This window comes from Somniosus microcephalus, unplaced genomic scaffold (assembly GCF_052327205.1).
Source record: "Somniosus microcephalus isolate GS21.2 unplaced genomic scaffold, FLI_Smic_1.0 unresolved_chr3, whole genome shotgun sequence".
Taxonomy (NCBI): Eukaryota; Metazoa; Chordata; class Chondrichthyes; order Squaliformes; family Somniosidae; genus Somniosus; species Somniosus microcephalus.
In genome coordinates, this window is record NW_028225181.1 from 18,490,018 (window position 1) to 18,560,837 (window position 70,820).

At 47.5% G+C, this 70,820-nt stretch overlaps 1 protein-coding gene across 1 annotated transcript; it reads right to left on the reverse strand.

The window, feature by feature from the left end:
- Positions 1 to 26,692: 26,692 nt before the first annotated feature.
- On the reverse strand, positions 26,693 to 52,496 carry LOC147091268 (putative G protein-coupled receptor 139). Its single transcript, XM_085976495.1, has 2 exons — positions 52,316 to 52,496; positions 26,693 to 27,594 (listed from the first exon to the last, which is right to left on the reverse strand). The coding sequence occupies exon 2, from the start codon at positions 27,515 to 27,517 to the stop codon at positions 26,693 to 26,695; it is 825 nt and encodes a 274-aa protein (XP_085832621.1). The 5' UTR covers positions 27,518 to 27,594; positions 52,316 to 52,496.
- Between the last annotated feature and the right edge of the window lie 18,324 nt (positions 52,497 to 70,820).

Consider the following 70,820-nt stretch of genomic DNA (forward strand, 5'->3'; position numbering starts at 1 on the left):
AACAGCAGCTGAGAGCGAAGCCAGAAACTCTTTTTGCTGACTGGTACAAAAAAGGGAACATGAGTAATCTCATTTTTCACTCAGGTCCGTCAGCGGCTTGGCTCAAAGCAATCACCATTCACTTTCCCAGTGTTAAGCATGAAAAAAACGCTAATGGGTCCAAACTGAAAATAAGGAAATCAGGGGACCCTGATAGTGAAACGACGACTGTCAACATGTACAGAAACGGGACAATAATGGTGCAAGGCAACCTCAAAGACTTTGAAAGGGCCTTCCAGACACTGAGAGGAATAGTTGAGAGGGGAAGGACCAGCCCCAGGGTAGCTACCAGCGAAAAAGGCACACACACTCCCCCCACCACTTACAGCTCACCAGGAGCAAATCAGCCTAGCCAGGTGGTGAGCGAGCCCCACAGTTCTGACCAGGCACACACCCTGGGGCCCCACAGCCCCATGTATCAACTGACCAGCCCCAGAGTAACTACCAGGGAGAAAGCCACACACACTCCCCCTACCACTTCCAGCTCTCCAGGAGTAAAGCAGCCTAGCCAGGAAGTGAGCGAGCCCTCCAGCTCCGACCAGGCACACACCCTGGGGTCCCACAGCCCGGTACAACTAGAGGAGAAGTTTAACCAGCTGGAGATAGAACTGGTTAAACTTATAGAGGAGGTCCTTCAACTGAAAACCGACCAAGAAAGCAGCATTTCAGCAATGAAACAAGAACTAAACCAAGAGAGGGAGAGATACAGGAGAGAGCTGAATTTACTTGGGAAGCAGGTGAAAGAGCTGCAGAAAGACAGGGAGAGCCACAGGGGAGAGATAGCGGCATTAGCCCAGCAGCCAGAGATAAGACAGTGCAGAGCCCAACTGAGCAGCTGCACTCTCCCACAGAACAACAGCAGCAGACCCACAATACAGGGGGTGCCACACTGACCGACTAGCACACTGAAGCCCAGTCTGCCCCCACCACTTTGGAACCACAGCCGAGCCGCTCACAAGAGGGGCGCACACATCAGACACGACCCCCCCAGTCCAACACACAACCTCTGAGACAGACAGCGAGAGAGAGACAGACAGCGAGAGAGAGACAGACAGCGAGAGAGAGAGACAGACAGCGAGAGAGAGAGACAGACAGCGAGAGAGGGACAGAGAGTGAGAGAGAGACAGACAGCGAGAGAGAGACAGACAGCGAGAGACAGACAGACAGTGAGAGCGAGACAGACAGCGAGAGAGAGACAGACAGCGAGAGAGACAGACAAGAGAGACAGCGAGAGAGACAGACAGCGAGAGAGAGACAGACAGACAGAGAGAGAGAGACAGAGAGACAGCAAGAGAGAGAGACAGCGAGAGCGAGACAGCAAGAGAGAAAGCGAGAGACAGCGAGAGAGAGAGACAGCGAGAGAGAGAGACAGCGAGAGAGAGACAGCGAGAGAGAGAGACAGCGAGAGAGAGAGACAGCGAGAGAGAGAGACAGTGAGAGAGAGACAGACAGCGAGAGAGAGAGACAGCGGGAGAGAGAGACAGCGAGAGAGAGAGACAGCGAGAGAGAGAGACAGCGAGAGAGAGAGACAGCGAGAGAGAGAGACAGCGAGAGAGACAGCGAGAGAGACAGCGAGAGAGAGAGACAGCGAGAGAGACAGCGAGAGAGAGAGACAGCGAGAGAGAGAGACAGCGAGAGAGACAGCGAGAGAGAGAGACAGTGAGAGAGAGAGACAGCGAGAGTGAGAGGCAGTGCGAGAGAGAGACAGCGAAAGAGAGAGACAGCGAGAGAGAGACAGACAGCGAGAGAGACAGACAGCGAGAGAGACAGACAGCGAGAGAGACAGACAGCGAGATAGACAGACAGCGAGAGAGACAGACAGCGAGAGAGACAAGACAGCGAGAGAGAGACAGACAGCGAGAGAGAGACAGACAGCGAGAGAGAGACAGACAGCGAGAGAGACAGACAACGAGAGAGACAGACAGCGAGAGAGAGACAGACAGCGAGAGAGAGGAAGACAGCGAGAGAGAGACAGACAGCGAGAGAGAGACATACAGCGAGAGAGAGACAGACAGCGAGGGAGAGACAGACAGCGAGAGAGAGAGACAGACAGCGAGAGAGAGAGACAGACAGCGAGAGAGAGAGATAGACAGCGAGAGAGAGAGAGACAGCGAGAGAGAGAGAGACAGCGAGAGAGAGACAGACAGGCAGCGAGAGAGAAACAGACTGCGAGAGAGAGACAGACAGCGAGAGAAAGACAGACAGCGAGAGAGACAGACAGCGAGAGAGACAGACAGCGAGAGAGACAGATAGTGAGAGAGACAGACAGCGAGAGAGACAGACAGCGAGAGTTTGAGACAGACAGCGAGAATGAGACAGACAGCGAGAGAGAGACAGACAGCGAGAGACAGACAGCGAGAGACAGAAGAGAGAGAGACAGCGAGAGACAGACAGCGAGAGAGACAGACAGCGAGAGAGACAGACAGTGAGAGCGACAGACAGCGAGAGACAGACAGCAAGAGACAGACAGAGAGAGAGACAGAGAGAGAGAGAGCCGGCAAGAGAGAGCCAGCGAGGGAGAGAGAGCCAGCGAGAGCGAACAAGCGAGAGAAACAGCGAGAGAGACACAGCGAGAGAGAGAAACAGCGAGAGAGAGCAAAACAGGAACATCACTGATCAATATTCTAGTCATTTGCAATGGAATATCACTGATCAATATTTGCAATGGAATATCAGTGATCAATATTCTAGTCATTTGCAATGGAATATCACTGATCAATATTCTAGTCATTTGCAATGGAATATCACTGATCAATATTCTAGTCATTGCAATTTAATGGAACATTGCGATGAAATATCACTGATCAATATTCTAGTCATTTGCAATGGAATATCACTGATCAATATTCTAGTCATTTGCAAAATAATGGAACATTACGATGGAATATCACTGATCAATATTCTAGTCATTTGCAATGTAATGGAACATTACGATGGAATATCACTGATCAATTTTCGAGTCATTTGCAATGGTATATCACTGATCAATATTCTAGTCATTTGCAATTTAATGGAACATTGCAATTGAATATCACTGATCAATATTCTAATCATTTGCAATGTAAAGGTCTTCACAAATGGTTTTGACCTGAAAAGTTGACTATTATTTCTCTCCACGGATGTTGCCGGGCCTGCTGAGTTTTTCCAGCTTTTCCTGTTGTTATTTCCCTTGCTAGAGCCCTGCCCTGGGCTATCCATGGATTAGCATGTCAAAGGACAGACCCCCTAGGAAGCAAAGCCAACATGTCAATGGCTCAGGTGGTGGACTCTGCAATCTGCTGACCTGGGGGTGGGAGAGTCCCAGTCTTGGGGGGCGGGGGGAGGGGCACCCAGTCCTGCGGGTGGGCGGGTCCCAGTCCCAATCCCTCCTCCTTCCAGAAGGGCCATTTCTCTCAATCTGCTGTGTGTGCTGTGTGCTGTGTGCAAATTCTCTCTGTCTCCATCTTTAACTCTTTAGATCCTCTGGTTTCTAATGTAATGTAATTGTTTGTAATGGGATGTTGTTGGGAGATTGTCTGTGTAACAGAGAGGGAGCCCTGTGTTCTTGCTGTGCTTTTTTTTCTTTGCTTTGATTCTTAATAAATCTCATTTCTCTCTTCTCCCAAGGACATTTATTATATTTGCAAAGCTGTAACAAGATGGAGAGAGAGCGAGCGCGCTTTGGGACGCGCAATACCTGGGACAAAAGCTTCCTCCGCAGTGGACAATCAGAGGCCTTCGCCAGAGGCTGCACCCACTGGGCCCACGTGAGTTTGTGTCTGTTTATTACCCCGGGCTTTAATTTCCTCTGGGGGAGCCTGGGATTCTGGGGCCTCGGGTTAACCTGTTCCTGTTGGATTGTGGGCCTTGAGTTTTCAACAGGTTTAAAGCAGCCCTGGCCTTGGAATGTGGCACAAACACGTTAACCCCTGGTGCGGGACAAAGAGGCATCCCAAGAGGAAATCAAAGTCCACAACGCAGACCCGTGTTATAATTCCACAATAATGCTGGTGGTTTGGGCAGTGCGGTTAATTTGAGGGCTCAATCAGATGCGCGGTAGCCATTTTAATTCATGTTACTGTGGTTCTGATTGTTGATTTATTAGTGTCTATTTCACTCCAGCTTTCTCTGTCTCTCTCGTGATCTTTCTCTGTCTCTCTCTCTCCATCTTTCTCTGTGTCTCTCTCTATCGCCATCTTTCTCTTATGTGGCTCGATGTCAAATTTTGTTTGAGAACACTCCTGTGCCGCTCCCTGGGAGGTTTAACTACATTAAAGGCACTATACAAATATCATTTGTTGTTATTTCTCTCTAACTTTCTCTCGCTTGCTCTCTCTTTTTGCAAAGCAACCAAATTTTTCTCCCTTAACATAAGAAATGCAATTGGATTTGTCATTATTTTAAATGATGAGACAGCAACAATTCAGAGTACATTTGAATCAAGATTAAAGATGAGATAGAGGGAAAGAATCAGAGAGCATTTGAGTGAAAGAAAAAGAGGGAGAGAGATGGGGAGCGAGATAGGAACAGAGAGAGGGGGAGAGAGAACAGAGAGAGAGGGACAAAGAGAGGGACGCAGATGGAGGTGATTGTTAAAAGCCAGAAGTGGGAGATGCTATTTTAGATCATGTATAATGAGACAGGATTAATTAATGATCTCATAGTAAACGATCCCCTAGGAAAGAGTGATCATAGCATGGTAGAATTTCAAATTCATTTTGAGAGTGAGGAACTTGGGTCTGAAGCTAGTGTCCTGAACTGAAATAACGGCAATTACAAGGGTATGTGGACAGAGTTGGCTAAAGTGGACTGGGAAAATAGATTAAAGGGTAAGACGCTAGCTCAGCAGTGGCAGACATTTAAGGAGATATTTTATAAATCTCAGCAAAGGTGTATTCCAGTGAGAAAGAAAGGCTCTACAAGAAGGATGCACCATCCATGGCTAACCACGGGAGTTAAAGAGGGGATCAAATTGAAAGAAAAGGCAGACAATGTTGTGAAGATTAGTGATAGGCCAGATTGGGAAAGTTTTAGAAACCAGTAAAGGATGACAAATCAGCAAAGAAAAAACTCAATTTCCTTGGTCAGAGCGGTGTAGTTTTTTTAATTCATTGCGTGCTTTGTTTGAATCAATTTTCATTTCTCTCTCTCCAGAAGGTGCAACGTGACGATGCAGAATGTTGTTTGGGAGGTGGAATCCTTGGAGAAGAGCTTCCTTCAGAGGGAGGGGAGTGACTGAGGCCCTTCAGCACAGGCTGCCTGCCCCCGATATGTCTGTTTAACACCCCACGATTCATTGCCATCGCTTGCTCCCCCCCAATGTAACTTGTACATCTTTCTGCACCACCCGCTCTCTCTACCTGTGTAGAAAAGGCACTGAAGGTGGCAGACTAGATACTTTCATTTATTCGCTATGAGGAAAGACTGGATAGGCTGGGTTGGTTTTCTTTGGAATGGAGGAGGCTGAGGGAGATTAAACGGAGGTGTATACAATGATGAGGGGCCTAGATCGAGTGGACGGGAAGGGCCGATTTCCCTCAGCAGAGAAGTCAATAACCAGGGGCCATATATGCACGAGAAGTGCCGTAACCTATAAGGCAACAGATCCAGAGCAGGGACGTGGGATTAGGCTGGATAGCTTTATAAATCGGCCGGAACAGACACGAGGGGCCGAATGGCCTCCATCTGTGCCGTAAACTTGTACGATTCCCTCTCTCTCTACATATTTCCCCATCTCTCTGTCCCTTGCAGCCTGGGACCAGTGACAGAGACACACACAGGCCGTACAGTCAGAGACAGCTGTCCCCGTAGACACATCGGGGGCTTGAATTTCCACTGGAGTTAGTTCTCCAGGTGGCCCAATGTAAGCTGTATATTCCACTCTCCAACTCCCTCCCTCTCTAGTCACAGCTCTGTATCTGCACATCTTTCTTTATATCTTTATCTCTATGTCGGCATCTCTCTCGCCATTGTTCTTTATCTCTTCCTGCAACTTTAATCTTTGCATCCCTTCATCTCCCTCTCTAATCTTCTCTGTATCTACATCTTTCTTGATATCTCTGCCTCTACAACTCTTTCTCTGCATCACTCTTTTTGTCTTTCTCTATCTCCAGCTCTATTTCTGCATCTCTCCCCCTAACTCTTTCTCTCTGCAACTCTTTGTCCATCTGCCTTTCCTACCCTTCTTTCTATTTTGAATCTCTCCGTTTCTCTGCCTTCTGCTCTCCGCTCCTCTCAGTGGTTTTGGCTCCCTGTCTGTCTCTCTTATTCCCAATCTCGCTCCCTCTCACACTCAGTTCTGCCCCTTTGTCCTTCTCTCTTTCCATATCTCTGCTTCCTGCTCCTCAGCCCCTCTCACTTCGTCAGATGTTGACTCGGTGCCACAGTGTGAACCCGCTGACAATGAACCGGGATCCTGTGTCACATCTCTCCCGAGGTCTATTCAATGTTAAAATAGGGAGAGATGTGAAACGGGAGGCTGATATACAATCACCCGGTTTGTTCTATAGCACCAAGTCAAAACCTACCCCAGTGTTATTTCCCTCTCTACGTCTCTGCCTCTCTCCTGTGGGTAAATGGAGTCGTGGTGCAGATCAGCCACAATCTAATGTTGGGACAGGCGCGAAGGGCTGAATGACCAACGTCAACCGATGTCTGTATGTCTTTTCTCTGTTCAGGTGTCAGGGACACCCAACGCAGGTTTTGTTTCCCAGTACACTGATGGGGGTTGGTGGTGGGAACACCTTGCTGCAGTGAGGCATACGGCTGGAGCTGGGATCGTACTGTGCGTAAAGGTTGGGGAATGGCAGTCAGCCTCTGCATGTCTCCATCTCTTGCTCCATGTCTGCCCCTCTGATCTCTAATGCCCCCCATCTCACTCTCTCACCCTCCTGTATTCCCAGGCTTCGCAATCCCTCTCCAACGAGGTTGCAGACATTCATTATACAGCCACCGACTGAGGGAGCGGCGACAGCCGTTTTGTGCTTGGTGCGGGGAGGCAGCCATTTTGTGCTTGGTCCGGGGGGGGTGCGGAGGAAGTGTTTTACAGTGTTTGTGTTTGTTTGGACGTGAATTAAAGCAAATAAAAGAGTGTCGTGAATTGGAGCCACACCAGGTAAGTGAGTCACACAAGGGGCTGTGGAGTTTCACCCGCAGTGGGGAGGGAGATTGACGGGGCAGGCGGGGGTTTATACATGGATGGAGATATATGGGGGTCTTATACGGGGGGGGGGCTGTGGAGTTTCACCAAGGGGGAGGAGGGAAGGGGTTTCACAGAGGGAGAGAGATACAGGGGGGGAAGTGTACAGGGAGATGGGGTGAATTTTAGAGTGAGGGGGATTCATTGTACAGGAGTGGCATACGGGTGGATTATACAGCGGGGGGGGGTGGAGAGGAGATTCGGGGGGGAGAGTTGATTCTACAGGGGCTTCGATGGGGAATTATACGTGGGTGGATTAGATAAGCGGGGTGGAATTAAATGGGGTTTCATAGTGGGGGAAATTATTCACGGAGATTAAAAGGGGAATTGCAGTGGGGAATTATACAGGGGGAGCTTCACAAGGGGCTGTAGTATACAGGGGTAGTATATGGGGGTGTGGGGGGGTTTAATGGGGTGTAGTTTACCAGGGGGCAGGGGTGGAAGATTCGCAGGAGTATAGTATAGAGCAGGGGGGGTTCCCCACAGAGGGCAGATTCACCAGGACAATTATACGGTGGATGGGGGCGAGAGAGAGAGGTTGACGAGGGGGCAATTATATACAGGGGGAGGAGTTTCACGGGGGGATTATACAGGTGGCACGATATGGGGGGATGGAGATATATGGGGGGTGGTGGGGAATTAGACAGTGTAGGGGAGGAATTAACAGGGGCAATAAAAAGATCAGTTTACAGGGCTGGAGTTAGGAAGAAATAAACGTTTGGTGGTGCGGGGCCTCCATTTTGGGCATGGTGGCAGCCATTTTGTGCTCGGAGCAGGGCAGCCATTTTGTGAACGGTGGAGGGGCTGCCATTTTATGCATGGTGCGGGGGGGGGTGGTGGAAAGAGTGTTTTACAGAGTTTGTGTTTGTCTGGGCATGAATTAAATTAAAGAGAGTCATGTTTTGGAGCCACACCAAGTAAGTGAGTCACACACGGGGCAAAATAGAGTTTCACCAGCGGTGGGGAGGGAGATTGACAGGGCGGGCGGGGTGGGGCCAATTACACATGGATGGAGATATATGGGGGTCTTATACGGGGGGGGGCTGTGGAGTTTCACCAAGGGGGAGGAGGGAAGGAGTTTCACAGAGGGAGAGAGATACAGGGGGAAGTGTACAGGGAGATGGGATGAATTATACAGGGGGAGTTATTGTACAGGAGAGGCATACTGGTGAATTATACAGCGCGGGGGGCAGGAGAAAAGCGAGGGGCATTATACAAGTGGGGGGAATTCACAGGGGGATTAAACGGGGCATTTTAAAACGGGGGAAAATTATAGGTGGAGAGTTTCAAAGTGGGGGAGCTTCATGAGGGTATAGTATGCAAGGGCACATTATGGGGTGTATTATAGGGGGGATGTCACGGAGCTATGGTTAAAGGGGTATTAAACAGGGAAGAGAGTATTGCAGGGGTATTAAACAGGAGGGGGATGGAGATAACTGGTGCAATGAAACGCAGGGGTGGTGGAGTTTCGCAGGGGGGGACTTTCGCGGGGGGGAGTTTCACAGGGGGGGAGTTTCGCGGGGGGGAGTTTCGCGGGGGGGTAGATTCGCAGGGGGGTGAGTTTCGCAGGGGGGGAGTTTCGCAGGGGGGGAGTTTCGCAGGGGGGGTAGTTTCGCAGGGGGGTAGTTTCGCAGGGGGGTAGTTTCGCAGGGGGGGAGTTTCGCAGGGGGGGAGTTTCGCAGGGGGGTAGTTTCGCAGGGGGGGAGTTTCGCAGGGGGGGAGTTTTGCAGGGGTGGGAGTTACGCAGGGGGTGGGAGATTTGCAGGGGGGGAGTTTCACGGGGGGGGAGTTTCGTGGGGGGGGAGTTTCGCAGGGGGGGGAGCTTTGCGGGGGGGAATTTCGTGGGGGGGAATTTTGCGGGTGGGAGGTTCGCGGGGGGGTGTTTCCCGGGGGGGAGGGGTGTGTGTGTGGTGAGGGGTGTGAGTGTGTGGGGAGGGGTGTGTGTGTGTGAGGAGGGGTGTGTGTGGGGGCTGCGTATGTGTGTGTGATGGGTGTGTGTGTGGCGAGGGGTGTGTGTCTGGATAGGGGTGTGTCTGTGGGGGATGGTTGTGTGTGGGGAGGGGTGTGTTGGGGGAGGGGTGTGTGTGTGGAGGGTGTGTGTGTGTGGAGGGGTGTGTGTTGGGAGGGGTGTGTAAGTGGAGAGGGGTGTGTGTGTGTGGAGGGGTCTGTGTGTGGGGAGGGGTGTGTGTGGGGAGGGATGTGTGTGGGGAGGGGTGTGTGTGGGGAGGTGTATGTGTGGGGGAGGTGTGTGTGGGCAGGGGTGTGTGTGGGGTGTGGTGTGTGTGGGGAGGGGTGTGTGTGGGGAGGGGTGTGTGTGGGGGAGGGGTGTGTGTTGGGAGGGTTGTGTGTGCGGTGGGGTGTGTGTGTGGGGAGGGGTGTGTGTGGGGAGGAGTGTGTTTGAGTGGGGAGGGGTGTGTGTGTGGGGGAGGGGTGTGTGTGAGGTGGGGTGTGTGTCTTGAGAGGGGTGTGTGTGTGGGGAGGGGTGTGTGTGGGGGGAGGAATGCATGTGTCGGGAGGGGTGTGTTTGGTGGGGAGGGGTGTGTGTGTGGGGAGGGGTGTGTGTGGGGAGGGTGTGTGTGGAGGAGTGCTGAGTGTGGGGAGGTGTGTGTGTGAGGGAGGGGTGTGTGTGTGGGGGGAGCGGTGGTATGGGGATGGGTGAGTGTGGGGGAGGGGTGTGTGCACGGGGAGGTGTTTGTGTGGGGGGAGGAGTGCATGTGTCGGGAGGGGTGTGTTTGGGGAGGGGTGTGTGTGGAGGAGTGGTGTGTGTGGGGAGGGGTGTGTGTGAGGGAGGAGTGTGTGTGTGGGGGGAGGGGTGGTGTGGGGATGGGTGTGTGTGGGGGGAGGGGTGTGTGCATGGGGACGTGTGTGTGTGTGGGCAGGTGTGTGTGTGGTGAGGGGAGTGTGTGGTGGAGGGGTGTGTGTGTGTGGGGAGGGATGTGTGTGGGGGCTAGGTATGTGTGTGGGGAGGGGTGTGTGTGGGGAGGGGTGTGTGTGGGGAGGGGTGTGTGTGTGTGGGGAGGGATGTGTGTGGGGGCTGGGTATGTGTGTGGGGAGGGGTGTGTGTGGGGAGGGGTGTGTGTGTGGGGAGTGGTCTGTGTGGGGACTGGGTATGTGTGTGGGGAGGGGTGTGTGTGTGTGGGGAGGGGTGTGTGTGTGTGGGGAGGGGTGTGTGTGGGGGCTGCGTATGTGTGTGTGAGGGGTGTGTGTGTGCGGAGGGGTATGTGTGTGGGGGATGGGTGTGAGTGGGGAGGGGTGAGTTGGGGGAGGATTTTGTGTGTAGAGGGTGTGTGTGTAGGGAGGGGTGTTGGTTGGGAGGGGTGTGTATGTGGAGAGGGGTGTGGGTGTGGAGGGTTGTGTGTGGGGAGGGCTGTGTGTGTGGGGAGGGGTGAGTGTGGAGAGGGGTCTGTGTGTGTCTAAATGGGTGTGTGGGGGAAGGGGTGAGTATGTGTGGGGAGGGGTATGTGTGGGGGAGGTGCATGTATGTGGGGAGGGGTATTTGTGTGGGGAGCGGTGTGTGTGTCGTTAACGGTGTGTGTGGGGAGGGAGGGGTTTGGGGTGGGGTGTGTGTGGGGAGGGCTGCTTGTGGGGAAATGGTGTGTGTGTGGGGAGGGGTGTGTGTTTGGTGAGGGTTGTGTGTGTGGGGAGGGAGAGTGTGGTGAGGGGTGTGTGTGTTGGGAGGGGTGTGTGTGGGCAGGGGTGTGTGTGTGGGGAAGGGGGTATGTGGGGAGGGGTGTGTGTGGGGAGGGGTGTGTGTGAGGAGGGGTGCGTTTGTGGGGGAGGGGTGTGTGTGGGGAGCGTTGTGTGTGGGGAGGAGAGCGTGTGTGGGGAGGGGTGTGTGTATAGGGAGGGGTGTGTGTGGGGAGGTATGTGCGTGGGGTGGGGTGTGTGTGAAGTGCGGTGTGTGTGGGTGAGGGGTGTGTGTGGGGAGCGGTGTGTGTGGGGGGGTTTGTGTGTGGGGAGGGGTGTATGTGTGGGGGTGGGTTGTGTGGAGAGGAGTTTGTGTGGGGAGGGGAGTGTGTGTGTGGAGGTGTGTATGTGGGGAGGGGTTTATTTGTGGGGTGGGGTGTGTGTGGGGAGGTGTATGTTGTTGTATCCGTGTGTTAATAGAGACATGGAAGGCAGGAATAGGTTTCACAGGTGTTTACTGAACAAAGTCTGGAGGTGACCTAACAGATACAAGACAATATGCAGGCTTATATAGCCCGAGTGGCCATTACCAGCATTACAGTACACAGGGGGCTCTTAAAGACACATACACCACAATTCCTCCCCTTTTAGACAACCAGTGCATAATATTTTCATTAATCATTAATTTTCATGTTACAAGAACAATAATCTACACATTGCTGCAGTTAATCAATTATAAGTCAGTCTCTCTGGATGCTTCCTGACTCGGTCCGAATAACGCCTCGGTGGTGTCGTAGTTTCTGGTGGTGTAGTAGGTTCTTTTGGCAAGGTCGATTCGGCTTGAATGCCAGTGTCGGGTTCATCTGGTTCCAGTATCACCGGATCGGAGATAGATACTATAGGTATCTCTCCTTCATCGTTAGGCGTATAGAGTTGTGGTGTAGGTAGTCCCTTTTTGGATGACTCTATGATCTGGTCAGCATGGCGCCTTATTATGCTTTCTCCAATGTCCACAGTATACATCAGCGTTCCTAGTCGTGTGCAAATAGTTCCAGGCTGCCATTTCTCGGTACGGTAGTCACGGTCCAAATCTTGTTGACCTATCTGGAAGGTTCTAGTTGGCCTTTCATACATGCCTTGAAATTGTCGGTTCTCCACGTCCCTTCTGATGTTTGGCTTGATCAAATCCAGCCGGCATCTTAGGTTTCTATTGAAGAACATCATGGCGGGAGTTTGGATTGTAACCACATGTGTTGCATTCCTGTATGCAAACAAGAAATTATCTACCTATGCTGAAGTTTTATGTCTTCATTACCCATGGCCTTTATGGCCTTCTTGAAGGTCTGGACAAACCTTTCAGTCAATCCATTGCTGGCGGGATGGTATGGGGCGGATGTGTAATGCTTAACACCATTGTTTTTTAAGAACTTCCTGAATTCTTCAGACACAAATTGCAGTCCATTATCAGAACAGATCTGTTCAGGCAGCACATTACTGGCAAATATGGTCCTTAATACGTTGATGGTTTTTTCTGTGGTGGTGGAGGACATCTTTATTACCTCCAGTCACTTGGAGTGTGCATCAACTGCGATTAAGAACATTGAGTCCATAAGTGGACCAGCAACGTCGATGTGTACCCTTTGCCATGGAGATGAGGGCCATTCCCATGAATTTAGAGGGGCTTGTGGTGGGGCGTATTGGACCTTCTGGCATCCTAGGCAGCTCTTGGTCATTTCTTCGATGTCTCCATCGATACCTGGCCACCACACAAACGCTCTGGCTTGGTTCTTCATTTTCACTCCACCCAGATGCCCCTCGTGAAGCTCCTTTAGCACTTTATCCTGGAGTTTGTGTGGAATCACCACCCTGGATCCACACATCAAGGTTCCTCGGCACACTGACAGCTGTTCACCTCTTTGCGAGAATGCTGGCAACAGTGGTTCTCCATGTGCTGGCCATCCCTTCCCCGTTAAATCGTAGACTCGTGAGAGTCGGGTCAGTTCTCGTTTCCTTTTCAATGGCAGAATTTGTTACTGGTAGACATTCCACTATGGTTGAGTGGAACATCTCCACTGGTTCTACTGTAGGTGCCTCTTCTACAGTTGGCAACGGTAGGCGCGATAAACCGTCAGCATTCCCATGCTGTTTTGATCCTTTGTATTCTATGTCATATTGGTGTGCCCCTACGAAAAGGGACCACCATTGTAGCCTTTGCGCTGTCATAATGGGAACACCCTTTTTAGGGTGGAATATGGAGACGAGGGGTTGAAGGTCAGTCAACAAGGTAAATTTTTGTCCGTGTAGGAATGGTTGAATTTCTTCACTCCCCATACCTGGCTGAGTGCTTCCCTGTCGATCTGGGCACAGTTATGCTCAGCTGAGTTCAATGAGCGTGACGCAAAAGCTTTCGCCGTTCTGAGCCATCAGGGAGTCTATGTGATAATACTGCTCCTACGCCATAAGGGGATGCATCGCATGCCAGTCTGATTGGCAGTGATGGGTTGTAATAAGCCAAAACTTCCTTGGACGTGATCAAGCCTTTACATTTATGGAAGGCACGTTCACAGTCCTCGCTCCATTCCCAAATTACTCCCGTTTGTAGCAGTTCGTTAAGAGGGTGCAGAACAGTTGACAAGTTCGGTAAAAATTTATGGTAGTAATTTATCAATCCCAGGAACGACCTTAATTGTAAGACTATTTCAGGTGCTGGTGCTTTTATGACCACTTCAATTTTCTCAGGGGACTTATGCAACCCGTCTTCATTAATTATGTGGCCACAATATGATATTTGTTTCTGGAAAAATTCGCACTTGGGGCGGTTTGCTCGTAGGCCCCGTTCTCTGAGCCTAGTGAGTACCTTCTCCAAACTGGCAAGGTGTTCGTTGTCGTTTTCTCCTTTTACAAGGATGTCGTCTAGGTAGCATTGAGTCCCAGGAATCCCTTGCAGAACTTGTTCTATAGCTCTTTGCCAGATAGCTGGAGCTGATGCTATTCCGTAAACCAGTCGATTGTACTGGTACAGGCCTTTGTGTGTGTTTATTGTGAGATACTTTTTAGAGGCCTCCTGAACCTCCATCTGTAGATATGCCTGTGCCAAGTCAATTTTTGTGAACAGTTTCCCTCCGGATAGTGAGGCGAAAATATCTTCTATCCTTGGAAGAGGATACTGTAGCGTGTGAAGGATTGTGTTTACAATCACTTTGAAGTCCCCACAGATGCGAATTTGTCTCTGTTCTTCAGATTTATCATTATTTAACGTTTTCTTTATGACCGGGACGATGGGTGTTGCCCACTCGCTCCAATCTATCTTGAATAACACGCCTGTCTTTTCCAAATTCTCCAGCTCTGCCTTGACTGCTGGACGAGTTGCGTATGGCACCGGCCTTGCCTTATAAAACTTGGGAATTGCCGCATCTTCCACCTTTATTGAGGCGGTGATGCCTTTCAAGGTTCCTAGTTCCTGTTGGAACACTTCTTTGGCATGGGACAAGATGTCTTTTAATCGTTCAGGTATGATGTCATCATCATTTTTTTTGTTACTGGTCACCGTCAGTGCCTGAATGGAGTGCCAGTCCAAACGTATCTTCCTGATCCATTCACGTCCCAACAGCGGTGGACCACCATCTTGCAGAACGTATAAATACAACTTCTGTATTTCCTTGCCGTTGTATACAACAGGCACCTTTATTTTCCCTTTGGGGTATACTTTCTGCCCCCTCTATGTTTTCAAGATAATGGGTGAGTCTTTCAAATGTATATGTGGAAATAGCTGCTCGTAATCCCGTCTACTTATGACGGTCAGAACTGATCCTGTATCTAGCTCCATTTTAACTGGGGACCCCGCTATCGCGAGGGTAACCCAAATGGTCTGGTAATCTTCTTTGGAATTACATTATGTAATTTGAGAGAGCTTAGTCTCTTGTTTCCTGAGTCACCATCGCTCTTCTGGTCTTTGGAGCTACAGTCCGTCATCATTTGTAACTTTCTGTACTTTTCTTAATTGATTTTTTTTCTGTCAGTGGATTTTTTGTTTCCAGATCGGCATACACGTGTAATGTGTCCCATCTTTCCGCATTGCCTGCATGCTTTGTCCTTGAACCAGCAGTCCCTCTGGTCATGTGTGGATCTGCCGCAGCGATAACATCTCTCGAAACCCCGTGTCATTTCATGGGTGCCGAAGTCCTGTGGCTTTTGCTGTATCTTTGCAGCTCCTCTTGCTGCTGCTTCGAATGATACAGCCTCACTGAAAGCCTTGTCCAGTGTAAAATCTTTCTAAGAAAGTAGCTTTCTTTGTGTTCCTTCACTTAGGAGACCGCAGACGAAGTTGTCTCATAGAGAATCTACCAGTCCTGTCCCGAATTGGCAGTGTAGGGTATCAACAATCTCCTTAAAATTCTTGTCCATCGGTTTGGCTGGAGTGATTAAGTTTCTTAACAGCCTGTATGTCCTTGAGCCCATTAGATTTAGAAGTACCGATGCCTTTTTATCATCTTTTATTTCATTCGCTGTGCAATATTTCTCCACTGTTTCCACGTATGTGGTCCAATCCTCTATATCGTTATCAAAAGCATCAATATTGACAGCCTTAGGCATCCTGGAGTGGGGTGTGTATGTGGGGAGGGGTATATCTGGGGAGGGATGTGTGTGGGGAGGGGTGTGTTTGAGTGGGGAGGGGTGTGTGTGTGGGGGAGGGGTGTGTGTGGGGAGGGGTGTGTGTGTGGGGAGCGGTGTGTGTGTGGGGAGGGGTGTGTGTGGGTGGAGGGGTGTGTGTGGGGGAGGGGAGTGTGTGTGGGGAAGGATGTGTGTGGGGAGGGGTGTGTGTGGGGAGGCGTATGTTTGGGGAGGTGTGTGTTTGGGGAGGGGTGTGTGTGTGGGGAGGGGTGGTGCGGTGAAGGGTGTGTGTGTGGGGAGGGGTGTGTGGGGGGAGGTTTGTGTGCACGGGGAAGTGTGTGTGTGGGGAGGTGTGTGTGTGGGGAGGGGTTTGTGTGTGGGGATGTGTGTGTGGGGAGGGGTGTGTGTGGGGGGAGGGTGTGTGTGGGGAGGGGTGTGTGTGTGGGGAGGGGGGTGTGTGTGGGGAGGTGTGTGTGTGTGGGGAGGGGAGTGTGTGTGGGGAGGGGTGTGTGTGTGGGGAGTGGTGTGTGTGTGGGGAGGGTTGTGTGTGGGGAGGGGTGTGTGTGTGGGTAGGGTTCTGTGTGGGGAGGGGTGTGTGTGTGGGAAGGGGTGTGTGTGTGGGGGAGGGGTGTGCATGGTGGGGTGAGTGGGGGAGGGAAATGTTTGTGTTGGGATGATTGTGTGGTGGGAGGTGTGTGTTCGTGGTGATGGGTGTTTGTATGTGTAGTCAGGTGGCTCTCTCTCTCTGTCGCCCTCAATGTAACAATCTAATGTAACACCCTTATTTAAAAAGGGCAGTAGACAGAAGGCTGGAAACTATAGACCAGTTAGCCTAACATCTGTGGTAGGTAAAATTTTGGAGTCCATTATTAAGGAGACAGTAACAGGACATTTGTATCATCATAATTTAATAGGACAAAGTCAGCATGGTTTTATGAAGGGGAAGTCATGTTTGACAAATTTGCTGGAGTTCTTTGAGGAAGTAACATACAGGGTGGATAAAGGGGAACCAGTGGACGTAGTGTATTTAGACTTCCAAAAGGCATTTGACAAGGTGCCACACAAAAGATTATTGCTTAAGATAAAAAATCACGGGATTGGGGGTAATATTCTGGCATGGATAGAGGATTGGCTATCTAACAGAAGGCAGAGAGTTGGGATAAATGATTCATTCTCAGACTGGCAATCAGTAACTAGTAGTGTTCCGCAGGGGTCAGTGCTGGGTCCCCAACTCGTTACAATCTATATAAACGATTTGGAGGAGGGGACCGAGTGTAACATATCAAAGTTTGCAGATGATACTTAGATGGGGGGGAATGTAGTGAGTGAGGAGGACATAAAAAACCTGCAAGGGGACATAGACAGGCTAAGTAAGTGGGCAGAGATTTGGCAGATGGAATACAATACTGGAAAGTGTGAGGTTATGCACTTTGGCAGGAAAAATCGTAGAGCAAGTTATTATCTTAATGGCAAGAACCTGGAAAGTACTGAAGTACAAAGGGATCTGGGGGACCTGGTGCACGAAACTCAATAGGTTAGTATACAGGTGCAGCAAGTGATTAAGAAGGCCAATGGAATGTTGGCTTTCATTGCTAGGGAGATAGAATATAAAAATAGGGAGGTATTGCTTCAGTTGTACAGGGTATTGGTGAGACCGCACCTGGAATACTGCATGCAGTTTTGGTGTTCATACTTATGAAAAGACATACTTGCTCTCGAGTCAGTACATAGAAGGTTCACTCGGTTAATCCCGGGGATGAGTGGATGGACATATGAGGAGAGGTTGAGTAGATTGGGACTCTACTCATTGGAGTTCAGAAGAATGAGAGGCGATCTTACTGAAACATATAATATTGTGAAGGGGTTGGATCGGGTGGATGCGGGGAGGATGTTCCCGATGATGGGTGAAACTAGAACTAGGGGGCATAGTCTTAGAATAAGGGGCTGCTCTTTCAAAACTGAGATGAGGAGGAATTACTTCACTCAGAAGGTGGTAGGTCCATGGAATATGCTGCCCCTAAAAGCTGTAGAAGCTACATCATTACATAAATTTAAAACAGAAATAGACAGTTTCCTAGAAGTAAAGGGAATTAAGGGTTATGCGGAGCGGGCAGGAATTTGGACATGTGTCTAGGTTTGGATTGGTCATGGCCCTGTGGGTAGCGGAGCGGGCCCAGGGGCTGTGTAGCCTGATCCTGCTCCTATTTCGTGTGTCTAATTCTGTTAGATTCAGGAGATCGTTCTGTGATAGTAGATTGGAGGTTAGGATCAGTGCAGTCATGATCTTATTGAATGGCGGAGCAGGCTCGAGGGGCCGATTGGCCTACTCCTGCTCCTATTTCTTATGTTCTTATGTTCTTATTCACCCCTCACTGTACCTTTCATACACCCCACACCCCTCACTCTAACGCTCTCTGATACACCCTACACCATCACAGTGCCACTCGGATGAACCTCAAACCCCTGACTGTAGCACCCCACTCACGCTTCTGCAAAACTTAACACGACACCACTCACAGTATCTCTGATATACCGCACACCCCTCATTGTAACACCCTGATATGCCATGCACCATCACTCCAACACGCTGATATACCCCACACAATCACTCCAACAATCTAATGAACCCCACACCATTACTCCATCTCTCTGGTATACCTGACTACACTCTGATATACCCAGCACCCCTCATTGTAACACACCGATATATCCAACTGCCCTCACGGTAACACTCTGATATACCCCACATCCCTCATTGTAAAACTCTGATATACCCCACACCTCTCACTGTAACACACTGATATTCACCTCACTTTAATCCTCTAACATATCCCAAATCTCTCACTCCGACCCACCGATATACCACACTCACCACACTTTAAAACTCTGATATACAACACACCCCTAAATGTAACACTCTGATATAACCTACACCGCTCACTATAATACTGATATACACCACACCACTCATTGTAACACCCTGAGATACCCCACACTCCTTACTTCAACAGGATGATATACACCACACCTCTCACTGTAAAACTGTGATATACCCCACAGCCCTCAATCTAACTCTGTGATATACCCCACACCCCTCACTGCAATGTTCTGATATCGCCCACATATGTCTCTTTAACTATCTGATATACCCCACACCCCTCACTGTAACACACCGATATAAGCCACACCCCTCAAAGTAACACTCTGATATACTCCACACCCCTCACTGTAACACTGCGATATACCCCAAATCCCTCACTGCAATATTCTGATAGCGCCCACATCTGTCACTTTAACTATCTGATATACCCCACACCCCTCACACCTCACTGTAACACACCGATATACCCCACAACCCTCAGAGTAACACTCTGATATACACCACACCCTTCACTGTAACACGCTGATACTCACCTCACTTTAATCCTCTTACATATCCAAAATCTCTCACTCTGACCCACCGATATACCCAACTCACCACCCGTACCACACTTTAACACTCTGATCTACACCACACCCAACCTTGGCAATCTGATATACCCCACACAACCCTCACTGTAACACACCGATATATCCCACTCCCCTCACGGTAACACAATGATATTCCAACACAACGCTGATATAACCAACACCCCTCACAATGGCACTCTCATACTCCCCAGATACCCCTCAGTGTAACACACCGATATATACCACACCGCTCACAGTAACACTGATATACCCCACACCCATCACTGGGAATTTTTAAAAGAGGAAACTTTCCATGGGAATTTTCGGGAATTTATGGGAATTTTGGGAATGTATGGGAATTTTGAGTTTTTTTGCACACTGATGGCTTTTGTCTCTGACCGTTATATTATCTTTGTCGTCAAAATAGACATACTGTTCCATACAAATAAAAACAGGCTTTCAAAACTTTATTTAGGTTAGAATTTTGAACTTTATTGAACTCCCATAAAAAAGACCCATCTAAAATAAATAAAAAGAGCGTCAGCTTATTTAGCCTGTAATTTGTCCTTATTTTGTCCCTTTGCGTCTTCTACTCATGAGTCTTCTGAGTCTTCTACTCCTCATTGCTCCTCCTGATTCTCTGACTCTGGCTCTGATGTGTCCATTTCCTCCTCTGTGTCAGTGTCTAGCTGTGTGATGGACACTTCTGTATCTGGCTCAATAAGTTGTAGGTTCGCCCGGATAGCCAACAGTTTCTCCACTCTCTTGTTAGTCAGCCTGTTGCGCACCTTTGTATGCGTATTCCCAAAAAGTGACCAGATTCGTTCAGAGGCCGCTGATGAAGGTGGGATTTGGAGTATCACCGATGCAATGTGTGACAGGGCCTCAGATGCACAAAGTCTCTTCCACCAGGTATGTGCACTGATATGCTTGCATGATTCCCATATCCCATCCCCATTCCAAAGACCTTGCTTGGTAGAGAACTTTGCCAGACTTCCCAGAACTTTGCCCACATCCAGATTGAGATGGTGTGAGAGGGTAGAAATCACACTGTAAGCGCTGTTGATCTGTTCTCCAGTAAGTATTGGTCTCCCAACATGCTTCTGGTCCAGCATGTATGCTGCAGCATGAATCGGCTTGACACAAAATTCTTGACGCATCTGTATGAATTGAACAATTGCCTTCTCCTCTGCTTTGAGCAGCAGGGATGTGGGTAGGGCAATGCTGATTTGTTCTTTTAAATCAGTAACAAGCCTGAGAACATCTGACAAGACAGCGTCATCTCCTTCAATCTGAGCAATTGCAGATGCTACTGGTGAGAGTAGTTTAAGGCTGCTAACCACTCTCTCCCAAAACACATCATCCAGCAGTATTTTCTTGATGGTGGTTTCCATATCCCCAGACTGGGATATTGCCATTTCTTGCAGCGACTCCTTACCCTCCAGAAGGCTGTTGTACATTATGACAACACCACCCCATCTAGTGTTGTTGGGCAGCTTCAGTGTGGTGTTCTTGTTCTTTGTCATTTGCTTGGAGTTGTAGGTTGCTGCAACTACCTGTTTTCCCCTGACATACTTAACAACTTGCTTGGCTCTCTTGTACAGTGCTCCCATGGTTCTCAAACCCATGATGTCCTTGAGGAGCAGGTTAAGCCCATGAGCTGTGCACCCAATAGACGTAATATGAGGGTAGGCCTCCTCCACTTGAGCCCAAGCAGCCTTCATATTCGCAGCATTGTAAGTAACTACTGCAAAGACCTTTTGTGATCCAAGATCCTTGATGACCGCTTTCAGCTCATCAGCAATGAATGTGCCTGTGTGTCTGTTGCCCTTCGTGTCTGTGCTCTTGAAGAACAAAGGGAGAGGAGTGGAGACGATGTAGTTTATGATGCCCTCCCCTCGTACATTTGACCACCCATCTGAGATAACTGCAACACAGTCTGTCATCGCTATCGTTTCTTTGAGCTTTCCTTGGACTCTGTTATACACAGCCTCCAGAAAATAAGTAGACAAAGCATGTCTGGTGGGAGTACAGTATGCAGGGCGAATAACATTGAAAAATCCCTTCCAGTACACATTGGCTGTGAGCATGAGGGGTGAGCCTGTTGCATATACAGCTCGAGCAAGGCACTCATCTGCATTCTTCTTGCTATGGTTATCCATTGTATCAAAGAACCTTCCAAGTGGGCCAGGAGTTGCTGATGATAAGGAGCCTGATGCTGAATGAGAACCATCATCTTCTTGAATGGAAGCAGAGGAACTCTGGGCTGACTGCTGTGAGCTTTGAGTGAAGTTGTTGCATTTGGATAAATGCTGCTGCATCTTTGTGGCATTCTTTACATATGGCTTTCTACAGTGTTTTCACATGTACACAATCTTTCCATCTTTAATGCCTGGGGTAAAATCCTTCCACACATCCGACGGTAAACGTGGCATTGTTCTATGCAGAGAAATAAAGGGCATTCATCTCTGTGTCGAACTGCGGTCGATCAGCACGATTGCAACAGGGTGAGTACATTTTGCTGATCCTCCATGTGATGGAAGCATGACCTGTACACACACGACGCTACATCACCAATAGTGTATTATTTTGTATATTTTAAATTGAAGGACAACAGAATTCAACAAGTAACTGGTTTATTTGGTATAAAGTCTCATTTACTTACTGCATCATCGCAACATCAGCAGAAAACAAAATAACTTCCCTCAGGACCCCTAATCTGGATCTTAAAAAAACTATAGCAGTCTTACAGATGCCTGCAGGCCAATCACAATTTGATATGCAAATATTACAAATAGAGGGAGCTAATCGCTCATCCACTCATCCAACCAATCAGGACACATTTGTTCACAGTCACACATAAAACTTGTAATTATTTTAAAAAGCCAAGTAAGAAGATAAACATATATTGATGACAAGGGATATACAAAAATGCATTAGAAATAAAAGGGGGGCTTTTGGCAGTTACAAAAGACTAAAGACGGAAGAAGCCCTAGAGGAGTATAAAAAGTGCAGGGGCATACTTAAAAAAGAAATTAGGAGGGCGAGGAGGGGCCATGAAATAACACTGGCGAGCAAAATAAAGGAAAATCCTAAGATGTTTTATAAGTATAAGTATATTAAGGGCAAGAGGATAACCAGGGAAAGGGTAGGGCCCATTAGGGACCAAAGTGGCAATCTGTGTGTAGAGCCATATGATGTAGGCGGGGTTTTAAATGAATTTTTTGCATCTGTGTTCACTATGGAGAGAGACGATGCAGACATAGAAATCGGGCAAGGGGACTGTGACATACTTGAACATATTAGCATCGAGAGGGAGGAGGTGCTAGCGGTTTTAGCAGGCCAAAAAGTGGATAAATCCCCAGGCCCGGACGAGATGTATCCCAGGCTGCTGTGGGAGGCAAAGGAGGAGATTGCAGGGGCTCTGACACAACTTTTCAGAACCTCTCTGGCCACAGGGGATGTACCAGAGGACTGGAGAACAGCTAATGTAGTACCATTATACAAGAAGGGTAGCAGGGATAAACCAGGGAATTACAGGCCAGTGAGCCTAACATCTGTGGTAGGGAAATTATTGGAAAAAATTCTGAGGGACAAAATTAGTCTCCACTTGGAGAGGCAAGGGTTAATCGGGGATAGTCAGCATGGCTTTGTCAAGGGTAAATCATGTCTGACAAACCTGATTGAATTTTTCGAGGGGGTGACTAGGGGGGTGGATGAGGGAAATGCTGTGGATGTGGTTTACATGGACTTCAGTAAAGCTTTTTACAAAGTCCCGCATAGGAGACTGGTCAAAAAGGTAAGAGCCCATGGGATCCAGGGTGCCTTGGCGCGTTGGATCCTAATCTGGCTGAGTGGCAGGAGGCAGAGGGTGATGGTCGAAGGATGCTTTTGTGACTGGAAGCCTGTGTCCAGCGGAGTACCTCAGGGATCGGTGCTGGGTCCCTTGTTGTTTGTGATCTACATAAATGATTTGGATGAGAATGTAAAAGGTATGATCAGTAAGTTCGCAGATGACACGAAAATTGGTGGGGTGGTAAATTGCGAGGAGGAAAGCCTCAGGCTACAGGACGATATAAACGGGTTGGTCAGATGGGCGGAAAAGTGGCAAATGGGATTTAACCCTGAAAAGTGCGAGGTGATGCATTTTGGACGGACAAATAAGGCAAGGGAATACTCAATGAGTGGTAGGACCCTAGGAAGTACAGAGGGTCAGAGGGACCTTGGTGTACATGTACATAGATCTCTGAAGGCAGCGGAACAGGTAGATAAGGTGGTTAAAAAGGCATATGGGATACTTGCCTTCATTAGCCGAGGCATAGAATATAAGAGCAGGGAGGTTATGATGGAGCTGTACAAAACGCTGGTGAGGCCACAGCTGGAGTACTGTGTGCAGTTCTGGTCGCCTCACTATAGGAAGGATGTGATTGCTTTGGAGAGGGTGCAGAGAAGATTCACCAGGATGTTACCTGGGATGGAGCGCCTCAGCTATGAAGAAAGACTAAACAGGCTGGGGTTGTTTTCTTTGGAGCAAAGAAGGCTGAGGGGGGACCTGATTGAGGTGTACAAAATGATGAGGGGCATAGATAGGGTAGATAAAGAGGAACTTTTCCCCTTAGTAGGGGAGTCAATAACAAGGGGGCATAGATTCAGGGTAAGGGGCAGGAGATTTAGAGGGGATTTGAGGAGGAACTTTTTCACCCAGAGGGTGGTTGGAATCTGGAACTCACTGCCTGAAATGGTGGTAGAGGCAGGAACCCTCACAACATTCAAGAAGCATTTGGATGAGCACTTGAAATGCCATTGCATACAAGGCTATGGACCAAATGCTGGAAAATGGGTTTAGACAGGACAGGGGTGGATGGGCGGCGCAGACACGATGGGCCGAAGGGCCTCTTTCTGTGCTGTAAAACTCTAAACTCTATGACTCTATGTTTAAGAAATTCCTTAATAATTAAGATTCCATCTCTGTTAGTAATTTTAAGAGAGGACCTGTGGAAAAAAAAGAAAGAAATACAAAAAAAACAATATTATGCTAGCATGTGCTTTTTTGGCCAAAATTCCCAAAATTCCCAAGCTAAACTTCCCGTGGAAAATTTCCGGAAATTTCCCGGAAACTTTCCACCCCTTTGCAACCCTATACCTCACACTCCTCACTGTAACACACTAATATACCCCATACCGCTCACTGTAACACACCAATATACAGCATACCCCTCACTGTAACACTCTGCTATACCCCACATCTCTCAATATAACAATCTGATATACCCCACACTCCTCACTGTATCACTTTGTTATAATACACACCCCTCGCTGTAACTCTTTGATATACACCACATCCCTCAATGTAACACTCTGATATAAACCACACCCCTCACTGTAACACACTTATATACACAGCAGCCCTCACTGTAACACTTTGATATACCCCACACCCGTCACTGTAAAACTGTGACATTCCCAACACCCCTCACTGCAATACTGTGATATACCCAACACCCCTCACTGTAACATTGTGATATACACCACAACACTTACAGCAACACTGTTATAACCCACACCTCTCACGTTAACAGTCTAATATATCGCACACCCCTCACTGCAACACACTGTTATACCTTACACCCCTCACTGTAACACTCTGATATACCGCACACCACTCACTGTAACACTGATATACCCCACACCCCTCACTGTAAATCTCAGTTATGCACCATACCTCTCACTGTAACTTGCTGAGATAGCCCACAACACTCATTGCATTACGCTAACACATGCTTAAACACCCACTGTAGTTCTCTGATATACCCACACACACCTCACTGTAACACACTGTTATACTCCACACCACACCACACTCCTCGCTGTAACACTGTGATTTGTCCCACACTACTCACTGTAACCGGTTGATATACACGAAACCCCTCACTGTAACACTGATATACCCCACACCCCTCACTGTAACACACTGATATACACCACATCCCTCACCCCTCACTGTAACACTCTGATACATACCAAACCCCTCACTTTGACACTCTGATATACCCCACACCCCTCACTCTAAATCTCTTATAACCCACGCGACTCACTGTAACATCCTGATATACCCCACACACCGCACTGTAACTCTCTGATGAACCTCACACCCCCCACTGTTACACTCTCTGATATATTCCTTACCCCTCACTGTAATCCTGATATACTCCACACCACTCACTGTTGTCTACCACTTCAATCCCATGGGCTTCAATTTTGGTAATATGTGATCCCTTGTCAAGCACCTTTTCTAATTATAGGGAAATTGGGATAGTGTGAGTAGTATCAATCATACAACCTTAGAGTTGGTGATCCATGTTTAGTTGACAATTTGTTTAGCGTACTTGATGCCCCACTCTGATCACAGACCTCTTCTGGTTTCAATCAATGAATTATAAAATCATTGATTTTAATCCTGTTTTATTTTTTCTATGTATTTGTTGTCAGGATATGGGTGATGCTGTCAGGGCCGGTTCACTTGCCCTTCCCTAGTTACCCATGGGAAAATGGTGGGCCTTCATCTTGAGCCGCTGCAGTCCGTGTGGGGAAATTGCTCCCACAATACTGTTATGGAAGGAATTTCAGGCTTTTGACCAGTGACGATGAAGGAACGGCGATATATTTGAAGGGTGCAGTAGCATAGTGGTTATGTTGCTGGTCTAGTAAACCAGAAGACTGGACAAATGAATCAGAGTTCAAATACCACCAGCTGCGGAATTTAAATTCAATGAATTAATCTTTTCTGGAATAAAAAGCTAGTGTCAGTAATGATGACTATGAAAGTACCAGATTGTCATAAAAATACATCTGGTTCACTAATGACCTTGTTTAGGGCAGGAAATCTGCTATCCTTACCTGGTCTGGCTGAAATGTGACTCCAGATTCACTGCAATGTGATTGACTCTCAACTGGCCACTGACATGGCTCAGCACAACAGTCGCTTGTCACAGGCGGCTCACCACCACCTTCTCCATGGCAATTAGGGATGGGCAATAAATGCAGTCTTTTCCAGCGAAGCCCACATCCCAAGAATGGATGATAAAAATGATTTATTAAGTGTCATCATGATTTTAAAAGCTTCCTAATGATTTATTGATGGTCATAATAATTTATGAAGGGTTAGAAAGATCTGTAAAGTGCTGTAATGATGGAAAGCCTTATAAAGGATTATAATGATGAATAAAGTCCTGGTGGCGGGCCTTCTCCTCCCCCGGCTAGGCTGTTCGGGCACCTGTGGGCCGGGCCAAGCCGCCCGCTCTCGTGGAAACCGGAACTCCAGCTGCTGCTGCCCTGAAGAAGCCCACCTGCCTCCCACCGCCAGGGCAAGGTCCCAAGAGACAGCCGCCATCTTTGTGCGGCGTCCGAGAGCCGCAATCTTTGTGTGGGGCCCCAGAGCTGCCATCTTTGTTCCGAGACCCCAGAGCCATAATTTTTGCGTGGGGCCCCAGAGCCGCCAACATTGTGCAGGGACCCCAGTACCGCCATCTTTGTACTGGGCCCCAGAGCCGGCATCTGTGTGCGGGACCCCAGTGCTGCCATCTTTGTGCTGGTCCCCAGAGCTACCACATTTGTGCAGGACCGCAGAGCCGCCATTTTTGTGCTGGGCCCCAGAGCTGCCATCTTTGTGCTGGGCCCCAAAGCCGTCATCTTTGTGCGTGGCACCAGAGCCGCCATCTTTGTGCGGGGTGCCACAATATCTGGCCCAGGGAACTTTCAACTCGCAGGCTGCAAAGAATCCGCTTCTTCTCATCCTTTAATGAATTTTACAATCAGAGTAAAGGGATATTTCCCCACATTCTTCAACTGCTCTCTGAACTTAGTTTCGGTCACGGCGTAAATCCCAGTGTTTGTGCAGCAACTCAGCAGCTGCAGCATGAATCCCAGTTCCTGTACATACTCATGTAGAAATACAGACTCATACTCCAAATACCACACACGGCTCCATATAGAGTACACCATAAATATTGCCCATAACAGGATGAAATTGCCGGAGATAACAAGCAGTAAAATGATGGATTTCCTGCGGCTCTCCATCTCTGGGTCTCTGGGACTCGCCCCACTGCTGGGACCCCGGAGTCTCCTGCGGGCTCTGCTGGACACTAAAATGTGTTTGACGGTGACAGCATTGAGCAGCAGAATCACAACAAATGGGACACACGGGGTGAGAATATAATGAAGGAGCTCGATTGCTCCCCAGAACCGTGACAACTGAACATCCATTGTGACATAACAAAACCAGGGGCTGTTCACAAGCAAATACGGACCTGTGAACATAAAATACCAGGTGATGTTCTTTAAACCGCTCAGCACAGCCACTGTTCCCAGAACCACAGCTGCCGTTTTCTCGGTGCAATATTTAGTTTTCAGCTTCTGGCAACAAATGGCCACAAATCGATCAAAGGTGAAAGTGACGGTGAACCAGACAGAACAGTCTGTGGCTGCGAACAGCAGGACGGCGTGGATATTACACACGGGAATGGAATACACAAAACCAAACTTTTCCCAATAAACAATCGGAATATGCCTCAATATCAGTTCGAGGATAACGACCAGTGGATCCGCCGTTGCCATGGCCACCAGGTAACGAGTGACACATTTGGAGAGACCGCACTTCCCCCGAGACAGGATCACAATCGTCACTAAGTTCACTGTGAGGAAGGGAAATGAACAGGTAAATTATACATCAGGCTGGGAGCAAGAGCAGCAGTTTGATGGAATTCGGGAAGGAATCTGCAACTCTTTTAATTCTATTGCCTGTGGAACTGAATACAGGATTTATTGTGTGGATAACCGGGAATACATTGTGGAATCAATAAATTAAATTGGAATGACTACCACATGAAAATAACAGATGTTTGATCAATGAGGGATTAAATGATCAATCTACCTTGAGCCCAACAGACAAAAGCACCGCCCGAGGTAACAGGGACACAAACGACCAGAACCTCTCAGGAAGACTTCGTGTCTCGGGATCAGTCAGCATTTGGAGCGGAGATGTTCGCTTACATGCCCCTGTGTTAGGGAGAGGGAAATCCCACTTGGATTCCTGCTCCTGTTGAGAATATCCATTCTATTTTGAACTGAAAATGAATACAACAGCAAAATACAGAAACTGCAACCTTGGCATGCAATAATTACAGGCAATTGTATGTAAAATGTATGGATGTAATATGACAATGCTGAGATAATAAATACAAGTGCACTGCAGTTATAAAAATAACTGGGCTATCAGAAGTATTTTGAAGATTGAGTTTTCCACATTTCTGTTGAAATACTCAAAACGTCGCTCAATGAAAGGAAGATTTTCCAAATAACATTGCAAATTTCATCAATAAGAATGGACTCTGAATTAAAGTCAATAGTGATGATTGACCAGGTAATGTCCCAATAAATGCATTTATCAGCATCGAAATCAGACGATTTATCCCACAGACAACATGTCGCCGACTGCTGTGTAAAGTATCTGAACACAAATAGAAGAGATTTATTCTTGTATTTTTCACCTGTTGTTTCCATCTTGTGTAGAGAATATTAGACGAGAAGATATCAAAGGGTTTTCTTATCATCATTACTTCAGTTACAATCAGCGACGATTGTTTATCCTGAAGTATAGCAGGAGGCAATAGAGAATCACTCTGGGTCTCTCTGACTGATCTACTGAACTGTGACAGACGGGCAAGGGAGCTAATTGTGAATTCAAAACAAAGATTGGAAATAAATGTATTCAAATCTGGCTGAATGAACGTCGTGTGAGAATGTAAATTATCCTTGAATTCCTAGTTTAACCATCAGAAGCAGTGCCACAAATGCAGAACTGGAGAGGGTGGGAAAGGAGACACTGACTGGAACTGAATGATTAGCGGATATTTCAGACAATTGAAGATGTGGATGTGATCTGCCAGGGTTTGTTCCTCTGACTCTAAGTAGCCATACTCAGCATCAGGTGAAAACCAAAGCAAAATAATGCAGATACTGAAATTCTCAAATGAGAGCAGAAAATGGTGGAAATACTCAGCGTGTTAAGCAGTATCTGTGGAGAGAGAGAGAAACAAAGTTAACGTTTCAGGTCGATGGCCTTTCGCCGTTCGGTGAAAAGTCTCCCAAACCAAGACAGCATTCTTCTGATCAGATACTAATGTTCAGTGTAGATAGCAAACTGAAATTCGTTAAATAAAGAGTCACCGCCAATAAATTTGCTGGAGTTCAATACAGAACTTTTGAATCTTGGTAACACGATATCTCCTTCAGAATCAATGGCTGACAGCAGCGTAGATGGGATGGGGAACAACAAAGAGACAAACACAGTGAAACATGCGGTGAATAAATCATTTGGTTAGCGCCTTCAGGGGGCGCTAGATGCTTAGCGCCTGTGCACGGCTATTATAGCGCCGCTCGTGAAATTGATCAGTCATTTTGCACGATCTCATGCCCCCACAGATCATGACATCAAGCAAGCATGCAACGCCCTGGACCAGATATTGAGTCACGTCCCCTGCCTTAGCGCTTGCTACAGTGATAGAGTGGATCGTTTTCAAGTCGGGTACGGGCTGAGAGAGAGTTATTTAATGGCGGCCGTTTATCCCTTTTATTTTCCGCAAAATATTTGCTACATGCAGGTTGAGTGGGAGAGAGACGTCTGGAGGGATTCGGCGCTGACCGAAGGAGTTTCGCGTCCTCAGCACCACTTTCCAGGTTCGATGGGGACTGCACTAAATCGGGGCATCGTCATCATCCAGCTTCACCTTCGGAGGGAGTAGATGAGGAGACAGAGAGTGGCAAACATGGCCAGTAGGAGGAAGGCTATCAGGCCTTTGCACAGGAGACCTCACTCTCCCAGGGTATTCAGGGAGTAATTCTCCTCCTATATCCATTTGTCTGAGGAGCAGTGTTTCCAAAGGCCGTGCTTCAGCGAGGAGCTGGTCACTGAGATCTGCCGCCTCCTGCAACAAGATCTGCAGCCTCAGCTCAGGACCAGGACATCTCCGTCGGTGGCTGTGAAGGTGACAGTGGCTCTGAATTTCTAAGACAACGGTTCCTTTCAGGCTTCTACTGGGGACATAGCAAATATCTCCCAGTTTGCTTTTCATTTTTGCATCCAGGAGGTGACAAAGTCTTTGTAGAAGTGGAGACGCCAGTAGCTCTCTGCCCATGATCCAGGACAAAGAGCGTGAATATGGCTTTGCGAGGATAGTGGGCTTCCCCATGGTTTAGGGTGCCATTGAATGCAGGCATGTGGCATTGTGGGCTCCTCATAAGAATGCAGAGGTCTTCTGAAACCACAAGGGCTGCCACTCTCTGAATTTCCAGTTGGCCTGTGACCACAGACAGCTCATATTCGCCGTCAATGCCCGCTATCCTGGCAGCAGCCATGATACTTATATCCTGCGCCAGTCTGGTGTCCCAGATTTCTTCCAAGCACCGTGTCAACCTAGTGGATGGCTCCTCGTGGACACGGGTTATCCACTCGGCACCTGGCTGATGACACCGCTCTGTAACCCCAACACCCCTGTCGAGCTGTAATACAATGAGAGCCGTAACGCCACCAGGATCCTCATAGAGCAGACGGTCAGCGTCTTGAAACAATGGTTCTGGTGTCTGGACCACTCAGGAGGAGCCCTGCAGTACTCGCCCGAGCGAGTCTCCCTCTTCATTGTTGTGTGCTGCATGCTTCATAACATTGCAATCATGAGGGCCCAGCTATTGCCACCAGGGATTGGTGTACCACCTGAGGAGGAGGAGGAAGAGGGAGAGGAGGAGGAGGAGGCTGAAGAGGAAGATCAGCAGCACCAACGTGGGAGGGAGGCGAACAATTTGGCCACTGCAAGGGCCGTCCCTGAACAGCTTATAAGACACCAATTCTAATACGTTACTGAGAAGCTGGCTTCTGGGATGAAGAAGCACATCAATGAAAGCATCCTGCAGCCCCTGTTGCCGGGCAAAGCTGCAATGAGTCAATTCATAAAAGATGTAAAGTAACAATAAAAAAATATTTTTACGTTACAAACTCTGTGTCATTTATTCAGGACAAAACAATTAGAAACAAACCCAACAAATCAAGAACTAACAAAACTCGTTCTCACAACATGGAGGTAAACAGCAAAACAATCAACAGATATAATAACAATAACCTCGAACTTTGCCCACAAACATTCCCCCGATTTATATACAGAGTGTTCTGTTGGGCCTTCGAGGGTGATTTCCATCCCCTGCGCACTTCCCCCCTACTCACCCTACTGCTCCTCTTAATGTGGCCACAGTGGCTGCAGCAAGGCTGGTGGAAGGCTGCTGAATGTTGGTTCCAGACATTGCCTGGAAGGACGCTCTTGATTAGATCTGTGCCTGGAGGGCTCGGCTGTAGACTGCACCAACATTGCATGGGCGGCAGCAGTCTGGGCTGGCTGTTTTGCAGGTCATGCCAAGTGCAATGTGGAAGTGACAGTGCTGCGAGCAGGAATGCTGTAATCCTGAGAGAGGACAGCATCTTCCTGCTCGACCGACATGCTGCCACTCCCCCGGGGTAGAACCTTAGCATCTGGAGCAATCTGCTCGAGCAAAGATTGCAAGCCTGCTGTGGTACTGAGAGATTCCCGGGGGACTCTGAGCGACCCAGCAAGGATGGCAGCAGTCAGTGCTTTAGTGTCATCAATATGAGATTGCATCAGAGCAGTCTGAGACTGGATGGCACCAGCCAATGACACAATTGCATCTGTAAGACATTGTGTTGCTTCGGCCTGTGCTGCAATGAATCCAGCCTCCTCACCCATTACACATGGCTCTGTTTCACCAGAGTCTGCTGCCATTGAATCATTCACTGCAGTGAGGCAAGGATGGGTTCGAGGGTTTGCGCATGGATGACAGCTGTATTAGCGGCAGACAACTGCCACGCTCCTGGACAATGAATCCATGCTGTCGGACACCCTTGCCATTGCACACACTAACTCAGTCTGCATACACAAGACCTGGGTATTCATGGCCGCAATGTCGAGGTCCTCATCCGAGTCCTGTGCAGCAGAACGCGGGTGCCTACTCACCCTCTGGGTAGATGGCCCCTGAGCTTCCCACCCCTATGGCATTGCTGCAGCCCACTGGGTGCAGGAGCTTCTCTTTCATCAGACACTAACATCCTGCTCCCTTCCAGGGAAGGCGTGGCCCCAGTGTCTGGTGTGTCACCCTCGGGAGACACAGGCAGTGAAGCTCCAGCTTGCTCTTCCTCCTCGTCTGCTGCGTCACTGCCACTGGCAGGCTGAGGGACAGACTGGTCAGCTGATGTGCCGTCCTGCTTTCACATAGCGAACAAAGTGTGGCTTTAGCGTGAGGTGGGGGGCAGGAAGGGAGGAAGCACTGGAGACAGTTAGTTGGATTGAAAGTGTAAAAGGCTTGCGCTGTGAGGGGGATGTGGTATGAGAGAAGAGAGAAAGCTGAAGAACATACCATTGCTGTCCCAAGGGGGTCGACCAATCCAGTGGCCAAGGCACCTGGGAACTGGCTGACAACGATCCTTTGCATTCTGTCCTCCAACTCAGTCAGGGGGTGTAAGTCCGCCTGTTCTCCTCCAGTGCGTTGCTGCTCCTGTCTGTTATGAGGGAGCTCGGCCTCCAAGAAAATGAACAGCGTAAGAGGGAGTCCCCAGGCATGTGTTTGGCAGATGTGTCGACCGTATTTGAATAGCCATTATTGTGTGCAGCCATGTGTTTGGCAGATGTGCCTGCCATAGTTGACTAGCGATTATTTTGTGCAGGCACTTGTTCGTCAGATGTGCCTACCATAGTTGAATAGCTGTTATTTTGTGCAGCCATGCATTTGGCAAATGTGGCTAGCATAGTTAAATAGCCGTTATTATTTGCAGCCAGGTTTTTGGCAGATGTGCCTAGCACGATTGAATTGGCATAAGAACATAATAAGAAGTAGGAGCAGGAGTAGGCCATACGGACCCTCGGGCCTGCTCCGCCATTCAATAGGATCATGGCTGATCCGAACCTAGACGCAAGTCCACTTCCCTGGCCGCTCCCCGTAACCCATAAAGCCCTTATCAGCTAGGAAACTGTCCATCTCTGTTTTAAATTTATTTAATGTCGCAGCTTCCACAGCTCTCTGACGTAGCAAATTCCATACATTTACTACCCTCTGAGTGAAGAAGTTTCTCCTCATCTCAGCTTTGAAAGGGCAACCCCTTATTCTAAGATTAAGCCCACTAGTTCTAGTCTCACCCATCAGTGGGAACATCCTCCCCACATCCACCCAATCAAGCCCCCTCACAATCTTATATGTTTTCATAAGATCGCCTCTCAGTCTTCTGAATTCCAATGAGTAGTGGCCCAACCTACTCAACCTTTTCTCATAAGTCAGCCCCCTCATCTCCGGAATCAACTGAGTGAACATTCTCTGAACTGCCTCGAGAGCAATTATATATTTTCTTAAATATGGAAATCTAAATTCCAGGTGTGGCCTCACCAGTACCCTGTATAACTGTAGCAAGATTCTCTGTTTTATACTCCATCCCCCTTGCAATAAAAGCCAAGATTCCATTGGCTTTCCTGATCACCTGCTGCACCTGCATACTAACCTTCTGTGTTTCATGCACCAGGACACCCAGTTCCCTTTGTACTGTAGCACTTTGCAGTTTCTCTCCATTTAGAAAGTAACTTGCTCTTTCATTTTTTCTGCCAAAGTGCATAACCTCACACTTTCCAACATTATATTCCATATGCCAAATTTCTGCCCACTCACTTAGCCTGTCATTATTGTGGGCAGCCATGTGTTTGGCAGATGTGCCTACCATAGTTGAATAACCGTTGCTGTGTGCAGCCATGTGTTTGGCAGATGTGCCTGCCAGATTTGAATACCCGTTATTTTGTGCAAGGTGTGGGATGTGCATGTGTATTTTATGGGATGGCCATAGGTCTTGGATGAGTGATGGGTATTTGTGTTTGTAAACCCTTTGGGGACAGAGTGTAGTTGCGATGGAGGGATGTAGAGGTATTGAAAAGCAGGTTCTCACCCTGATCACATGAGTGATCGTTGAAATTCTTCCGACATTGGGTGTGGGTCCTTGGCATCAGGCTCCCCGCAGTGACATGCTGACCCACCTCCATCCGCACCCTTCTAAACTCCCGTGGCAATAGCCTCCTGCCACTCTCAGGGAACAGCACTGCCCACCGCTGTTCAACAGCCCCAACCAGAGCCACCAATGCCTCCTCACTGCAGTGCCCAGCTCTTTCTCTGGGCCTCTCCATTATTTAGAATTAATAACTGGACATATATCCTTACTATGAACACCAACAGCAGTGAGGAAGGAATAGTACATATTTTGTACATCATAACATATTCCTAATATCCAACACACCATCCCAATCCATGCCTTCCCTTCTGTGAGTGTCTGGTGGTCTTTGTGCTGGGGGCAGCGCGCTGACTGTGTGAGGTGACACAGTGAAGGGAGCTCCTTATTTAGAGCAGAGGGAAATCCCAGAGTGACATCACTAGGCCTCACTGTAACTGGCATTAATTACAGTCATTGAACAAACAGACTCATTGAGCCATTGTCATCACAACGCTTTACTGCAACACAATCTAGCTCACCTTATTGTACAGTTTTAAATTAAATGTGAGCAAATATGCAATATTTCACCCGCCCATAAACATCAAAACATAAGAATTCGGAGAAGGAGCCCTTCATGAATTATATCATGGCTGATCTTCGACCTCAAATCCACATTCCCCCCACACCCACCCCATCCTCATATTACTTGATTCCTGTAGAGTCCAAAACAACTGAGGACAGAACAGAGAAGTGAGTTTCTCTTCCTGTATTGAACTAAAGCTGAGAACAAAAGACGAGAAAAGTACAGAAATAGGAAGGAATAATGCGTCAGCTGTGGCTCAGTGGGTAGCACTCTCTAGGTGAGAGGGGCTAGGAGTGAGCCAGGTGAGACTGGTTGCATAATTGCAGCTGGGTGTTGGAGGAAGTTTTGTAAAAAGTTGTTGGAAGGTTTTGGGGTGTTGTTTTCAGGTTTTAGGGCCTTTTTGTCCCACAAAAAACAACCAGATGGCTGCCTGGGGGTCCGGAGTGCCGGGCCCCTCAGAGGACAATATTCCTGAGAGGAATTTTATTAGGGAAGAAACTGTGGTGGGAACCGGAATAAAAGGCCCAAAGATTTGGGTCGGGGCCTCAGGATGTTTGCTAAAGAAAATACGGTGGTGCTGCAATGTGAATATAAGAAGATTCGAGCCTGGGATATAATCCATGCGGTTCATGACGACTGTGGTGAGGGAAGCAAATGTGGGATTTGAGGTGACGGTCAGTGGCCGTGAGGAGGTGGAAACACTGCTGCTCAATCTAAAAGCTGGGGAGAAATTATTGGAGGTGACTCTGTTATATTCAGAGGAGGTGGTGGTTTCATTTTTGAACTTGCCTGTGTACATCGAGGAAGAAGTGCTGAGCAAAAAGTTGGAGTCGTCGGACGTTAAAATCTGTTCCGAAATAAAGTGGAGGTACTATCTGGGAACACGGGTAGCAGACGGAACCCGATATACAAAGGTGCGGTTCCCAGAGGGTGTGAGGTGTTTGCCTTGCAGTATGAAGTTCGAGACACTGGAAGGAGTACAGTACTTTCGTGTGCTGCACGATAACTAAGTAAAGGTGTGTTACTATTGTCTGGGACATGAACATCTCGTAAGAAACTGTCCTGATTTGTATTGTTACTATTGCGGTGATTCAGGACATATCACACGGAGCTGCAAGGCGGAGAGCAGTGGGGTGTGTCGTAAAGACCCTGCCCGCTGTGAGTGTGTGGCAGAAGGGAGCGAAATGAGTGATGAGGAGATGGGAGAAGGAGCAGGAGAGGAGTGTGGAACGGCCGGAGGTGCGTTGCAGTCGGAGGACACAGCCAGTAAAATGAAGCAAAAAGGAGCACAGGAAGAGGCAGAGGAGCGGAGATCGAGATGGAGATGGCGGAAAACACGGCGAGTGCTATGGAGGGGAATAAAGACAGCAGCGGCAGCAAGGGTCGAGTGCAGACTCCAGCCTTAGTGCAGTTCGGCTCCCCCTGGGGAGTCTGGTGGCTGTGGTGGAAGAGGAGGCAGGAGCAGGGTGTGTGTTGGAAGTGAGTGCTCCAGGGAAAGGCGGGGAGTCGGATATTTTGGTGAGCGGGAGGGGGCAGGGCGGGGAGAGGGTGCAAGAGGCAGGAGCCTTAAAGGGACAGCAGAATGGGATCAGCGAGATAGTGACGACAGAAGGGAACAATATAGGTGCACCATTGTCCCATGGAGTGAGGGAACAAGGTGCAAGGGTCAGAGGTAGAGATGTGGTCGAAGGGGGCAGCACAGTGGGAGAAACTGCGATAGCAGGAAGACTCTCTATGGGAGATGAAGTATCTGACGGGGAGCAGGATTATGTAACTGACAGGGAGCAGGCACAGGGGGTTGCAGAAGAGCTTGAGTGTGAGGAATTAGAGGGGGACAGAGACATGGAAGTCGGGGTTCGGGTGGCATCATGTGGAAAGGGAAAGGTTAGTGAGGGGCAGAAGGAGGGAGAAAGGGCAGCTCCTGGGTCCAAACTTAAGGCAAGGAAGAGGCTGAAACAGCAGGGAGGGCTCAAACAGGAGGGGAAAAAGAGCTGGAGGCTGCAGGAAAAAGCAACAGCTGCCCGAAAAGTTGAGAAGGAGCATGAGAGGAGGGAGGAGCCAGAGATTAAATGATGGGGAGATTATTGGGCATACTTCCCTTCTTTGGAGCCATGATTGCATTAGTCTCGATCAATGTGAACGGACTGAGGGGTGAGAAGAAATTGCAGCAGTTGTTGCAGGGTTTTAAAGGTACGGACTTGTTGTGTCTGCAATAAACCATTTGGGATGAGGATATTCTAGAAAGAGTTCAGAAGGTTTGGAAGGGAGAGGTGTTTGCAAGTTGTGCAAACAATAACCGTAGAGGGGTGGCTGTTTTGGTGAGTCCGTCCATAGAAGAGAACGTTGCCTTGGTGGACAAGGACACTGAGGGGAGATTTTTACGGCTAAGTGTAAAATTGGAGAGATTTAATTGCGATCTTTTTAATATCTATGCACCGAACGACCATTGCAAGCATCGCGAGTTTTTTCGGGGGTTATTCACTGAAGTGGCAGAGGTGGAAAATCCTTGTATAGTGGGGGATTTTAATGTATTTTTATCTTGGATGGGCATTTCAGCCCAGATGACCTTTAAAGAGGATAACTCCAGAGGGATGATTATAAAAATGGTGGCAAATTTAAATTTGAGAGAATTATGGAGGGACCGGAACCTCAAATAAAGGGAGTTCTCCAGAGCAGGTTGGGTGGGTGATGTTTTAAAACAGAGCCGAATGGATTTTGTATTAATGCGGGAAGGGTTAAGTTCGGAGGTGATGGAGATTTATTATAAAAAAGTATTTTTTAGTGATCACTCGGCTTTGGTTCTTAGAATTAGGAACAGCAGAGCTAAGATCGGTTCAGGGGCATGGATTTTAAACAATCAATACCTGAAGGAATGTGCTTATAAAGAAGGGATTATAAATAAAGTAAAGAATGCTCGAAAGGAACTTTTGCTCTTGAAAGAAAGAAGAGTTTGGTGGGACAATTTCAATTATCAGGTAAAAGTTTTTTGGTACATTATGGGAAAAAGAGGGCGGCAGCTAACCGGCATCGAGAAGAGAATATAAACAAAAGGTTTATGGATGTCTATAAAGCAGTTGACGGAGGAGATAAGGGAGCTGAGACTAAGTTCCGGGTGCTAAAGTAAGAGTGGGAATTATTGCAAGCTGAATAATGCAAGGGGGCCATTCTCTGTGCAAAGGCTAGAGATGCATTGGAGGGCGAAAGATGCACTAGATATTTTCTAGAGCAAGAGAAGCTGCGACAGAGATTATCGTTAATTGAGGGGTTGAAGGTTGGGGAGAAGATCATTCATGAAACTGAGGAGATTTTGGAGGAGGCTAACAGCTTTTATCAAGAGCTATATACAAAAGAAGACATTTCCAATTTGGAGATGGAGAAGGTTACTGCTTTTATTGAAAAGAGTTTAAAGGAGGATGAGAGAAGAATGTATGATAAAGAAGTAGGATTAGCGGAAATAAAAATAGCAATAAGTGGAATAAAGGGGGAGAAAAGCCCAGGGTCCGATGGGCTAAGTGCAGAATTTTATAAGGAATTTTTCGAGATTTTAAGTCATTTGCTCTTAAAAGTTTTTAAGGATATTACAATTGAGGGAAGCCTGGCCCCATCTATGAGGAGAAGTACCATAAGCTTAGCTTATATAAAAATAAAGGGGATAGACGGGATCTGAAGAATTGGAGGCCCATCACAATATTAAATGTAGGTTATAAGATCATGGAGAGGGTTATGGCAAACCGTTTGAAGGAGGTGTTACAAGAGATAATTTGGCCCTCTCAGTCCTATGGAGTAATTGGCCGGGACATCGCAGACTCTGTGGTCTCAATACGAGATGCGATAGAGCTCATGGAAGAGAGTGGGAGGGAGGCTTATGTATTAAAGATAGATCAAGAGAAAGCCTTTCATAGGGTTTCTCATGAGTTTTTATTGAAGGTTTTGGAAGCATTTGGTTTCAAGGAAAGTTTCATTCAGTGGAAACGGATTTTTTATTCAAACATATTTAGCTGTGTTAAATGTAATGGTTTTTTATCTAAGTATTTTCCGATACAGAGATCAGTGAGACAGGGTTGTCCCCTGTCCCCACTGCTGTACACATTGGTAGCAGAACCATTAGGTTGCATGACGCGAAAGAAACAAGGTGTAGTTGGGATTGTGGTACCCTGTTCCGGGCTGGTGTCGGTGATACACCAATATGCAGATGACACAAACTTAACATTGAGAAATGGGGAGTCAGTGAGGAAAGCTATGGAGGTAGTGGAGGAATATTTTCGAGCTTCAGGTGCCAGAGTGAATTATACTAAGTCCCAATGCCTGGTTGCAGGGAGGGGTAGGGGGGAATGGTTGGGGGAATGCCCCTTTAAGGTGGTGGAGGTTTTGGAAGTTCTGGGGGTGCATATGGGGTGCAAGAAAGACAGGGAAGAAGTGGATCGATTAAATTGGGAACCGAAGGTATTGAAAATTAAAAAGATTTTGGGAAGATGGGAAAGATGGTGGTTGAAAGTGCAAGAAAGAGCGACAGTGCTGTCTGCTCTCCTGCTATCTAAGCCATGGTACTTATTGACGGTGGAGGATATTCCTGAGTGGGCAGAAAAGTCCATCCGAGAGGCTGTGTGAGGTTTTTATAGGAAGGGAAACCAGCCTTGGTGGCTTACAATACCATCATTGGACGGAGCAATCAGGGAGGACTCAACTTCCCAGATATTGATTTGAAGAAATAATCCTTTAGAATCAAATGGGTGAAGAGATTTCTTCAGAAGTCAAATTCAAGTTTTTGGAAGAGTTGTTTTGAGCATTTTTTAAAACGAAGTGGGATAGGAAGGCAGGGGATATTGTATATGGAATACAATAATATGTTTATGAAATCGATTAAGCTTCTCCCTAGGTTTTATGAGGGGGTAGTAGAGACTTGGGCTCAACTTTTAAAAAGTGTGCAGTTTATGCCCAAGGGGGCTAAGGCATTTTTAGAACAGCCTTTATTTTTGACCAGGTGGGCCAACATCGAAGGAGAGGTTTTATTTAATCTAGCTTTTATAAAAGCTGGGATTATAATGGTGAAAGATGTATTATACGAGGTGTTTCCAGATTGGTTGCCGGAAAAGCAATAGAAATCATGTATGAGAAGATTGTGAGGGCAATGCCACAGGATTGGATGGAAGAAATAATTGCGGAAATCTCCAAAGGAAGTAAAATGCGTTCTGCTTTTCCAAGCTTTGTACTAGATAAAGTGAAGAGTTAGTCCAATTTGACAACTGTAATACTCGAGATTTCTATGAGGTATTCAGAGAATGGAGATTCAAGACACCTGCTGGTCAGGAGTTTTGGCAGAGTATATAGCCACAGCTGGACTTCAACAGGATTTGGAAGGGAGTGTGGGCGAATTTTAAATGCCCAGAATGGATTGAACTGGATTTCAAATTGGCTCATAACCGGATTTTTACCATGACGGTCTTGTGCAAGATTGGACGAGTGGAGGCGGCAACTTACCCAATGTGTGGGACACAGGATGAGACTCTGTCCAATTTACTGGTGTTATGTCCGCAGTTAAATGACTTTAAGTACTATGTTTGACAGTTGTGTGAAGCTTTTTTGCTGGGTGGGGACCGAACAGCGAGAATGGGAATCCCGTGGGACTCAATTTTGTGATGGGGATTGCAGGAGAGTCTGCCAGAATCTAGTTGACCGGCAATTAATTTAATGCTCAGTTTGGCTAGATTCGTGATTGTGCAAAGAAGGAATGCTCTGTTTTTTAAGGGGAGGAGAATCAATCTAAAAGTGTATTTTAATTATAAGCTAAAGGACCATTATAAGGCTCTGTGGATGTTTTATTCAGAAAGGAATTTAAGGACAGTAATTTACAACAAATGCTTAAAGTACAATCGATTAATATATGTTAAAGTTGACTAATTAAACTTTAGGTTTTGATGTCAAAATGTGGTGGCGGAATGGCTGTGCAGGGCGGTGGAATTGATTTGTATCATACAATGTAATGATCACGATGTTGTAAATGTTCTTAATGTTCAATAAAGTAATATAAAAAAAAAGTGGGTAGCACACACGTTTCTGACTCAGAAGGTTGTGATTTCAAGTTCCACTCCCGAGACTGGTAGCACATAAATCTAGGCTGACACTCTAGTAGAGGGCTGCACTTTCAGAGGTGCCGTCTTTTGAATCAGACGTTAAACAGAGGCCCTGTCTGCGCTCTCAGTGGACGTAAAAGGTCCCATGGCCAGTAATGCCTCCTTCCTTTTTAGGACACAAATGCACCAATCAAGAAAGTTCTCTTGAACACACTTCAGAAATGTGTCCCCCTCTCAGCCCTTTATACTATTACTATCCCAGTCTATATTAGGATAACTGAAGTCCCTCATTATTACTACTCTATATTTCTTCCACCTTTCTGTAATTTCCCTGCAAATTTGCTGCTTTTTATCCATCCCACTAGTTGGTGGACTATAGAATAAACCTAGTACTGTAATAGTACCTCTATTGTTTCTTAAATCTAACCAAATAAATTCAGTCCTTGATCCCTCCAAGTCTTCCTTTCTCTCCAGCATTGTAATATTTTCCTTAATCAATATCATTACCCCACCTCATTTCTTTCCCTTATCTTTCTGAAACATCTTATATCCAGGAATATTTAGTACCCACTCCTGCCCTCTTTAGAGCCAGGTCTCTATTATCGCAATGACACCACTTTCCTACGTGGTTATTTGCGCCTGCAGCTCACCAAGCTTTTTACCACACTTAGTGCCTGTACACACATGCACTCTAAACCTATCTGAAAGTGTGAGCTGTGGCTCAGTTAGTCGCCCACTAACCTGTCAGTCAGAATGTTGTGTGTTCAAGTCCCTCACCATGATAGCTGAGCCCATAATTCCAGACTGACACTCCAGTGTAGTATTGAGGGAGTGCTGCACTGTTGGAGTGCTGTATTGCCGATGAGAGGTTAAACCGAGGGCCAGTCTGCTCTCTCAGGTGGATGTAAAAGATCCCATTACACTAGTTCGATGAATGTTTATCCCTCAATCAACATAACAAAAACAGATTATCTGATTGTTATCACAGTGCTGTTTGTGGAAACTTGCTGTGCACAAATTGCTGTTGTGTTTCTCACATTGGCCCAGAAAATCGGGTTGCAACGTGTGAGTACGGACGGAGTACTTACGTGTGGACCCGATGGAAGTGCCGGTTTCTTGCATGCATTACGCATGCGCGGGAAACTGGCATTTCTGATCCTCTGAACGAAGGGGTTCAAAGGTCGAATGCGAGCACGCGATAGTCTGCGTGTGCACTTTGAACTTAGTTTTTTTTGCAGGTTTTCACGTGAGGTTAAGCCTGCAGGATTTACACATTTAAAAAGCAGGTGTAAGGCCTGCTTTTTACAATGTACGTGGTCAATTAATTAAAGTAAAACATTTTTTCCACAGGTTTATTATTTTAAATACTTTAACGCAAGGTAAGTTTATTTTTAGCCCCTTTTTTTATAAATAATTTTTTCCAAAAATTAAAGTTATTGTTTAAAATTGTTATTTAATGTAATTTATAGTTCATTTAAAAAGTATGATTTTAAAAAAAAATTATTTGAAGGTTAAGTACTGTTTTGGACCCTCAGCATTCATACGTTTTGACAGGTCTTTCTGTCAAGACTTATGAATGGAGCATTCCCTGCTCCTATTGGCTGCCCATGGCTCACCTGATCCCAGGGGACGCATCGCACTAACTACACCGCTGGGACACACAAACACAGTGCGCCGGCCTCTGCGGGAGGCCTCAGAGAGGGATTCCACACAGGCACAGAGTTCAACTGGCGGCACGCAAGTTAAGTGTAGGTCGGGGGCTTGCACTCGTGGGAAGCCCCCGACCCGAATTTCTGGGCCATCACAACAGTGACTACACTCCAAAAGTATTCTTTGGTTGTGAAGTGCTTTGAGACGTCGGGTGGTCGTGAAAGGCCTGAAAGAAAGCTATTTTAGACCTTAAAATAGCAAAATGCTGCGGATGCTGGAAATCTGAAATAACAACAGAAAATGCTGTAAACCCTCATGTCAGGCAACATTGTAGAAAGAGAAACAGAGTGAACGTTTCAAGTCGACGACCCTTCGTCAGAACTGGAAAAAGTTTGAGACGTAACAGGTTCTAAACAGGTGCAGAGGCAGGGGAAGGGGGCAGGGGAGGAAAGAACAAAAGGGACGGTCTGTGATATGGTGGGAGTCAGTACTGGGTAAATGTTGCAAATGGGGAAGGCAAAACAATCAACAGCTGCCATCTGGAAAAAGAGGGGCGGAGGGTATGATCTGAAATTCTTGAAATCAGTGTTGAGTCCAGAAGGCTGTTAAGTGCCTAATAGAAAGATGAGGTGCTGTTGTAAGAGGCAGAGGACAGAGAGGTCAGAGTGGGATGGTAAGCTTTACACATTAAGCCTCCACTCCACTCCCACTCTGACAGCAGTTCATTTCTCTATTGCCTGAAACTAGAACAAGAACAACATGTATGTAAAATTGAACTTACACAGAGAGCCAGGTCATGGTGTTTGAACGAGGGGAAGAATAATTAAAAGGAGCAAAGAGTTGATACCAAGGAATCAAAGGGAAATGTTAAATATATTAACAAATGTGAATACATTTTAAAGAAACCTTGATTTCTCGCATAGTCATACTAACAGAAGCATAACTAGCAGTCAATATGCCGAATTCTCCATCACCATCCCAGGCTGTTTCCTGTTCCACTGGCAGCACAGGCCCACCAGAGGTGGGGGCACAGTGTTATACAGTCACGTGGGCGAGATCCTGCGAGTCCTCAACATTGCCTAACGGCATGAGCAATGTAACTTCTTGTTGTTTACCACCTACCACCCTCCCTCAGCTGAAGAATCGGCACATCTTCATGCTGCACACCAGTTGATGGGAGCAACCAGAGCAGAAAGGGTACAAATTATACTCTAGGTCAGGAGGGGGGAAACTTCAATGTCCATCACCAAGAGTGGCACGGAAGTATCAGCATTAACCGAGCGCTGAAGAACACAGCTGCCAGACTGGGATTGCAGCAGGTAGTGGGAGAACCAGCATGGGAGAATACCTTATCCTGCCAGTACACCTGCCTGTACACTTCACACCTAATCTCAGCTGCCTTTTGTCTCCACGGGCCCATTACCATCTGATCTGGCTTCTAATATCTTTTATTGTCTCCTTTTCTTCTTTTGTTCGATCGCATCTTTGCCTTTGACCTTTTTATTTTCTTTCCAGTTTTGAAGAAGGGATTCAACCCGAAACGTTAACTCAAATTTCTCTCCACGGACGTTGCCTGACTTGCTGAGTTTTTCCAGCATTCTCTGTTGTTATATGCGAGAATAGACTGCTTGACATCGTCCTCCCCAACCTACCTATCACATATGTATCTGTCCATGACGACATTTGTAGAACTGAACACTGCACAATATTTGTGGAGAATAAGGCTCGCCTTCACCCTGAGACCACTCTCCAGCATATCATAAGTATATAAGAAATAGGAGCAGGAGTAGACCATTTGGCCCCTCGAGCCTGCTCTGCCATTAAATTAGATCATTGCTGTTCTGTTCCTGGGCTCAGTTCCATAGCCTGCTCCCCATAACGTTTCACTCCCTTATTGTTCAAATATCAGTCTATCTCCACCTTAAATATATTCAATGACTCAGCCTCCACAGCTCTCTGGGGCAGAAAATTCTACAGATTTACGACCCTCAAAGAAGAAATTCCTCCTCATCTCAGTTTTAAATGGGCGAAACCTTAACCTGAAACTTTGCCCCCTAGTTATATATGCCTCCAAGAGGGGAAGCATATTCTCTGCATCTACCTTGTCGATCCCCCTCACTGACTTATATGATTCAATAAGACCACCTCTCATTCTTCTAAACTCCAACTGTACGCAGTCCTCCAGGTGTGTTCTCACCAACACCCTGTAAAGTTGTAGCAGGACTTCCTTATTTTATACACCAACCCCCTTGCAGTAAAGGAAAACATTCCATTTGCATTCCTGATTACTTTCCGTACCAGCCTGCTAATTGTAATGTATATACCTTTAAGGGGGGAAATATCGTTTACAGCTCATGTATACTGCAGTACCGGCAGTGACCACACCTGTATATAGCACTGAGTAGTAATCTGTACAGATCAGTTCCCGTGTGAGCCACGATGAATAAACACCTGTTGTACCGTTCTCCTGCAGTCTGTGTCTTATTATACACAGACACAACATTGGCGATGAGGCAAGTTCGAACCTACCTGCAACTCTGCATCACCTCCCGGGGATTCGTTCCTGGAGATCAGTTGATTGGATTTCAAGGCCAGAGACTCGGGCGTCGACCACGGGCAACCGACAAGTCATCCAGCAGAGACTCGAGAATTGCGGGGGAGGCTGTCGAGAGCCAGGCTTGGCTTTCCAGTCGAGGTGGTCCAGCGAAATGGGCTGGCAACAGGTAGTGCGTGGACACTTCCCAGACAGCGGTGGTCTAGAGCCCGCCTGAGCAGCATAGCAAAGGGCCGAGCAGCATCGACGGGGGAGAGAGAGAGAGGTGAGAGTGCATAGGGTGCAGCCGGTGCTCAGGGGCCAAGCAGCGTCGAAGAGAGGGAGAGAGAGATGCACAGAAACCCGCGAGGCGCCGCCAATGCCACGAGGACAGCCGAGAGCGTCATTGGCAGCAGTGCAGGAGAAGCGTGAGAAACCTGCAGGGCGCTGCCATTGCCACGAGAACCGCCGGGAGCAGTTTTGGCAGCAGCGGGGGAGGAAGGAAAGCGTGGGAGACGCCATTTTAAGCCATTGGGAGACGCCATTTTAAACCACAACCAAAATGCCGAAGAGTGGCAGTATCACCGCATTTGACAATGAAGTCGAAGATTGAACTACATATTTCGAATGAACAGAGGTATACTGCAAGGCAAATGAGGTGTCAGATGACAAGAAAGCATCGGTATTGTTAAATTTAATGGATGCAAAGACGTATGGATTATTACGAAATATAGTAACCCCAACGGAGCCAATGAAAAAGAGTTTGGAAGGCATAGTAACGATACTACGGGAACATTTAAACCCCACACCGCTGCTGATAGCAGAAAGATTCAAGTTTCACAAATGGAACCAGCATAAGGATGAAAGCAACGCTGATTATTTAATAGAACTGCGCAAACTATCGAATCACTGCCTGTTTGGAGCGGGACTGACAGATACCTTAAGGGACACGTTTGCATGTGGGCTTCAAAGTGAAGGAACCCAGAAACGGCTTTTATCTGAAAACGACCTTACGCTGGAAAAGGCTTTCAGCTTTGCGGTATCATATGAAGCAGCAGTACGGGGCACTGCAGAGATACATCAGAGACTGCAAGAATATGGCACAAACAAAATGTCATATGGAACAAAGAAGTGCTATCGCTGCAGCAGAACAACACACGACTAGAATGATTGCTGGTTCAAAGACAAAGTGTGCAGATTGTGTGGAAAAGTAGGACACAAAGCAAGAGTATGCAGGTCGGAAAGAAAACTAGCAATAAGAAACCTACCAAAGAAAAGTACAAGAAGGTACATAAGATGACGGGGTATAGTTCAGACGAACAAAAGAGTGGTAACGACTCCAAAAGCAGGGAACTGAGTTGTCTGAAACTACATAATGTGATCACAACGGAGGATCACCGAACCATTTGGGTCTCTCTCAAGATAGCAGGAGTCCAGGTAAAGGTGGAATTGGACACAGGATTAGCCCTAACAGTCATAAACAGACGGGACTACGAGCGGCTATTCTCACACATACCCTTGAGAGACAAAAACATTATTTTGAAGACGTTCACGGGGCAAAATGTCTACCCTAAAGGAAAAATAAGGGTGACCGTTTTATATAACGGTAAGGAAACACCAAAACTAGACCTGTATGTATTGCAAGATGGAGAACCACCATTACTGGGACGTGAATGGATCCGGAAAATACAATTGGTTTGGCATTCCATACAGGCACTGAATGTGGCTGACAAAAAGGATGATGACGTCACACCTGGGCGATTGTCAAAGATCCTAACTGATGCGGAAGAAGTGTTCCAGCAAGGACTCAGAACATTAAAAGGCATGACAGCGTCGATTAAAATTGAAGAAAACGCAAGGCCAAAATATTTCAAGGGCAGACCGGTACCTTATGTGATCCGCCCAGCCGTCGAAGCAGAGCTGGAGAGTCTGGAACGTTCAGGTTTACTGTCCAAGGTAGACTGGAGCGAGTGGGCTACTCCCATCGTCCCTGTGATGAAAAAGTCGTTGAGCAGCACGCCCGGGGAACCAAGGAAGGTTCGCATCTTTGGGGACTTTAAGGTAACAGTGAACCCCATCCTTCACACCGTACAATATCCACTTCCGCGGATTGAAGATATTTTCACCTCGCTATCTGGAGGGAAACGCTTCACTAAGATTGTTCTGGCCCAGGCGTATCTGCAAATGGAGGTAGAAGAAGCATCAAAAAAATTACCTCACAATCAACACCCATAAAGGTCTCTACCAATACAACAGGCTGGTATTCGGGCTAGCATCAGCTCCGGCTATTTGGCATAGGGCAATGGAACAAGTCCTGCAAGGGATCCCAGGGACCCAGTGTTATTTGGACGGCATCCTGGTCACGGGCGAAAATGACATTGATCACCTTGCCAAACTGGAGCAGGTGCTCACCAGATGGCAGGAATATGGGCTCCGAGCTAACCGCCTCAAATGCGAGTTTTTTAGAAAACAGATCTCGTATTGTGGCCACGTTATCGATAAAGAGGGGTTACATAAGTCCCCAGAGAAGATTGAGGCAATAGTCAAGGCTCCAGCACCGGAAAATGTGTCACAACTGAGGTCGTTCCTCGGGCTGGTAAACTACTACCATAAGTTCTTGCCAAATTTGTGTACAATACTACAACGATTGAATATCCTACCGCAAACTGGGGTGCCATGGAAGTGGAGTGACGAATGTAGGCGAGCTTTCCAGAAGAGCAAAACACTAATCACATCGAAAGAGGTATTGGCCCATTATAACCCAGCATTACCAATTCGGTTGGCATGTGATGCGTCACCCTACGGCATTGGAGCGGTGCTGTCGCACAAATTCTCAGACGGATCAGAGAGGCCAATAGCCTTTGCATCATGATCACTAACCTCAGCCGAGCGTAACTATGCCCAGATTAACAGGGAGGCCCTCAGCCTAGTGTGGGGAGTGAAAAAGTTCAATCACTATCTGCACGGGCAGAAATTCACCTTGCTGTCTGATCACCAGCCTCTTGTCTCAATTTTTAATCCGAAGTAGGGCGTTCCAGTGATGACTGCAAAACGACTACAAAGATGGTCACTTTTTCTAGGGGTGCACCACAATGAGATTTTATATAAGGGTACGAAGCAGCATGGAAATGCTGGTGGGCTATCACGCCTGCCACTGCCTACTGCAGTGGAAGCACCAGCAGTGGATCCTGTCGAAATATTCCATTCAACTACAGTTGAAAACCTACCGGTAACTAACGCTTGTATCGAAAAGGAAACCCGAAATGACCTGACACTGTCTCGGGTATATGATTTGAGGGTGAACGGTGGTCAGCACATGGCGACTTCCTGTTGCCAGCATTCTCGACAAGGAGAGAACAGCTGTCAGTGTGCTGGGGGACCTTGATGTGTGGATCCCGAGTGGTAATTCCACCCAAGTTAAGGGATAGAGTGCTCAATGAGCTTCATGAGGGTCATCTCGGAGGGGTAAAAATGAAAAGACAGCCAGGGCTTATGTGTGGTGGCCGGGAATCGATAAACAAATCGAGGACCTGACCAAGAGCTGCTCAGGATGCCAGAAAGTCCAAAATGCACCACCACAGGCCCCTCTACACCCATGGGAGTGGCCCTCATCTCCACGGCAACGGGTGCATATTGATTTTGCTGGTCCATTCATGGACTCAATGTTTTTAATAGCCACGGATGCGCACTCGAAATGGCCTGAGGTCATCAAAATGTCCTCCACCACCACGGAGAAAACTATTGCACTCCTATGGGCCAATTTTGCCAGGAGCGGCTTGCCAGAACAGATTTGCTCCGACAACGGACCACAGTTTGTGTCCGAAGAGTTCCGGAGGTTCTTGAAAAAGAATGGGGTAGGGCATTACACATCCGCCCCGTATCATCCAGCCACAAATAGATTGGCTGAGAGGTTCGTACAAACCTTTAAGAAGGCAATAAAGGCTATGTACAATGACAACATTCTGCTGCAGCACAAGGTGGACAATTTCCTGTTCGCCTACCGGAATGCGACACATGCAGTCACCAGCCAAGCCCCAGCCATGATGTTCTTCAACCGAAGGTTAAGATATCGCCTGGATTTGCTCAGAATAAACGTACGAAGAGATGTTGAGAGTAAGCAATTCCAGCACATCCATGAGAAGCCAACAAGGAGCTTCAATGTAGGGCAACCAGGTTTGGCCCGTGACTACCGAACAGAAAAATGGCAGCCAGGAACGATATGCACACAGCAGGGCCCACTAATGTACACAGTGGACGTTTGGGAGAGCATCGTGAGACGCCATGCTGACCAGATCCTAGATTCACGGGAACAAGTTAACCCCATGCCTCGGCCACACGTATCCTGGTGATGAACCCGATGTACAGGCCGCATCTACCCCAGAAACAGTAGCATCGGAAGCTGATGAACCAACCGACGACAGGGGGCCAGAATCGCCTCTGCACCAAGAGCAAGACACTCGGGAAAGGCGCTATCCAGAAAGGATCAGGAAGCCTCCCCAAAGACTGAATATATAAATAGACTATTTTCAGCTAATGTTGGATGTTAAAAGTGTTAATTGTAATTAGTTTGATATTTCATTGTTAAATGAGTGTTATGGTACTGTTAATCTAAAAGGTGAGGAATTGTAATGTATATACCTTTAAGGGGAACTATCTTTTACAGCTTATGTATACTGCAGTACCGGCAGTGACCACACCTGTATATAGCACTGAGTAGTAATCTGTACAGATCAGTTCCCGTCTGAGCCACGTTGAGTAAACACCTGTTGTACCGTTCTCCTGCAGTCTGTGTCTTATTGTACACAGACACAACACTAATATTTCTGTTTCATGCACAAGGACCCCCAGGACCATCTGTGCTGCAACATTTTGTAATCTCTCTCCATTTAAATAATAATTTGCTGTTTTATTTTTCCTACCAAAGTGGATAACCTCACACTTTCCCAAATTATACTCCATCTGTCAAATATTTTCCCACTCACTCAGCCTGTCTATATCGCTTTCCAGACCCCTTATGTCCTCTTCACAACTTGCTTTCCCACCTATCTTTCTATCATCAGCAAATTTGGCTCTGACCGAGCAGTGATCCCTCATTACTGCTGGTCTGACAGTCATGCACTCCCTCAGTACTGCCCCTCTGACCCTGATGAACTCCCTCAGTACTGCCCCTCTGACAGTGATGCACTCCCTCAGTACTGCCCCTCTGACAGTGATGTTCTCCCTCTTTATGCCCCTCTGACAGTGCAGCGATCCCTCAGTTCTGCACTGCCGTGTTAGGCTAGATATATCTACTCAAGTCACTGGAGTGGGACTTGAAACCACAAGCTTCTGACTCAGAGCCGAGAGTGCTACAACCTGAGCCTACTGAATCTGCTTCCACCAGACTTTGAGTTCATTCCAGATCATAAAAACTCACTGCATGACCAAAGTTCTTCTCATCTGCTCCCTGTTTCTTTTACCAATTGGCTAAGAGACAGAAAGCATAGAGTTGCTTTTCAGACTCAGTCTACACTGGAGTTCCCCAGGGGTCGGTATTAGGACCATTGCTCCTTTCAAGTATATCAATGCCATGGACTTGGGTATACAGGACATAATTTTAAACTGGTAAATGTTAATAAACAGTGAGAAGGGTAGTAACAGACTTCAGGGCGACACAGACAGACTGGGAAAATGGGCAGGCGCATGCAGATACAATTTAATAAAGAGAAGGGTGAGGAGATACATGTAGTTAGGAAGCAAGAAGAGGGGCGATATAAATTAATCTGTACAATTTTAAAAGAGCTGTATGACCAGAGAGGCCCGGGGTGTACTTACACAAACCTTTGAAGGTGGCAGGACCAGTTGGAATGGTTGTTAATAAAGCATATGGAGACCTTGGCTTTACAAACAGAATCAGAGTAACAAAATTCAGGATGAAATGCGAACCTTTTATAAATCATTGGCTAGGCCCCATCTGGAAAATTGTGTCGAATTCTGAGCACTTTCTTGGGCAAGCATGACAAGGATTAGAGAAGGTGTTCAGGAGATTTACCAGAATGGTGCCAGGGATCTGGGACTTCAGTTACGTGGAGAGACTGGAGAAGCTGGGATTGTTCTTTTTACAGCAGCGAAGGTTAAGAATCATAGATTTATAGAATCATAGAAATTTATCACACTGAATGAGGACATTCGGCCTAACGTGCCTACGACGGTCGAAAAAGATCTATCCAGCCTAATCCCACTTCCCAGCTCTTGGTCAATAGCCCTGTAAATTAAAGCACTTCAAGTGCCTATCCAATTACGTTTTAAATGTGATGAGGGTTCTGCCTCCACCATCCTTTCAGGCAGTCAGTTCCAGACCCCCACCGCCCTCTCTGGGTGAAAACAGTTCTCCTCATCTCCACTCTAATCCTTCCACCTTATTACATTATATCTACGCCCCTGGTTATTGATTTCTCTGCCAAGGAAAATAGATGCTCCCTATACACTCTATCTCGGCTCCTCATTAAGGCAATTGGCAACAGAACCAGAGGAGAGATGAGGAGAATTTTCTTTACACAGTGAGTTGTTGTGATCTGGAATGCACTGACTGAGAACGCAGTGGAAACAGGTTCAATAGTCACTATTGAAAGGGAATTGGATAATTAGTTGAAGGCAAAATCTTTACAGGGCTCTGGCTAAACAGTAGGATTCATTAGATAGCTCTTTCAAAGAGATGGCTTGGAGAAGATAGGCCGAATGATTTCCTTCTGTGCTGTGCCATTCTATGATTCTATGAGCAGGAGGCACAGAGAGAGAGAGAAGAGGGGGACAAAGAGAAAGAGCGAAAAAGAGAAATACAAATAGAGACAGAAAGAGTGGGAGTGGTACAGAGGGAAAAAAATTACTTTAAATGAGGAATTGGATAAGTACATGAAGGGGAAAAATTTGCAGCACCATGGGAAAAGGGCAGGGGATTGGGAGGGGTGAGGTCCTGGTGGGATTTGAACACAAGGAGTAGAATATTAAGATTAAGGCTTTGCCGGATTGGGAGCAAATGTTGGTCAGCGAGCACAGGGGTGATGAATGAATTTGACATGATGTGTGTAGGATAAGGGCAGCAGAATTTTAAATGAGCTGTAGTTTATGGAGGATTGTAACTGGGAGGCTGGTCAGGCGAGCATTGGAATAGTCGAGTCTGGATTTAACAAAGGCACAAAGGTTGAGGGTTTATGCAGCAGAAGGATTAAGGCAGTGCAGAGACGGGTGATATTGTGGAGGTGACGGTAGGCAGGACTGCTGATTGCGAGAATTACCGATCTATTTTCTGGATACAACATTGACACCAACAGCCGCAAAGTGGGGAGAGTAAATTAACAGAGCAGTAATACAGCTAGCAAAGGTTTGCAGAGTTAATATTTGGATAAAGTGACTTACCAGGAACAACAACAGCAGCGAGGAGGGGAGAGTAAATGACAAGAATAGTAATGCAGTTAAACGTGATCTATAGGATTAACAGCTGGAGAGAGAGACTTACCAGGAACACCAACAGCAGCGAGGATGGGATAGAACAAGTGTTAAATAATCACAAGTGCACAGTAGAGTCGTTCCTCAAATGCCATTCTATCATAATAATTTGAAAGTGTGTCAAATACCCAATAGAAATCCCTGCCCATTGTTGTAACATTCCAATCTACTGTTCTCAGATTCCAACCCATTGTTGTAACATTCCAATCTACTGTTCTCAGATTCCAACCCATTGTTGTAACATTCCAATCTACTGTTCTCAGTTTCTGACCCATTGTTGTAACATTCCAATCTACTGTTCTCAGATTCCGACTCCCTCTCTGCTGAGCAGCGCGCTGAGCCCTGTTAGTGCTGGAGGTGATGCTCTCTTTGACACTACGTAATAACGCATTGAAAGGAGTCCCTTATTAATAGAAGAGGGAAACCCTGCACTGATACAATTAGGGTCCATGGAGACTGACATTAATTACAGCCACTGAACAAACAGATTCAATTAACCCGTGGAGACTGACATCAATAACAATCACTGTACAAACATATTCAGTTAACCTGTGGAGACTGACATTAATTACAGTCACTGAACAAACCACTTCATTTAACCCCTTTCAATCCAGCACTCTTTGTACCACAGTAAAGTAGTACATTGACCCGGTCCGGATGGGATGTATGAGGGTTGCTGGGGGAAGGAATGGTGGAAACAGCGCAGGCTCTGGCCAGAACATTTCAATCTTCCTTGGATATGGGAGCGGTGCCAGAGGACTGGAGGGTTGTAAATGTTACACAATGATTAAAACAGCAGTGTGGGATAAACCCTGTACCTGCGGCCCAGTCAGCCTAACGTTGGTGGTGGGGAAAATTCCAGAGGGGACAGTCCAGGACATAGTTATGTCATTTGGAAAAACTTGGAGGAATAAATGACAAGCAGCACAGATTCTTTAAAGTCCAGTCTCTCTGACAAACTTGATTGTGTTCTTTTATAAAGTAATGGCGAGGGTTGATGAGGTTAGTGCGGTTGATGTTGTATATATGGACTTTCAAAAGGTGTTTGATAAAATGCCATTTAATAGACTTGATAGGAAATGGAAACCCATTGAATTGAAGGGGCGGTGGCTGCGTGGATGTGACATTGGCTGAGGGACAGGTAACAGAGAGTAGTGGTGAATGGTTGTTTTCACACAGAAGGGAAGTGTACAGTGGTGTCCCCCACGGGTAGATATTAGGGCCAGTGCTCTTTTTGATGGACAACAATGGCCTGGAATAACGTCTAAAGGCAGCTATTCAAAGTTTGTAGATGACACAGAATTCAGAAATGTAGTAAACAGAGAAGAGAGTAGCAGACTTCAGGAGCACATAGACAGACTCGTGAAATGGGCAGACATGTGGCAGATACAATTTAACACAAAGAAATGTAAATTGATACACTTTGTGAGGAAAATGAGGAGAGGAAATATTAATTGAATAGTACAATTTTAGTAATGGCGACCATGATACCATTGTCGATTGTTGCAAAAACCCATCTGGTTCACTAATGTCCTTTAGGGAAGGTAATCTGCCGTCCTTACCAGGTGTGGCCTACATGTGACTCCAGACCCACAGCAATGTGGTTGACTCTTAATGCCCTCTGAAATGGCCTAGCAAGCCACTCAGTTGTAAACAATCGCTATGAAAAACAATAAGAATAAAACCGAATGGAACACCCGGCATCGACCTCGGCACCGGAAACGACAATGACAAAGGCAAACCCAGCCCTGTCGACCCTGCAAATTCTTCCTTACCAACATCTGGGGGCTTGTGCCAAAATAGGGAGAGCTGTCTCACAGACTAGTCAAGCAACAGCCTGACATAGTCATAATTACCGAATCATACCTTACAACCAATGTCCCAGACACCACCATCACCATCCCTGGGTATGTCCTGTCCCACCGGCAGGACAGACCCACCAGAGGTGGTGGCACCGTGGTATACAGTCGGGAGGGAGTAGCCCTGGGAGTCCTCAACATTGACTCAGGACCCCATGAGGTCTCATGGCATCATGTCAAACATGGGCAAGGAAACCTCCTGCTGATTACCACCTACCGCCCTCCCTCAGCTGATGAATCAGTACTCTTTCATGTTGAACACCAATTGGAAGAAGCACTGAGAGTAGCAAGGGCACAAAATATCCTCTGGGTGGGGGACTTCAATGTCCATCACCAAGAGTGGCTCGGTAGCACCACAACTGACCGAGCTGACCGAGTCCTAAAGGACAAAGCTGCCAGCCTGGATTTGCGACAGGTGGTGAGGGAACCAACAAGAGGGAAAAACCTATTTGATCTCGTCCTCACCAATCTACAGGTTGCAGATGTATCTGTCCATGACAGCATTGGTGGAAGTGACCACCGCACAGTCCTTGTGGAGACTATTTCCCGTCTTCACGTTGAGGATACCCTCCACCGTGTTGTGTGGCACCACCACCGTGCTAAATGGGACAGATTTCGAACAGATCTGGCAACTTAAAACTGGGCATCCATGAGGCGCTGTGGGCCATCAGCAGCAGCAGAATTGTATTCAACCACAATCTGTAACCTCATGGCCCGGCATATCCCTCACTCTACCATTACCATCAAGCCGGGAGATCAACTCTGGTTTAACGAAGAGTGGAGGAGAGCATGCCAGTAACAGCATCAGGCATACCGAAAAATGAGGTGTCAATCTGGTGAGGCTACAACACAGGACTACTTGCATGCCAAACAATGGAAGCAACATGCGATAGACAGAGCTAAGCGACCTCACAACCATCAGATCAAATCAAAGCTCTGCAGTCTTGCCACATCCAGTCGTGAGTGGTGGTGGACAATTAAACAGTTAACAGGAGGAGGAGGCTCCAAAAATATCCCCATCCTCAATGATGGTGGAGCCCAGCACGTGAGTGCAAAAGACAAGGCTGAAGCATTTGCAACAATCTTCAGCCAGAAGTGCTGAGTGTATGATCCATCTCGGCCGCCTCCTGAGGTCCCCATCATCACAGATGCCAGTCTTCAGCCCATTCAATTCACTCCACGTGATATCAAGAAACGGCTGAACACACTGGATACTGCAAAGGCTATGGGTCCTGAAATCATTCCGGCAATAGTACTGAAGACTTGTGCTCCAGAACTATCTGCGCCCCTAGCCAAGCTGCTCAATTACAGCTACAACACTGGCATCTACCCGGCAATGTGGAAAATTGCGCAAGTATGTCCTGTCTACAAAAAGCAGGACAAACCCGACCTGGCCAATTACCGTCCCATCAGTCTACTCTCAATCATCAGCAAAGTGATGGAAGGTGTCATCGACAGTGCTATCAAGCGGCTCTTACTCAGCAATAACCTGCTAACTTGCACCCAGTTTGTGTTCCGCCAGGGCAACTCATCTCCTGACCTCATTACAGCTTTGGTTCAAACATGGACAAAATAGCTGAACTCAAGAGGTGAGGTGAGAGTGTCTGCCCTTGACATCAAGGCAGCATTTGATCGAGTGTGGCATCAAGGAGCCCTAGCAAAACTGAAGTCAATGGGAGTCAAGGGGAAAACTCTCCATTGGTTGGAATCATACCTAGTACAAAGGAAGTTGGCTGTGGTTGTTGGAGGTCATTCTTCTCAATCACATGACATCACTGCAGGAGTTCCTCAGGGCAGTGTCCTAGGCCCAACTATCTTCAGCTGTTTCATCAATGACCTTCCCTCCATCATAAGGTCAGAAGTGGGGATGTTCGCTGAAGATTGCACACTGTTCAGCACCATTCGAGACTCATCCGATACTGACGCAGTCCGTGTCCATATGCAGCAAGACCTGGACAACATTCAGACGTGGGCTGACAAGTGGCATGTAACATTCGCACCACACAAGTGCCAGGCAATGACCATCTCCAACAAGCGAGACTCTAAGAATCTCCTCTTGACATTCAATGGCATTACCATCACTGAATCCTCCACTATCATCATCCTGGGGGTTACCATTGATCAGAAACTGAACTGGACCAGCCATATAAATAATGTGGCTGCAAGAGCAGGCCAGAGGCTGGGAATTCTGCGGCGAGTGTTTCACCTCCTGACTCCCCAAAGCCTTTCCACCATCTACAAGGCACAAGTCAGGAGTGTGATGGAATAATCTCCACTTGCCTGGATGAGTGCAGCTCCAACAACACTCAAGAAGCTCGACACCATTCAGGATAATGCAGCCCGCTTGATTGGCACTCCATCCACCACCTTCAACATGCACTCCCTCCACCACCGGCGCACTGTGGCTGCAGTGTGTACCATCTACAAGATGCACTGCAGCAACTCGCCAAAGCTCCTTCAACAGCACCCTCCAAACACGCGAACTCTACCACTTAGAAGGACAAGGGCAGCAGACGCATGGGAACATCACCACTTACAAGTTCCCGTCCAAGCCACACACCATCCTGGCTTGGACCTGTATCGCCGTTCCTTCACTGTCGCTGGGCCAAAATCCTGGAACTCCCTTCCTAACAGCATTGTGGGTGTACCTACACCATATGGACTGCAGTGGTTGAAGAAGGCGGCTCACCACCATCTTCTCAAGGGCAATTAGGGATGGGCACTAATAGCAGGCCTAGCCAGCCAGCGACGCCCACATCCTATCAATGAATAAAAAAAAAGGTACAGTGAGACCTGGGAGTTTATGTGCACAAATCTTTGAAGGTGGCAGGACAAGTAGCTAAGATTGTTAAAAACACAAACAGGATCTTTGGCTTTATAAATAGAGGCACAGAGTACAAATGCACGGAAGTTATGCTAAACCTTTATAAATGACCGGTTAGGCCTGAGCTGGAGTATTGCCTCCAATTCTGGGTACCACAATTTAAGAAGGATGTCTGCACCTTGGAGAAGGCAGAGTGGAGAATTACTAGAATGGTACCAGAGATGAAACATTTCAGTTATAATGGGGGACTCGAAAAGATGAGATTTTTCCCCTTCGAGCAGTGAAGGTTAACGGGAGATTGAATAAAGGTGTTCAAGGGTTTGGATAGAGTAAATAATGCGAAACTGTTTCCAGTGGCAGAAGAGTTGGTAACCAGAGGACACAGATTTAAGATAATTGGCAACAGAATCAGAGGGAAAATGAGGACAATTACACAGCGAGATGTTATGATCTGGAATGCACTGCCTGAAAACGTGATAGAAGCAGATTCAGAAATAACATTCAAAAAGGGAACGGGATCAATACTGGAAGTGAGGGATTTGCAGGGCTATGGGAAAAGAGCAGGGGAGTGGGACTAATTGAAAAGCTCTTTCAGAGAGCCGCCACAGGCACAATGGACTGAATGGCCTCCTTCTGTGCTGTATGAAACTGTGATTCTGTGATCACAAAAGCGACTGAGTCCTTGTCTCGTGTACAATCGACATTCTGCAATTTTTGAGCCAGATTCCAATCGCTCCTTGTACTCTGATGAAGGTGACAGCAGGAAAGCAAACACAATGGGCTGGTGAGACATGGTGTTTTGACAATTTTATAAATAGAGTTTAAAAAAACTGAAATCATGAAATAATTATGAGACTAAAAGTAGGGGCCATGAATATAAGATAGTCACCAATAAATCCAACAGGGAATTCAGGAGAAACTTCTGCACCCAGAGAGTGGTGAGAACTCACTACCACAGGGAGTAGTGGAGGCGAATAGCACAGATGCATTTCAGGGGAAGCGAGATAAACACATGAAGGAGAAAGGAACAGACGGTTACACTGATCGAGTTAGATAAAGAGGGGAGGAAGGAGGTCACGTGGAGCATCAAGTCGGGCATGGAGCATTGGGCTGAGTGGCCTGTTTCTATTCTGTACTTTCTTTGTAATTTGCTTAGCGGAGCACGAGGCCCCGCTCTGATCATAGGCCTCACCTGGATTCAATCAGTGAATTAAAAATCATTGAAGTAATTCCTATTTTATTATTTCTATCTATTTGTTCTCAGGATATGGGTGATGCTCTCAAGGCCGGTATCACTTGCCTTTCCCTAGTTACCCATGTCAAAATGGTGGGCCTTTATCGTGAGCCACTGCAGTCCGTGTGGTGAAGGTGCTCCCACAATACTGTTACTGAAGGAATTTCAGGCGTTTGATCCAGTGACGATGAAGGAACAGAGTCATAGATTCATACAGCACGGAAAGAGGCCCATCGACCCATCGTGTCCCCGCCGGCCATCAAGCCCTGTCTATTCTAATCCCATTTTCCAGCACTTGGTCCGTAGACTTGTATGTTATGGCGTTTCAAATTCTTATCTAAATGCTACTTGAATGTTGTGCTGGTTCCTGCCTCTACCATTCTTTCAGGCAGTTTGTTCCAGATTTCAACCACCCTCTGGGTGAAAAAGTTTTTCCTCAAATCTCCTCTAAATCTCCTGTCCCTTTCCTTGAAACTAAGCCCCCTGATTATTGACACCTCTACTAAGGGGAAACGTTCCATTCTATCTATCCTATCTATCCCCTCATAATTTTGTATATCTCAATCAGGTCCCCCCTCAGCCTTCTCTGCTCTAAGGAAAACAACCTCAGCCTGCGCAGTCTCTCTTCATAACTGAAGCACTCCAGCACAGGTAACATCCTGGTGAACCTCTTCTGCACCCTCTCCAATGCAATCACATCCGTCCTATATATTGGCGACCAGAACTGCACAAAGTATTCCAGCTGTTGCCTAACTAGCATTTTGTACAGCTCCATCATAACCTCTCTGCTCTTATATTATATGCCTCGGCTAATGAAGGCAAGTATCCATATGCCTTTTTAACCAACTTATCTACCTGTCCTGCTGCCTTCAGTAATCTATGTACGTGCACACCATGGTCCATCTGATCCTCTGCCCTTCCTAGCGTCCTACCATTATTTGTGTTTTCCCTTGCCTTGTTAGTCCTCCCAAAGCTCATCACCTCACACTTCTCAGGGTTATTTCCATTTGCCACTGTCCTGCCCATTTAACCAACCCATCTATATCGTCCTGTAGCCTGAGGATTTCCTCATCGCTATTTACCACTCCAACAATTTTTGTGTCATCTGTGAACTTACTGATCATACCTTCTACATTCATATCTATATCATTAATGTACACTGCAAAACAGCTAAGGACCCAGCACTGATCCCTGCAGTACACCATTGGACACAGGCTTCCAGTCACAAAAATAACATTCGACCATCAGCCTCTGCTTCATGCCACTCATCCAATTTTGGATCCAATGTGCCCAATTGCCCTGGATGCCATGGGCTCTTACCTTCTTGACCAGTCTCCCACAATACAGTTACTGAAGGAATTTCAGGCTTTTGACGCAGTGACGATGAAAGAATGGCAATATATTTCCAAGTCTGGATGGTGTGTGGTTTGGAGGGCGTGGCGGAACTTGGAGGTGGTGGTGTTTTGTGCTACGGTCCGAGCCGAATTCTACCCCCTGCCCTGTGACTATTGTCCCCTTGATGCCAATTGTAGGAATCAAATTGTTATCCTGGGGTGAAAAGTACTTACGGTAAAATATTAACACAAGTTAAAATTTGGCATTTTGGGGATACAATTCCTTTACTGGGCACTTGGCAATGAGTTGGGCCTGAACATGAGGATGTGAATTTTAAAATCAAGTCATTGCCAGACCGGGAGCCAATGTAGGTCGGCGAGCACAGGGGTGATGGGTGAACGGAACTTGGTGAACGGGACTTGGTGAACGGGGCTTGGTGCGAGTTAAGACATGACAGCCGAGGTTTGCATGACCTCAAGTTTGGAAAGGCTGCAATGTGGGGGGTCGGCCAGGAGGGCATTCGAAAACTCGTGTCTAGTGGTAGTCAGGGCATGGATGAGGGATCCAACAGAAGATGAGGTCAGGCAGGGGCAGAGATGGGTGTTGATATGGGGAGGGCCGTGGCAGAATTGTTGATGGAGGGGACATGGTGTCGGGAGCTCAGCCCAGGGTCATATACAACGCCAAAGTTGTGAACAGTGGGGTTCAGCATCAGACCGTGGCTGAACAGAGCGATGGAGTTTGAGGCTGGATCCTGTTGACGATGGGAAATGGCTGATACACCTCCTGTGGTTCAATAGCAATGCTCAACATTGACAAATGCATGGACTACCTGAGAAAACTGAACTCAGAAAGAGGCAGATCCTTCTGGGTGATAAGAAAGACGGTTGTAATAACAGGACTGACCAACATGAACAATGTCTCTGAGTTTAATGCTCAGCAGTGCGAGGCGTAGGGAATAGAAACTGTGCCCCTGGCAGATCCAACATGTGTTAGATACAGAGTAAAGCTCCGTCAACACTGTCCAATCAAACACTCGCAGGGCAGGGACAGCACGGGTTAGATACAGAGTAGGGCTTCATCTACACATTTCCATCAAACACTCCCAGGGCTGGTACAGCACAGGTAAGATACAGAGTAAAGCTCCCTCTACACTGTCCCATCAAACGCTCCCAGGGCAGGTACAGCACGCATTAGATACAGTGTAAAGCTCAATGCACACATTTCCATCAAACACTCCCAGGGCAGGTATAGCACCGGTTAGATACAGAGTAAATCTCCCTCTACACTTTTCCTTCAAACACTCCCAAGGTAGGTACAGCTCGGGTTAGATAGAGAGTAAAGCTCCCTGTACACTGTCCCAACCAGCAGTCCCAGGGCAGGGAGACCAAGGGTTAGATAGAGAGTAAAGTTTCCTCTCCAGAGTCCCATCAAACACAACTAGGGCAGTACAACACACGTTAGATACAAAGTAAAGCTCCCTCTAAACTGTCCAATTAAACACTCCCAGGTCAGGTACAGCACCGGTTAGATACAGAGTAAAACTCACTCTATACTGTCTCATCAAACACTCCCAGTGCAGGTACAGCACCGGTTAGATGCAGAATAAAGCTCGCTCTACACTTTCCCATCAATCCCGCCAAGGGCCAGTACAGATTAAACACTCCCAGGTCAGGTACAGCACCGGTTAGATTCAGAGTGTAACTCTCTCTGCACTGTCCCATCAAACACTCCCACACAGGTACTGCACAGTTTAGATATAGAGTAAAGCTCCCTCTACACTGCCCAACCAAACACTCCCATGGCCGTTACAGGAAGGGTAGGAGACTGAGTAAAGCTCCCTCTACACTGTACAATCAATCACTCCCAGGCCAGGTACAGCACAGGTTAGATACAGAGTAAAACTCACTCTCCACTGTCTCATCAAACACTCCCAGTGCAAGTACAGCACCGGTTAGATACAGAGTAAAGCTCGCTCTATACTTCTACATCAAACACTCCCAATGCAGGTATAGCACCGGTTAGATACGGAGTAAAGCTCCCTCTACACTGTCCCATCAAACACTCCCAGGGCAGTTACAGCACTGGTTAGATACAGAGTAAAGCTCCCTCTACACTGCACCATCAAACACTCCCAGGGCAGTTACAGCACTGGTTAGATACAGAGTAAAGCCCCCTCTACACTGCCCCATCAAACACTCCCAATGCAGGTAAAGCACCGGTTAGATACAGAGTAAAGCTCCCTCTGCATTGCCCCATCAAACACTCCCAGGACAGGTACAGCACGGGTTAGATAGAGAGTAAAGCTCCCTCTACACTGTCCCATCAGAAACTCCAAGGGCAGTTACAGCACTGGTTAGATACAGAGTAAAGCTCCCTCTACACTGCTTAATCAAACACTCCCATGGCGTTACAAAAAGGGCAGGATACAGAGTAAAGGCCCATCTACACTGTACAAAATTCACTCTCAGGGCTGGTAGAGCACATGTTAGATACAGAGTAAAACTCCCTCTTAACTGCCCCATCAAACACTCCCAGGGAAGTGACAGCACGGTTTAAATACAGAGTAAAGTTCCTTCTCCACTGTGCCATCAAACACTACTAGGGCAGTACCACACGCATTAGATATAGGGTAAAGCTCCCTCTAAACAGTCCCATTTTACAGTCCCAGGGCAGGTACAGCACAGGTGTGATAGAGATAAAAACTCACTCTACACAATCCCATCAAACACGGCCATGGCAGGGCAGCACGAGTTAGATACAGAGTAAAGCTTCCTCTACACTGTCCCATCAAACACTCCCAGTGCAGGGAAAGCACGAGTTAGATAAAGAGTAAAGCTTTCTATCCACTGTCCCATCAAATACTAGTAGGGCAGTGCAACACGTGTAAGATACAGTGTAAAGCTTCATCTATACTGGCCCATCAAACACTCCCAATAAAGGGACAGCACAGCTTAGATAAAGAATAAAGCTCCCTCTACACAGTCCCATCAAAAACTTCCAGGACATATACAGCACCGGTTAGATAGAGAGTAAAGCTCCCTCTACACTGTACCATAAATCAGTCCCAGGACAGTTACTGAACTGATTAGATACAGAGTAAAACTCCCTCTACACTGCGCAACCAAACACTCCCGTGGCCTTTACAGCAAGGGTAGGATACAGTTTGAAGCTCGCTCTACACCGTCGAATCAAATAGGCCCAGGGCAGGTAAAGCTCAGGTTAGATACACAGTAAAGTTCCCTCTACACTATCCCATTAAACACTCCCAGAGCAGGGAAAGCACGGGTTAGATACAGAGTAAAGTTCCCTCTCCACTGTTCCATCAAACACGACTAGGGCAGTGCAACTTGTGTTGGATAAAGCGTAAAGCTCCCTATAAACAGTCCCATCAAACACTCCAAGGGCTGAGACAGCACGGATTAGATACAGAGTAAAGCTCCCTCTGCAATTTCCAATCAAACACTCCCAGTGCAGGTACAGCTCCGGCTAGATACAGGTTAATGCTACCTCTGTACTGTCCCATCAAACACTCCCAGGGCAGGTACAGCACGGGTTAGATATAGAGTAATGCTGCCTCTGCACTGTCTCATCAAACACTATTATGGCAGTACAACATGCGTTAGATACAGAGTAACCCTCCCTCTAAACTATCCCATCAAACACTCCCAGAAAATGGCAGCACGGCTAAGATACAGAGTAAAACTCCCTCTGCACTGCCGTATCAAACACTCCCAGATCAGGGACAGCACGGATTAGATTTAGTAAAGATCCCTCTACACTGCCCCATCAAACAGACCCAGGCAGGTATAGCACGGGTTAGATACAGAGTAAATCTCCCACTACCCTGTCCCATCAAACACTCCCAGGGCAGGTACCACAAGGGTTCGATACAGAGGAAAGCTCCCTTCATACTGTCACATCAAACACTCCAATGGCTGGGACAGCACGCGTTAGATAAAGAGTAAAGCTCCCTCTACACTGTCCCATCAAACACTCCCAGGGCAGGTACAGCACCAGTTAGAGACAGAGTAAAGCTTCCTCTACACGGTCCCATCAAACACTCCCAGGGCAGGTACAGCACGGATTAGATACAGAGTAAAGCACCCCTACAATGTCCCATCAAACTCTCCCATTGTTAGGACAGCACGGGTTAGATACAGAGTAAAGTTCCCTCTCCACTGTCCCACCAAACACTCCCAGGGCAGTACAACAGGTGGTAGATACAGAGTAAAGCTCCCTCTGCACTGTCCCATCAAACACTCTCATTGTTAGAACAGCACGGGTTAGATACAGAATTAAACTCCATCTGCACTGTCCCATCAAAAACTCCCAGTACAGGTACAGCACAGCTTAGAAACAGAGTAATGCCCCCTCTACAGTGTCCCATCAAACACTCCCATTGTTAGGACAGCACGGGTTAGATACAGAGTAAAACTCCCTCTACACTCTCCCACCAGAAACTCCCAGGACAGTTACAGCACAGGTTAGATACAGAGAAAAGCTCCCTCTACGTTGCCCCATCAAACAATCCTAGTGTAATTACAGTGCAGGTTAGATACAGTATACAGCTCCATCTACACTGTCCCATCAAACACGCCCAGGGCAGGTACAGCACAGGTTAGATAAAGAGAAAAGCTCCATCTACATTGCTCCATCAAACACTCCTAGTGTAGTTGCAGTACAGGTTAGATACAGTGTACAGCTCCCTCTACACTGTCCCATCAAACACGCCCAGGGCAGGTACAGCACCGGTTAGATACAGAGTATAGCTCCCTCTACACTGTCCCATTAAACACTCCCAGGGCAGGTAGTGCACATGTTAACACAGAGTAAATCTCCCTCTACACTGTCCCATCAAACACCACCAGGGCATGTACAGCACCAGTAAATACAGAGTAAAGCTCCATCTACACTGCCCCATCAAACACTCCCAGGGCAGGTGCAGCACGGGTTACATACAGAGTAAAGCTCCATCTACACTGTCCCATCAAACACTCCCAGGGCTGTGTCAGCACAGTTTAGATACAGAGAACAGTTCCCTCTCCACTGTCACATCAACACTAATCGGCCAGTACAACACGCATTAGATAAAGAATTAAGCTCCTTCTACACTGTCTCTTCAAACACTCCCAGGGCAGATACAGCACGGGATAGATACAGATTAAAGTTCCCTCTCCAGTGTCCCAACAAACACTACTAGGGCAAGATAACACGAGTTAGATACAGACGAAAGCACCCTCTGCACTGTCCCATCAAACACTCCCTTACCAGGTACAGCACCGAATGGATACAGAGTAAAGCTCCCTCTAAACTGCCCCATCAAATATTCCAAGGGCTGGGACAGCACGGGTTAGATACAGAGAAATTCCCGTGCTGCACTGTTCCATCATTCACTCCCAGTGCAGGTACAGCAAATGTTAGATACAGAGTAAACCTCCCTCTACCCTGTTCCATCAAACACACCCAGTGCAGGTACAGCACAGTATAGATACAGAGTAAAGTTCCCTCTCCACTGTCCCATCAAACTCTACTAGGGCAGTACAACTGGAGTTAGATACAGAGTAAAGCTCCCTTTGCACTGTCCCATCAAAAACTCACAGGACAGGTACAGCACAGGTTAGGAACAGAGTAAATCTTTATCTACACTGCCCTAACAATCACTCCCAGGGCAGGTACAGCACTGTATAGATTCAGAGTAAAACTCCCTCTACGCTGTCCCATTAAACACTCCCAGGGCAGGTACAGCACGGTTTAGATACAGAGTAAAGCTCGTCCTACACTCTCGCATCAAACACTCCTAGGGCAGGTACAACGCCGGTTAGATACAGAGTAAAGCTCCAACTACACTGTCCCATCAAGCTCTCCCAGGGCAGAGTCAGCACAGCTTAGATACAGGGTAAAGTTCCCTCTCCACTGTCCTATCAAACACTACTAGGGCAGTACAACACGCGTTAGATACAGAGATAAGCTCCCTCTAAACTGTCCCATTAAACACTCCCAGAGCAGCTACAGCACGGGTTAGATACAGAGTAAAGCTCCGTCTACAGTGTCCCATCAAACACTCCCAGGGCAGGGCAGCACAGTTTAGAAACAGAGTAAAGTTCCCGCTCCAGTGTCCCAACAGACACTACTAGGGCAGTATAACAGGCGTTAGATACAGATTAAAGTTCCCTCTCCACTGTCCCATGAAAAACTCCCAGGGCAGGGACAGCACAGGATTGATACAGAGAACAGCTCACTCTACACTCTCCCATCAAAAACTCCCAGGGCAATGGCAGCACGGTTTAGATACAGCATAAAGTTCCCTCTGCAGTGTCCCAGCAAACAATACTAGGGCCGTACAACACGCGTTAGATAAAGAGTAAAGCTCCCTCTGCACTTTCCCATCAAACACTCCCAGGGCAGGTACAGCACCAGTTAGAGTCTGAGTAAACTTCACTCTACGCTGTCCCATCAAAAACTCCCAGGGAAAGTTCAGCACATGTTAGATACAGAGTAAAGCTCCCTCTACAATGTCCCATCAAACACGTCCATGGCTGGTACCACATGCGTTAGATACAGAGTAAAGCTCCGTCTCTACTGTCCTTTCAAACACTCCAAAGGCAGGGACATCACGGGTTAGATGCAGAGTAAAGCTCCCTCTGCAAGGTCCCATCCAGCACTCCCAGGGCAGGGACAGCACGGGATAGAAATTGAGCAAATCCCCCTCTACACTGTCCCATCAGTGTAAAGCTCCCTCTGTACTCTCACAGCAAACACTCCCAAGGCAGGTAAACCACGGGTTAGATACAGAGTTGAGCTTCCTCTACAATGCCCCATCAATCATTCCCAAGGCAGATGCAGCATGGGTTAGATACAGTGGAAAGCTTCCTCTACACTGCCCCATCAAACATTCCAAGGCAGGTGTAGCACAGGTTAGATACAGAGTAAAGCATCCTCTACACTGCCCCAGCAAACACTCCCAAGGCAGGTTTAGCACGGGTCAGATGCAATGTAAAGCTTCCTCTACACTGCCCCATCAAACACTCCCAAGGCAGATGCAGCATGTGTTAGATACAGTGTAAAGCTTCCTCTACACTGCCCCATCAAACACTCCCAAGGCAGGTGCAGCACAGGTTTGATACAGAGTTTTCTGTATTCGCCCTCTCCCCCTCCCCCTCCCCCTCCTCCCCCCTCCATCTCCCTCTCCCCTCTCCATCTTCCCCATCCTTCCATCTGTCTCCCACCATCCTCCGTTTCGCTCTCTTTGTCCGCTGGCTGTATGTATGGCTGTCTCTCTCTCTTTCTGACTGTCTGTCTCACTGACGATCTTTCTCTGTTTGTTTTAATCTCGCACTGCCCTCTCTCTCTCTCTTTTGCTGTCTTTCTCTGCCCATAATCTCTGTTTATCTGTCTGTATCTGTCTCTGTCTCCCCCTCTCCCACGTTTTCTCTGTCCTGGTCCCTGTTACTCTCACTATCCCTGTGTCCCTCCATCTTGTATGTCACGCCTTTTCTACCTCTCCCGCCCTTGAACCCTTTCTATTCGTCTCCATTGCAGTTTCTCTCTGTCGGTCTCCATGTTTCACTCCCAATATGCGTCTCTCACTCGCACCCCCTGCCTGTTCTTCATCTTGCTCTCTCTCTCACATTCTGCCTGTCAGTCTCTATGTTCCCCTCTGTCTCACCCCATATCACTGTATTGGTCTCTTTCTCTTTCACCTTCTTGCCCCCTGTCACTCTCTCTCTCTGTGCTTCTCTCTCCATCTCCCTCACTCTCTCTGTGTCTCTCTCTCTCTCTCTATTACTCTGCTTATCGCTCTCACACTTTCCTCTTCTGTTGCTCTTTCTACCTCTCTCTCCCCTTGTCTGGCGCTCTCTCGATTCTCTGTCTACATCTCTATCTCCCATGTTCTCTCTCTTTTTCTCCGTCCCTCTCTCACTATCTATCTGTCCCTCCTTCTGTCTCTTTCTGTTTCTCACCCTCCCCCACTCTGTCTATATTACTCTCATTTCTTACTCTCTCTCTGTTTCTGTCCAGCTCTCTGTCTCTGTCCCTGTCCCTCGCCCTGAATCTCTGTTTCTCCCAATCTATTTGTTTCTTCTTGTCTCTATTTTATTCCCCCGCTCTCGCTCTCTCCCTCATTTTGTCTCTCTATTTCGGTCCCTCTCTCTCTGTTTCCCCATCTCTGTTATCCACGTTCTTTCTCTCCTGCGCCCCTCTTTCTGTACCTCTCACTGTCTTTCTATCTGTCTCTCGTTCTGTCTCTCTCAATTGTCCCTCTCTTTCTATCGCTCCATCACGGCCTGTGGCTTTCTCTCTTCCCTCCCCTATCCGTCTCTCTCTGGCTCTCTCTCTCTGACTGTCCCAGTCTTCTTGTCTGTACTTGCCTATCTCTCTGCGTTTCTCTCTATCTTTCTCCCATTGTCTCACTTTCTTTCTCTCTATCTAAACAATATAATTCTCTCTCCTCATCTGTCCCTCTCTCTCTCTCCCCATTTCTGCTCTTTGTATCTGTGTCTCCACGCTCTCTCCCTCTCTATCTCTCTGTCTCCGTCATTCATTTGATCGCTCTGTGTGTTTGTCGCTCTCTCCATCTCCTCTTCTCTCTCTCTCTATCTGCCTCTGTCTCTTTCAGCCTCTTTTGCTCTTTGTCTCCCATTTCTCTTTCTATCTCTGTCATTAAGCCTCCCTCTGTCTCTGACTCCATCTCGGTCTCTCTTTTTGCCTCTCTATATCAATCTCTTTACCATCTCTCTCTTTGACAGCCTTTCTCTCTCTCCCTGTCTCCCCTTCCGCCTCTCTCTATATATCTGTCTCACTCTCTCTCCATCCCTCTCTGTCTCTCTTTCTGTCTATGCATGCACACCTCAGCCTCTCTCCCTCTGTCTATCGCGCTCTTTCAGTTTCTCCCTCTTTCTCCCTCTATCGCCCCCTCTCTCTCTCTCTCTATCTCTATCTATCTCACTTTCTCTAGCTCTCTCTCACTACTTGTCTCTCACTCAATCTGTGTTTCTCCCTCGATCGCTCTTTCAGTCTCTACGTCATCTTCTATTTCTGTCTCTCTGTCTGTGCCATTCTCAATCAGAGTGTGTCTCACTCTATACATCTCTCTCTCTCTCTCCGTCTTTGTCGCTGTAGCTCTCACTGTCATTGTGTCTCTCTCCCTATAACTTTCGGTTGCTCTCCATTTCTCTCTCTCTCACTCTCACTCTATCTCTATGACTCACTTTCTGTCTCTCTCTCCCTCTCTATCACTCTCCCTGGGGAAGTCTCTGGAGAGAATCGCGATCCCAACCAACAACAGCTGCAGAACTGTTGAGCTGAAGTATGAGCAGCAGACATTGCGATGCATTAGGGAGGGGGAGAGTTACCTGGACACTTTGATCCAGGAGGCAGTCACACGTTTAGGTTAAGTTGTACTTTAGATTTAGTCAGTGGTCAGGGACAGGATTGTGTGACTGCAGTCAGGAAGGTATGGGGAGCCAGGATGTAGTGATGGAGGAGCCTCAGCCCTGGACCTTATCCAAAGGTCGATGCAGAGTAGGCGCCATCTACACTGTCACATCAAACTCTCCCAGGGCAGGTACACCACGGGATATATACAGAATAATTCTCACTCTAAACTGTCCCATCAAACAATCACAGGCGGGTGCAGCACGGGTTAGATACAGAGTGAAGCTTTCTTTACATTGCCACATTAAACACTCCCAGGGCAGGTAAAGTAGGGGTTAGATACAAAGTAAAGCCCTCTCTACAACTGTCCCATCAAACAATCCCAGAGCAGGTACTGCACGGTTTAGATACAGAGATTTGCTCTCTCTACACATTTCCATCAAACACTCCCAGGGCAGGTACTGCACGGGTTAGATACAGAGTAAAACCTCCCTCTACACTGTGCCATCAAACACTCCCAGGGCAGGTACTGCACGGGTTAGATACAGAGTAAAACTCCCTCTACACTGTGCCATCAAGCACTCCCTTGTGAGGGTACGGGCAAGGTTGATCTACGAGTTAAGCTCCCTTCAACTTGTAGCATCAACAGCCGAGACTGACGGCAGATGTTGAACAGCTCCCAGTACCCAGTTAGACTCTCACCTCGGCAAAATCCTGGACTAATGGGATTCTCAGCAAAGTTCCCTCAATATTTCAATCATTGTTGAAGATTCCGGTTTTATCCCGTCTCAGAAACGGATGATCTTGATCCCACCAGATCTGTTCTGTGAATCCAGCAACATTTCTCCTGTCCCAGTCAGTGTGGTGATGATTCGACTTCTCTCTCTCCACCTTCCTGAGACATTGCTCACTCCGAGAGACAGTCAATAGAAAATAATTAATTTTAATCGCAGAATCTGTAACTAGAAACATTGGGGCTGCTTTTGTGACTGTGATTATATTTAAATTGAATATGTTTTCAACGAATGAGTATGTTTAATTACTTCACTATATATTAAACTGTTCTTTTCTGCCCTTTGCACTCTTTATTGGGAATTGGTGGGGGTGCCCGGCGGTGCCGAGGCTTTTTGAGGGCATGTTGTTGTTGGAAAGAGAGAGAGAGAGAGAGTTTGTGGGGGAAGAGAGCGAAGCGAGTGGGGGGGGGGAAGAGAGAGAGAGGCGACTGGTGGGGGGGGAAGAGAGAGCCGTGGGGGAAGAGAGAGCCGTGGGGGAAGAGAGAGGAGGGAGGAGGGGGGAGAGAGAGGAGGGAGAGGAGAGAGAGGGGGAAGAGAGAGCCGGGGGGGAAGAGAGAGCCGGGGGGGGGTAAGAGAGAGCCGGGGGGGGGGAAGGGAGAGCCGGGGGGGAAGAGAGAGAGACTGACGCTGGATTTAGTTCGGGATTAGCCTGGAGAGAGAGTGGGGAAGGAGCGCCTGTGGGCTGGCCCAATGGACCCGTATGAAGGAAGGAAGGAAGAACGTAAGCTTTCCCTCCCTGTCCCACCCCCTCACTCTTTCCCTCCTTCACTCCCTCACCCTCTCTCTCTCCCTCCCCATCTCTCCCTGCTTTACTCTCCCTCCCTCTCCTTCCCTCCCGCTCCTCTCCTCCCTCCCGCTCCCTCTCCTCCCCCCTCTCCTCTCCATCCCTGCCTCCCCTTCTCCCCCCTGTCCTCTCCCCCCCTCCCCCCGTCCTCTCCCCATCCTCTCCCCACCCTCCCTCCCCACCCACCCTCCTCACCCTCCCTCCCTCTCCTCACCCACTCTCTCCTCTCCCTCCCCCTCTCTCCTCTCCCTCCCGTCTCATCCCTGCTTTACTCTCTCTCCCTCCCTCTCCCTCCTCTCCTTCCCTC

Excerpts from the sequence above, each read along its gene's own strand:
- LOC147091268 (XM_085976495.1), bottom strand. The coding sequence starts at position 27,517 with ATGGCAACGGCGGATCCACTGGTCGTTATCCTCGAACTGATATTGAGG.